This window comes from Pungitius pungitius, chromosome 10, assembly GCF_949316345.1.
Source record: "Pungitius pungitius chromosome 10, fPunPun2.1, whole genome shotgun sequence".
NCBI lineage: Eukaryota > Metazoa > Chordata > Actinopteri > Perciformes > Gasterosteidae > Pungitius > Pungitius pungitius.
The window spans coordinates 9,619,624-9,691,395 of NC_084909.1; the positions used below are offsets into that span (position 1 = coordinate 9,619,624).

The 71,772-nt window shown below is 45.0% G+C and overlaps 3 protein-coding genes across 4 annotated transcripts; 1 reads left to right on the top strand and 2 right to left on the bottom strand.

Moving 5' to 3' along the window:
• The first annotated feature begins 4,015 nt into the window (after nt 1-4,015).
• edar (ectodysplasin A receptor) lies at nt 4,016-35,032 on the top strand. Its single transcript, XM_037488369.2, has 12 exons — nt 4,016-4,301; nt 18,389-18,454; nt 20,081-20,200; nt 22,120-22,301; nt 23,039-23,124; nt 26,585-26,662; nt 26,749-26,874; nt 27,020-27,094; nt 29,263-29,335; nt 30,951-31,239; nt 31,330-31,393; nt 32,848-35,032. The coding sequence occupies exons 2-12, from the start codon at nt 18,404-18,406 to the stop codon at nt 33,231-33,233; spliced, it is 1,530 nt and encodes a 509-aa protein (XP_037344266.2). The 5' UTR covers nt 4,016-4,301; nt 18,389-18,403; the 3' UTR covers nt 33,234-35,032.
• A 5,197-nt stretch (nt 35,033-40,229) lies between these two features.
• Nucleotides 40,230-47,568, bottom strand: LOC119228595 (coiled-coil domain-containing protein 138-like). The gene is made up of 11 exons (XM_062565189.1): nt 47,423-47,568; nt 47,123-47,263; nt 46,571-46,690; nt 45,922-45,999; nt 45,645-45,764; nt 45,280-45,435; nt 45,025-45,141; nt 44,243-44,420; nt 43,021-43,194; nt 40,656-40,794; nt 40,230-40,356 (listed from the first exon to the last, which is right to left on the bottom strand). The coding sequence occupies exons 1-11, from the start codon at nt 47,447-47,449 to the stop codon at nt 40,230-40,232; spliced, it is 1,377 nt and encodes a 458-aa protein (XP_062421173.1). The 5' UTR covers nt 47,450-47,568.
• Nucleotides 47,569-68,893: 21,325 nt separating this feature from the next.
• Nucleotides 68,894-71,668, bottom strand: vgll3 (vestigial-like family member 3). 2 transcript variants are annotated; one of them, XM_037488723.2, is made up of 4 exons: nt 71,242-71,668; nt 70,152-70,506; nt 69,494-70,015; nt 68,894-69,372 (listed from the first exon to the last, which is right to left on the bottom strand). In XM_037488723.2, exons 1-4 carry the CDS (start codon nt 71,470-71,472, stop codon nt 69,332-69,334), a joined length of 1,149 nt encoding a protein of 382 aa, XP_037344620.2. In that variant the 5' UTR covers nt 71,473-71,668; the 3' UTR covers nt 68,894-69,331. The 2 variants fall into 2 exon arrangements, with proteins under 2 accessions (XP_037344620.2, XP_037344619.2); XM_037488722.2 differs by having other exon boundaries at nt 68,894-70,015.
• Nucleotides 71,669-71,772: the final 104 nt, after the last annotated feature.

Genomic DNA, 71,772 nt, shown 5'->3' on the forward strand with positions numbered 1-71,772 from the left:
GCTGTGAGTCGCAGCTGCTCTTTCATTTCATCGAAGGAGACCTCCCTGTGGCTGCAGAACATCACAATGCCACAGTAATTCAGCCACTGAGAACGAGTGCGATGTTGTTGTTTTCGTTGTTGTTGTCGAAGCCCTGATTGTCGACGCCTCACTGGCGCAGCGGCCCACAAGTGCTGGCGACGAGCCATAATTCGTGGTCTCTTCCCTCTCTCTTTATCACGTCCACTCATGTCTCATGCCCAGCGGGTTTCATCTGCTTAAACACAACTCTCCACAGCCAATGAATCAGAATTTAGAAAGGGGAACTGCAGGGAGATGCGAACCAAAGAAGTAATATTGAATGAAAATCCCCTCAATCCTTTTAAGCAACATAGTCAGGGCCCCCTGCAGGACGCTGTCACTAACACACAAGAGGTGGATGCTGTTAAAGAGTAGAGTCAACTTGACATTTGTCATATACTGATTCTCCCACGTGCATTTCAAAGTTCTCATGATAGAGCGAGGTAATGTTTACTTTGAGTTGCATTTATTACTTTACACACACTTGATGACGCACCTTAGCGATAACGCATTCACATGTTGGAGCTCTCTGTTTCATTGTATTTTAAAAGAGTAATGTCCATGCCCAGACTGTGTGAGGCCCGGCCAGCACATTATGGCGAGCTATGCACTGCTTGTAAGGGGAGTTTCCTCCCTCACCTTTTTTAAATTGCATTTATATTTGTTACGGGTCGGGTCAGTGAGTGGTGACCGGTGTCTCATGGCTCAGCGAGGTAAGTTAGTAAGGCCTCTTATGTTTGTCCGGTGAGCTTTTGGTGCTTTATGCTCTGGATTGTATTATGCTGAATACTTTACCACAATATCTGCAATAATAAAAAGTCATTATTTCATAATTAAATGGTGTCCTTTGGGAAATTCTTGTGATGATGGGATAAGAAAATAAACTTGAGTTGACCCGACAACGCATGCATGACGTGTTTGTTTTTGTGTCTTCTGCAGCAGCCCAATTTTAGCTACAGGGTTCACCAACGTTTCATGTACTCCCGATGTGCCCTTTAACATCATTAACATCAATAATACCTCTCATTCAAGCCAATCATTTCCCTGCAAACACAGGCGTTCTCCCACTAATTGGGAAAAGATTGCCCGAGACAATCAAATGTAATGAATATGTATTGTGTGTGTGTGTGTGTGTGTGTGTGTGTGCGTGTGAACCTTCTCTATGTACCTACACCGCGCACCTCTCTCCCATCGACCAATGTCCTTCGTTCATGCAAAAGTAGGTTAGCTGACACCGCAGTTACCATGGCAACCGGCTCTTTGCTTCCTTGTTGAACAGTAGTTAGAGAACGTGAGTGTGTTCTCACAGACAGATGCGCATGAGGGGGGGGGGGGGGGGGGGGGCTAGCTGGGGTACTAAGAAGGCCACAGGGTCTGTGGTAGGTCCAATTGTTCAGCATTTTTGTGTTCTTGTAAAAGAAAAGTGTTATCAAAATATTTCGTTAGGGTTACACCAAAAGTTTTGTTTTTCGTCACCTCAGATGTGACGCATTTGTTTTACTTTATTGTGTGGGAATGTGACATTGAATCAGATTAAACTGTAGATATACCGTGAGTAATGTATAAATTTGAAATGTTTGTCTTATTTATTTGAATGGCCTTAGTTTAAATGCACACAAAGTTAATAACATACATCTGAAATATAAGGAGAAAAATATCAATATAAATATAATACATTTTCTGTAATGCAGTGATTTTATCTTTGAAGAGTTCTCTTTCTTCTTCTGGGGTTGAGTCTCCTTGAGGCACATGAAAAGCAAGAGGAAGTTTGCTTTTAAAGATTTTGCTGCAAATTGAATTGACCCTTTTACCCATATCACCAAGCATTAAATTAGGCCTCCACTGACTGCGATCTTCTCTGAGCTACAGTACTTTGATGTGGAGCTGAGGGAGTGTTAAACCGGGCAGGCCGCGTGTGACAGCTGCTCCACCACCGAATCCTAACAACTCTGATCTCCAGCATGAATGCGTTTGGACCTGAGAGTTTCAAGACATGCACCGCTGATGATAACATATATTCACTGAGAAAGAAGTAAAGCAGGAAGGCAGCACCTGAGGACTATATATTGGGTGAACAGGAAATATGAAAGAAAATAATGAAGTTACAGTCTTCCACATTTTACACTTTACACTTAAAGTGTTAATGTCAATATCTGAATTTGGACCAGAGGATTCAAAACAACACATGGGTAATCATTCAAATATATTAATCTATCAGGAATGCTGTTTGTCATAACTCTCCGTTCTTATTTAACAATATGTATTAGTTTGCTGTATCTTTCTAATTAATACTGCAACAACCACATTTCCCCACAGGGATTGTGCAGTGTGTCGAGGATGTGTAACTCTATACTATTCTATATTATGCATCTTAATCATATAATCTTTTACTTGATCACATCTGATCTTATTAAATCCTTGTAGCCACACTATGCCTCGTTGTAGTGGCACATACATCAAGTGTCCCATTATCTCAACACATCCTATCTTCTCATACCAGATTTCCGTTTATGAAGATTCCCTTGCTTGTGTTTTTGTGTTACGACATCCATCATAGTAAATAGAGGTTTTGCTTAATATGTGTTTTTTTGTCAGGTCTGTGACAGAGCAGCCGTCATTCTCTCAGCAGAACTCATCAGTCTTCTTGTTATCCTTTCCTCATCCTCTCTTTATCCTCTCTTCTCATCTAATCTCTTCTCCTCTCATCCTCCCTTTCAGTCAGGAAGCCCCTGGATCGACATCAATGAGCCGCTCAAAGAAAGAGGGGGACGCAGAGGGAGAGAGAGAGAGAGAGGAAAAAGAGAAGAAGTGGATGGAGAAAGGGAGAGGGAGTCTGACTGAGAGAGCGACACAGAAGGTGAAAGGACGGATGAGAGAGTTACCAAGAAGGAGATAGACGATGGCGATACAGAAAAAAAGAGAAAAGTAGGGACGGGGGGGAAAGAGGGAGAGGGAGTAATTACAGGACTCCCAGTGTTTTCAAAGCCCCTCTTTTATCTCACCCTTCCTGTGGATGTGAAAAAGAGAAGCAGCGGAAAGAAAGAGGAGGAGGAAGAGGAGGAGGAGAACTAAAGTCCAAGCTTTAGTCCGACTCAGACAACAGGCACCAGTCATTTATACCGCACAAAGTCACACACACACACACACACACACACACACACATTCAAACCAATTAATAGCTTGTGTTTCAAAGACAATTGGCCATCTGAAACAACTTGCCTGACTCTGCCTACCAATGAATACTGTGGTCAATATTTATATTTAGCATCTTATATGTTTGTTTCTGCTGACTGTACCGTACCAAAACTAATTATACCAAATCTGAAATTTAAGTGGTAGTAAAAGTGGTCATTGTGGCAATATGTAATGATGGCAGCTGTAATCGTGCAACATAACCTTTCTGCAGCATATGCATCAGTACATTCTACAAATATACACAAAACGTGTGTGATATTTTGGTGCTTTTGAATGAGCAATTTCTAAGATATCAATTTGGGCTCTAAACGTGTCATTTCCAAACTATTTAGGAAAAATAGGAAAATGAATTGATAATAAAAACAGTAACTTGTAGCCTTTATATGAAACATTTCATGTCATTAAGCTGACGCTTTTATCCAAAGCGACTTACAATAAGTCCATCTCAACCATAAGGATACAAAGTCAAAAGAACAAGAAACAAGAAAGTGCAAATTTATTAAATATGGCGATTTACAACTTATAAGGGTCTAAGTTATAAATAAGGGTCATTTTAAGTGCTATAATTTGTTCGTCTGAAACGCATTGCCAAGAGTATAAAACAAGCGAAATAGAATTATATCTAATTGTTTAGGTGTACAGTAAAGCAAACGTATAGGCCCATGATGATAGTTATAATAGATAAACGACAATACACGCACGCGACCACTAGATGGCGCGGGTGAGTCGCAGCCTGCAGCACGTTAATTGCCCCCGCCGAGCGTCTACCTGGGACAACGGACCGTACACGTTAATCTGTCTCACACAAAGGGCGGAGAAAACTTTTCTTTAGTCCTCATCAAGGAGGAGTCTGCAGACACACCGACATGCAGCGAAGCGGAGGCTGAGAGGGCAACTCGCACTGAGTAAAAACTCACAGACAGCCAGTCCCCTCGGCGATGCTTACCCGACACCACGCCGGAGATTGATCACCGATCATCAGGTCACCCACCTGGTCTGCCCGCCAGCAGATCCGAACCAGCGCGCGCCCCTTCTCCGAGCTCCAGGTAAGACGTCTGAGCGGCTCCGCTCCCTGGAATGCAAGGACGGATTTGTGCAAGACCGCCGGGAAATTCCTAAGCTATACTTAGGCTGTTATGCCCCCAAAATAAGTGTGCTTTGTTGTAGGTTAACCTAAAATAAGCACGAGGTGACATTCCTATTTTTTTGTTTGTTGCATATGGCATGCAGGGTTTTGGACAGAAACACTGCAGATGCAAGTAAAAAAACAACAACAATACATCTAAGGTTAAGAAATGCACATTAATGTTTTGTGTCAAAAATGCAGAAGTATTAAACACTGCTTTTTGGATGACATCTCGTTTAATGGACCGCACTGATTGATATTGGATCAGGAGTTGTCATGTGGATTAGTTTGGAGAAATAATAATTTAGTATTAATAATGAATGAATTAATAATCATTTTTAAACATTGCACTGTGTGCAACAGGCAAATCCCCAGAGAGGTTTTGAAGTTTGTGACAGCTCCTCTGCGTGTTGGTGCAACGTTTGTAGCCCATGAGATGGTTTCTCACACCACCAGCTTCACTGTTCTGGCTGGATCGCTTCATGACAAGACTGGCATTTGGTTTTTGTTTTTTAAATCCAAAATATGCTGCAGACGTGACTGACTTCATTCTCTTGTGATGCTTTTGATCAGTGTGAACAGAGTAAAGAAATTGGCAATGACAAAGGCGTTTGCGTTATTATATTGTGATGATAACACAATCATCCCAACGCAGTAGTCCTCTCTCTCTCTCTCTCTCTCTCTCTCTATGGCTGTGTGTTTGAGCGAGTGTGTGTGTGTGACCTTGCACACCTTTCTCCCCTGTCTGCATAATTGTTTTCTTGGTGCCGCCTGGCTGTCCCGGGCCCGAGGGCCCCCGGGGGGTGCGGGGTGGGTGGGTGGGGGGGGAGTCCTGCCCGCAGACAGGCAGCTCGGCCTGGCTGGGGACATGCCGGGTCCTGCCGAGCCCTCTGAAGTCTGCTGGCTGGCTTTGAACTGTAGCTGCTGGAGGTGGAACTCAATCCGTCTATACCCTCCATCCCCCCCCCCCCCCCACACACACACACCCAACCTCCCACCTCTCTCTTTCTATCCCTCTATATCTGTGTCTCTCTCTCTCTCTCCACCTGCAGCCCCCAGCGCAGCTCGTCTCCGCTGCCATTGGATGGATCTTTCATGTTCGCAGGTTAGAGAGGCGAAGGAGGCGCAGAGCAGAAACAGGGGAGCGAGTGTAACTCATCTTCAAAAGAACTTATTACGGTTTCTGCAGGATTTAAAGGATGAAGGTAGAAAAAGTAACAAAGCCGGGCAGCGCCTGTGGCCGTGATCATCCTGCACTAGACTGGAGCGAGGGGATCATTTTCGTTGATTTTGCGCGCTCTGTGTCGCTCCGTGCTTGCCTCGTACTAGAATTCACACAATGGCCAAATTCCTTGTGTCATCAAAGGGGAAAGGACCTTTTTAATGTGAAAAGTTGTTGTTGGGATTCATGTCCCAGCTGATTCCAATTCACTCTGCGGATCCCATTTCCTTCTTTAGAGCTCAGGAGGCCTGTTGGGGTCAAATGTTCCATAATGCTCCATTAAATTTCGTTAGAAGGTTCATGTCAGGAAGTGAAGTTGTTTGAGCTCATTAGGGTTACCACTTAATGAGGCTTTTATCTGCCACGCCTTACCAGAACCACGTCCGATGGGCAAGAATTGTTTAAATTCTGTGTAAACTGTAATCATTTTGTAGGCAAATGATTTATAGTCAGGATCCAAAATGTCAGAGTCTGTTTTATCCCTAATGGGGTACTCACATTTACCTTTTCGGCACAAATAGACTTCACAGAAGTACTCAGTGGAGATGTAGGCTCCTGTTAAAACAAAAGGAGAAGTTCCAATGATTTAATGAACGAGACTGCACGTTCAGTGGGAATTTACCCTGACAGCTATAAATGAACAAACAATACAATTCACTGATGAAGTCCAGGCTAAAGTTTGATCTATAATTAGCAGTATATTCTGTGTCCGTATCCCAAAGGTTCTGTATTTGCTCGACACTGATGGTCTGTAGGGCCCAGATTGATGCAAGCTGTTGTTGAAAAGAGCAAACAAAAGGCATCTGACAATAAAAATAGTGCTACATAACTCACAGGCACCAGGACAGTAATTCAGAGTGAGAGCCATAAACAAGGAGGGGATGGCTGCATTTCATTACGTTCAAGTGTACATGTAGTGCCAGAAGAATAAGAAGTACAAAAAAAAACAGAAGTAGTGGGGGAGGTCTTGCCAATCATCAGTTTATGATTCATTCGAGAGTTTGTGCCTTTTAAGATGAAAGCAAAAGAAATTGTTGCGTGCTGAACAGCAAATTGTGGTGTCTCTTGGTGGAGGGATGGCAGGTGGGGGGGTTGTGTGGTGGGTCGAGGCAACCTGTGCAGATTGGTGGTAGGACCTGGTGTGTGATCCGCCCTGTTGTTTGGTGGCAGGTTAAAAGTGCACATTTACCACAAGTGGGCATTAATTCTTCTGTTGGTTTGCAACTTTCAAGCCTCTGAGTAAGCGATTAACTTGAGTCTTTACTTTTTTCAATGGGTTGATGAGGCTTTGTGCTCCGAATGATCCCTTCATTCGTCATGACTCGCTGCTGCTGTGACTGAGAGAATGATCCGAGTAGAAGAAAGACTCCAAGTGTTAAGGGGTGTGTAGTCGGTGGACCCAAAAGCACGCACACAACAGCACTATGTCCAGCCGATTCCTTTATTTTGCGCTGTGCCAAGAAGGTGAATCAAAAACAAAGCAGATCTTTCAAAATGTAAAGCAAAATGCTCCTCAGGCTCAACAGGGGTCGGGAGGGCAACTCCACCGACTTCTTGTAGTCCGAGCTGGGGCAGGGTTCTGGTGTGGAAGCCCGCGGTCCGACACCACAATCACGAGTCTCGTACCGCCGTGTACTCCGTGGTACTACGTGGCTCTGCAGGACCCAAAGAACAAAAAATGCAAAACAGTGAACAAACTCCGAGAGCTCTGTAGACGCACCTGAGACCAGCCTGGGAACTGGGACGAACTGACGACGCGCCGGGGAACACTGAAGCCCTTATACCCGCCACAGGTGATCACTGCAATGAGCCACAGCTGAGCTCCCAAGAGAGGGGCAGGGCTGAAGGTGGGGGCCAGAGGTGGAAACTATATGGAAAAAAACAGACAGGGCAAAAAAACAACAGATATGCAGATCGGGTTCCTAACAGTACCCCCCCCTCAACGGGAGCCCCTTGGCGAACCGCTCAGACGATCTGGGTTCCGACGTCGGAAATCTCTAATGAGCTCCGGGTCCATGATCCGGGAACGGGGCACCCAACATCGCTCCTCTGGTCCGTAACCCACCCAGTCCACCAAGTACTGATGCCCCCTGCCCCGACGGCGCACATCCAGAAGTCGATTAACAGTGTAGACGGGCCCCCCCTCAATGAGACGGGGGGGTGGAGGGGGTTCTGGAGGGGGGTTGAGATGGCTGGAGACCACTGGCTTAAGGAGGGAGACATGGAATACTGGGTGAATCCTCATGGAGCGTGGCAACTGTAATTTGACAGAGACTGGGTTGATGATTGAGATGATGGGGAAGGGACCGATATATCTGGCGGAGAGCTTTCTAGACTCAGTGCGCAGGGGGATGTCCTTGGACGAGAGCCACACAGACTGGCCGATCCGGTAGGTGGGGGCGGGTGTGCGTTTTCGGTCCGCCACCCTCCTGTTCTGCTCTGCTGTGCGAAGCAACGCGGCGCGAGCCGCTTTCCAGGCTCTCCTACAACGACGGGCATTGCTCAGGACTGATGGAACAGCAACCTCAACTTCCTGGCTGGGGAACAGGGGGGGCTGATATCCCAAGGAGGCCTCATATGGGGACAGGCCAGTGGCCGTTGACGTGTGGGAATTGTGGGCGTACTCAATCCATGGAAGGTGACGGCTCCATGAGGAGGGATCGGTGGTGGTCGCACACCTGAGGAAGGCCTCAAGCTCCTGGTTCAGCCTCTCTGTCTGACCATTAGTCTGTGGGTGGAATCCTGAGGAAAGGCTGGCCGTGGCTCCGAGGGTGTGACAGAATGCCTTCCAAAGCTGGGAGGAGAACTGCGGGCCACGGTCGGAAACTATGTCTGCAGGGATGCCATGAAGCCGAAAAACATGCTGAACCAGCAAATCGGCGGTCTCACGAGCTGATGGGAGCTTGGGCAAGGGAACGAAATGAGCCGCCTTCGAAAAACGGTCCACCACCGTCAGAATGACAGTGTGGCCGTCGGATGGAGGGAAACCAGTTACAAAGTCCACTGCGATGTGTGACCATGGACGTTGGGGTACCGGGAGTGGTCGCAGCAGACCCATCGGGGTGCGGTGTGATGCCTTGTTGCGGGCACACGTAGTGCAGGCCAGCACATACGAACGAGCGTCCTCCTCAAGGGATGACCACCAGAAACTGCGGCGAAGCCACTGTATCGTTCGTCGGATACCAGGATGACCAGAGAGGCGGGACTCATGGGCCCACCTTAGGACCTTGGAACGGACGGACACCGGAACAAACAGGCGATTCGGCGGGCCCCCCCCGGGGTCGGGTTGGGTGTTCTGGGCCTCACGTACCACCCTCTCGATCTCCCAGGTAACCGCTCCAAGCACGCACGAGGCAGGAAGGATGGTGTCCAGAGTTGAGTCACCCTCCTCGGGGCCAAACTGACGGGAGAGGGCGTCCGGCTTTGTGTTCTTGTGTCCCGGCCGATAGGTGATTGTAAAATTAAAACGTGCAAAAAATAAAGCCCAGCGGGCCTGGCGTGAGTTGAGACGTCGGGCCGTATGAATATATTCCAAATTGCGGTGGTCGGTCCAGACAACAAAGGGGTGTGTCGCTCCCTCCAACCAGTGCCTCCACTCCTCTAAGGCTAACTTGACTGCCAACAGTTCTCTGTTGCCCACGTCGTAGTTCCTCTCTGTCCGGGAAAGTCTGTGAGAGAAGAAAGCACAAGGGTGGAGTTTAGAGTCGACAGCTGACCGTTGGGATAGTACGGCTCCGACGCCGGTGTCTGAGGCGTCAACTTCGACAACAAACTGGCGGGTCTCGTCTGGGTGGACCAGGATTGGGGCCGTGGCGAAACGGTCCTTGAGGGCGCAAAAGGCCTTGTCTGCTGCTGGGGACCAAGTAAAAGGTACCTTGGAGGAGGTGAGTTGAGTCAGTGGTGCAGCTGTACGGCTGTAGTCCCGTATGAATCGTCTATAAAAATTAGCAAACCCCAGGAACTGCTGTAGCTTCTTACGAGAGGTGGGTACTGGCCATTCCGTCACTGCCTTTACCTTCTCCGGGTCCTTTCTCACTTGCCCCTCCTCGATGAAGACACCCAGGAACTGCACGGAGGTGACGTGGAATTCACACTTCTCAGCCTTAATGAATAGTTTATTCTCCAGCAGTCGCTGCAGAACCTGGCGGACATGGTTAACGTGCTCTTGGGGATTGGGAGAGAAGATGAGAATGTCGTCAATGTACACAAACACAAACCGGTTAAGAAAGTCACGTAGCACGTCATTGACCAGTGCCTGAAAGACTGCAGGGGCATTAGTCAATCCAAATGGCATCACCAAGTATTCAAAGTGTCCCAACGGTGTATTAAAGGCAGTCTTCCATTCATCCCCCTCCCGAACACGCACCAGATGATAAGCGTTGCGGAGATCCAGTTTTGTGAATATCTTGGCTCCAGCTAAGGACCCGAAAACAGAGGAGATAAGCGGTAATGGGTATTTATTCTTGATAGTAATTAGATTCAAACCTCTGTAATCGATGCAGGGACGGAGGGTCCCGTCCTTCTTGGAGACGAAAAAGAATCCCGCTCCCACCGGTGAAGAAGAGGGACGAATGATTCCTGCAGCAACAGAGTCCGTGATGTATCTCTCCATGGATTCGCGCTCAGGCCGGGTGAGATTATATAGCCGGCTTGTGGGAAGTGGAGCGCCCGGGAGCAAGTCAATGGCGCAATCATAGGGGCGATGAGGAGGAAGTGAGAAGGCCCGCTCCTTGCTAAATGCCTCTGCTAGGTCCTGGTACTCCTCGGGCACCGCGGGGAGGCTGAGGGCGGTGTCTGGTTTGCTTGAGGGAGGAAACTGACGGGGAACTGCAGACCGGAGGCAACGAGAGTGACACGTGGAGCTCCAGCCTGTGATCCTACCCCCTGCCCAATCAATCTGGGGATTATGATCCTTGAGCCAGGGAAGGCCCAAGACCAGCGGTGTTTGAGGGGAAGGGAAAACATAGAACTGGATCCTCTGACTGTGATTCCCAGACACGAGTAGGGAGATGGGTTGAGTCCGATGTGTTATCTCAGCCAATGAACTGCCGTCTAACGCGCTCACCAGCTGAGGCCGTTCTAATGCTTCCAGAGTGATGTCTTGACTCCTAACAAAAGTGGTGTCCAAAAAGTTCTGTTCGGCCCCTGAGTCAATAAGTGCGGAAAGGTGCACAGGTCCAGACGAAAGGTACAGGGTGACAGGAAACAATGATTGGGGCCGGGAAGGGGGAACCTCCCCTGAATCGCTCGCCAGCACCCCCACTCTTACCGGCGAGCTCTCTCTTTTGGCCGACCAGGACAGACGGCCAGGCGGTGTCCCAACTGCCCACAGTAAAGACAGCTTCCGGAGCGAAAACGCCTCTCCCTTTCCTCAGGAGAGAGGTGGGCCCGTCCTAGCTGCATCGGCTCCTCTGGCTCCATGGGGGAGGGTGCTGAGGTGGGAGAGAGGTGGCGTGCAGGGCTGTACTGTTGAAAAGGGCTCGTAAACTGAAAGGTGGAGGTGGAAGTCAGCTGCCGAGCAGGGGTGGTGGGCTTGTAGTTCCTCTCCCGACGGCGTTCCCGAATACGGTTATCAATGTTGATGGAGAGTGTGAGTAGCTCCTCTAATGACTCAGGCACCTCCCGGACAGCAAGCTCATCCTTCAACAGATCCGAAAGACTGTTGCGATAAATCCCCTTTAGCGCCTCCTCGCCCCAACCAGACTCAGTGGCCAGGATTTGGAAATCGACAGCATACTCTGCGGCGTTGGTCGTCCCCTGGCGAAGACTGAGCAGACGCTGGACCACATCCCTGGCGTAAACCGGGTGGTTGAACACCTTCTTGAACTGCTCTATGAAGGACGGGTAGGTGACTCGGTCTGCACTGCGCCTGCTGAGCCACGCTTCAGCCCACACCAGCGCCTTGCCACGCAGTAACCCCACGGTGTAGGCTACCCTAGCATTGTCTGAAGAAAAAGTGCGGGGTTGCTGGTTAAAAACAAATTCACACTGTAGCAGGAACCCTCTGCACTCCCCGGACGCCCCATCAAAAGGTACGGGTGAGGGGACGAAAGATTCACGGATGCTGGATAAGTCCTCATGCACCGGTTCAGGAGGTGGACGTTGGAGCGTCAGGTTCTGCATCATGCCTCCGAGCTTGGTCATCTGGGCCCCGAGGGTACGCTGGGAGTCTTGTAGTTCATGCAGCACCTGCTGGTGTTGCCCGAGAAGAGTACCATGGCTGGAAACCGCCCTCTGCAGGTGGTCCTTAGAGGGGGGTGCTGCTGCGGGGGCTGGGTCCATTATTTGGTCAGTTCGTTCTGTTAAGGGGTGTGTAGTCGGTGGACCCAAAAGCACGCACACAACAGCACTATGTCCAGCCGATTCCTTTATTTTGCGCTGTGCCAAGAAGGTGAATCAAAAACAAAGCAGATCTTTCAAAATGTAAAGCAAAATGCTCCTCAGGCTCAACAGGGGTCGGGAGGGCAACTCCACCGACTTCTTGTAGTCCGAGCTGGGGCAGGGTTCTGGTGTGGAAGCCCGCGGTCCGACACCACAATCACGAGTCTCGTACCGCCGTGTACTCCGTGGTACTACGTGGCTCTGCAGGACCCAAAGAACAAAAAATGCAAAACAGTGAACAAACTCCGAGAGCTCTGTAGACGCACCTGAGACCAGCCTGGGAACTGGGACGAACTGACGACGCGCCGGGGAACACTGAAGCCCTTATACCCGCCACAGGTGATCACTGCAATGAGCCACAGCTGAGCTCCCAAGAGAGGGGCAGGGCTGAAGGTGGGGGCCAGAGGTGGAAACTATATGGAAAAAAACAGACAGGGCAAAAAAACAACAGATATGCAGATCGGGTTCCTAACACCAAGAGCCCTCCGATTACTTTTAAAGAGAGCTGGGGAAAACACACAACTACGACTTACAATTACAAATTTGACAAAATGAAATGTACACGATTTGTTTCAACCAGTGATTCTTTTGTATTATGTCAGAACTCAGTGGTTCCGTACTGTCCAAAAACAAGGCCGTCATCTATCATCTATCCTGCTTGATCTTATGATTTGACTTGTTCTGACAGCAGTAAGACATACAGACGGATTCGTGGTTCCCACCTACAGCCGCTGCAGAATAAACAGAGACAGAGAGATGTTCTGCCCCGGCGGAGCTGAAGAGGGGAACAAGGGATCGTAGGGGGGGGGGGGGAGGACGGGGAGGACGGGGGCGAGGGACGATCAGAGACAGATCACCGGCAGGCACAAAATCAAAGCGCCCGACTGACTGAGTGTGTGTGTGTGTGTGTGTGTGTACGTGTGTGACTTCTTTTCATGTGCCAGTTAGTTTTTATTTTATTTTGGGAAGCTGACGGGTAAAAGTCTGTCATTAAAGCAATCGCAGAGATGAGGAAGGGATGAAGAAGCGTCACGCGGCGCTCCGTCCCCCCGGATGTCCCCTGTGTGTTTCTGCCCACTGTTTAAACAATCAAGGATCCACACCAAGCGAAGCCCAACCGGCTGACCGGGTCCCCATACGACGGCCAGCTGTCGGCCGGGGGTTCACTTTAATCACGGCTTTGTTTTCACATCAAACTTTCAGGCCCTCATTACGTTGCACATTAAACTTGGGCTGTTTCCGGCTCATTTAGTTGCCTTGATGGCCACCTTGTTTCCTTCAGGGAACGCACATCAACCAACGTGTCAGTCGGGCGCAACGCTCCGCCGAGCCGAGCTGGGGATAATGATTAGTGCACATTGTCGTTTGTGTTTTCAGAGCGCGTCCTCCAATCAGGGAGCTCTGTTTTGGAGGTTTTAAAGACGGTGAAAGCGGTCGGTCTCATTTGACTGACAGCGCGGCCACCACCCATCCATTTTGCTCTGCAGCTGCCTCCAAATCACAGAAGGAGACAGAAGTGCCAGCAGCGCATTCCTCCTCCACCTCTGAAGAGAAAGACAGCGGGGGCACTTATGATTACTTAAAAGTGGTTTGGCCAAATTCTTGAACGCGCAACTCAGTCGGCCGAGGTTTTGACGTTTATCAGGCGGATTATTTGAAGCACAGGTAGATGATTATGGTCGCTGTTCAGTTAATGACATGCTATTATCCTGGAATAAAATTGTCTTATTTCTTTCTCGGATGATTACAGACTATTGTAAGAAGAGTTTGTCTGATTATGATATCCCGATATCTTTCACAGATGGGTTTACTTCGTGGTGGCTTGTTTTGTAGCCTTCTTCTGAGTGCTAATCTGACAAGAACAACCATTCAGAGTAAAATATACGGCAAAAGGAGGGTTTATTTCGAGGGAGTTGGTGGAGGTGTAAGTGACAGACTTGATGGAGGAGGAATCCACAACATTAATGGTTTTCTGCTTTGTGTTTTATCTACAAACACACTTGTTTGTGTCAATTCAGATCATTCACCTTAGTCATTGTCTCTTTTTGCTAGTTCCCCCCCCCCATAGTCTTTGGATAGCTACAGCTTAATGTGCTATACCTGCTACTGATGAAGCCAGAGTGGATTTTTTTTTTAGTAAGCTAAATATATATATATATATATATACATATTAGAGCTAGATATTTATTGGCAAAAATCATCAGCTACAGTAGCATCAGTCCAACAATATCGGCATTAACAGCCCAGTAACTTGTTATCTTTACACTTAAGATGTTAAAAGAGGAGGAGGTGGCATTGATTGGAAGAAAAAAAAGTTAAAGTTAAAGAAACGATTTCAATGGGAACCAGATTTTCCTTTTTAGAAATACCAAAACCAGGATGACAAAGACCCCTTGGATCCACATGCTGCTGATTTAATTGTCATCAGAATTGCTGAGTAAAGAGCCCATAACCCCCCCCCCCCCCCAACTCAACCTCATATCCCTGATCTGTTTGTCGGTCTGCTTCCTGGCTGAGGTCCCTCTTCTCTGATTGGCCTATTCCTTAAGAGGGCAGGAAGTCATTACCAACCCGTGTGATGGATCGACGTTAGAAGGCTAAAAGCGCTGATGGTCAAACATAGTTTCCCACACAGTCCAGCAGGACCATGTCTTTAAAAAGAGACTCATTTGGCTTTTCATGTCCCAATGAAATCAGCGATTGAAATGAAATCAACGAGACGAGGAAAAAGAGACAGAGCAAAGTTTAACACTCGTTAACGGTTTGGTACCATTTAATGGTGCTGTAAACCAGGTGGCAACGCTTCTACTTATTTATCCTATTTAGTGTACTGACCCTGTTTAGTGTGGCTTCATTGCATTGCTCCCATGTGCTACTATTACATTACAGTCCAAAATCAGGCAAAGATTGTTGGAGTGGAGACACAATTATAGTCAACGATTTTCTGTTATCGGGTGTGCTTCATTCTTCACTGGAAAGATTGTTTGATATTATGTAGATTTTAAATATATTTAATGTTTAAATACATACATATGTACATAAATGGGCGATGTAATGTAATTTCTGAAGCATTCCCACAACGAAAACAAGCACTCTGATAAATACAAGAGGCTGACTGGCAGGTACGGGTGGAGGAGTAGAGGGACTTCACATGAACTGTCGACTCGATGTGCCGCTACAAGCTGATCTGTGGGTATTTCCACCGGCTACCCCTCCTTTCACCTACAGGGTCTAATCATCCTCATAATGACTTCCAGCTTAGTCCATCACATTTGGCTGTCACATTTAGCTGCAGTCCATATCGATCCGGACTTAATTCGTCTTTGAGAGTTTGCATTATTAAGCCATTATGCTTGTCACTGTGGGCCAGGGAACATTATTTAACTTTTTAATTATCGTTTTCATCCTCCGTTCATTAAATTGTTTTGTATTGATTTTTTAAGGTCAATGGGTTTGTTGATGTGCGTTTATTTAATGAAGCAGAGTTAATCGTCTTCCCATTGTTATGTATTATGTCACGTTGCTTACAAAAAGAGAAACTAAAAGCAAAATAATAAAAAAAGAAATGAAGACAGGGCAAATTAGGTTAAAAGTAAATGAAGCCTTTAAAATACACACAAATCCAGAAAAGGAAAAGAGTGAAAAAGCCACGTTGCTTTTCCACCTACTCATCCTGTGCTGTACTGCGTTTTCTGTTAATGACACAGCTAAAGACAGAAGGCTTATTTATCAGAGATTATGTGGTCGTTAGAAGTTTAATGCCCTTGGGGGGGGGGCAAAAGACAGGCTGACTTTCATCTCAGACCTGCCCCGACAGAGTGAGGGTGTAAAGGGGTAGAGCAGTGTCAGAAGACCCAAAACTTCAAATACAGCAGTGACTTTGTGCGTGAGTGTGTGTGCACGTATCACTTTAACCCCATAATGAGTAGCCTCGAGGGAGTCCCACAGCCATTTGGCAGTTCTTCATTTCCTGTTTTGAAAGAAAAAAAAAAAACCTTCTGTCTACCCTTTTATCTCATCGGCAGCGACCCACAACTCCTATGCATGCGCACACACACACACACACACACAAACACCGGTTGTGGTCTTACCACAAGGACTTGTGCAATTAAGCCTATTTTGCCCTCAGAAGCCAGCTATGTGTGTATTTATACACCAAATCTACGTGTTAATGTGTGTGTGTGTGTGTTTGCGGCGTGCTGGTATGTCGAGGCTGTAATTAAGCGAGATCAAACCTCCGTGGTCGGGGGATTAGCCATCGACCAAGATCAAAAGGTTTCTCATCCACGTCTGTGAAATCGAAGAGTGAAATCCGAGGTTCAGAGACGGGCAGATTGACACGTCGGATGCCGACCGATCTGATTCGTCCTTTGGGGACACAAATGAACGCGGTGGCGTTGTTCCGTATGAAGACCTCTATGGGGCGCCGTTTGTAAAATGTTGCACGTTAACATTTACATTTAGATTTAACATTTACAGTTAACATTTATATATAACATTTACGTTTAGATTCAACATTTATATATAACCGTTAACATTTACGTTTATATTTAACATTTATATTTAACATTTATATATAACATTTAACATTTACATTTAGATTACATATTCATACTATTTAACAACTTTGTGTTACTGCCATTGTACTTGGAAAAGTTGTTGCATGTAAATGTTTGAAAAAGGAACATATGAATATTGTCCGGCTTTTTTTTAAATATGATAACGCTAAATGTACCAAAACTGCGCAGGATTTTAGAAAGTGCAACATTTTACAAACGGCGCCCCATCGACGTCATGCCGGTGTTTGCAGCTCGCTCCACGTGGGGAAGCCGGGGAGGAAAGAACGGAAAGACTCCGACCTCCCGCAGCGTTCGCTGTGCTGTCACACTGCTCCGCACACTACAGAGGATAAAGAATAGATTATCACTCATCCTGTTCCCCCGGCATACTTATTATTTGAATTGAATATATATAAAAAAGTTCAAAAGTCTTCATACAAAAGACTGTTTTTGTGGTAAATTGGTCTGATGTGAGTTTTATGGTAATCACTATAGACCTCATGAGAAATGGGTACAAACACTATCTGCATGACGTATTTAGCTGTAAAAATGAATGCTTGATTGGAAGATGGGAATTTGAAATATGAGTCTGTTATGAATCTCTATTGAAGAACATATTTGTTATGCGTTTTGTTTTTGTGGTTATCCGCTTCTCGTGGCCACGTCTGGTATTAATCAGTGACTTATGATGTATTTCTTTCCTTCTTAATGGCAAGAAAGTTTAGCAAACTTGGTAAAAAATGCACATATCCTGCAAGAAAGTTGCTTCTGCTATGTTGAGTTGCTATATCTATTACTATGTTATATCTACAATAACATTATATAAATGAGTCATTTACACCGGGGCACTGAATTTTTTTAAAAGTATTATGCAAAAAAAGCCTTTGTGTGAGAGATTCTGGGCTCATCACTTGCATTCAACCCACTGCTTAAGGGGTACTTCTCTGCACAGGACCACAGCCAGACATATCCTTTCAATTATAGTGACGACATTATATGCGCGCACACACGTACACACACACACACACACACAGACGCTCACCTGCAGTGCAGACCAAGGCAGGAGACAAACACACAGTGTATCAAATCACAGGCCCGATCTTGCAGATGCACAATGCAATAACACATCACCGCGGACTCACACAAACACACAAACCGAGCGTGTGTTGATATTTACTCCTCGGTGAAAGACATTGACACATACTTCATGAAGTGTTGCTCTTGTAAAAAGCGCATTCAAACACCAGCCATCATTCGAGAACTGCAAAAGCAAACACACAATTGCGTAATGAGTGTTTTACCCGACGACCACTTCGTCGTCACAGCCACTGTGTGTGTGTGTGTGTGTGTGTGTGTGTGTGTAGGGATTTCAGCATCTCAACTGTTTACTAAATGTTTTATTTTTTCCTCTTTTACTGTGGAACTGTAACAGAGTTTGCTGGAGTCAAATCAGACCTGAGAGCTGTCTTTTTCTGGAGTTGCAATAAAGATACTCAGTTAGTTTTTTGGACCATGAGTCTGAGGAGGCTGCAGCTAAGCCGTGAGCAGATAATTGTTAAGTGAAATCACGATCCTTCACTGAAGCAGAGGTTAGCCAACGGTGATGTGTGCCGAGCAGTTATGAGCCACAGGTTCGCCACGGGCTTTTCTGTAGCTATTACACGTTTACGGGCGATGACGTGATGCTATCGGGACAGTGAACTCATCTGTGCCACGCACACACGCACACACACACACGCCGTGCCCACTGACAACAGCACTGTTCGGGTTCAAGTTCGTTCGCAGAAGGCCGATCGAAGAGAATGTTTTGCTTTATGATCATTTCTCTTCGTCTTTGGCCTCCAGGAAGAAGAAGCAAACATGTCAGAGAGGAGAAGTCAGAAGAAGTCCATCTTTCTGTCCTCGTTGTTGGTAAGTTCAGCCGTTGATTTCTCCCTCTCATCCTCTTTTAATGATTCCTAATTAATTATCCTTTGTTTCATTTCTTCATACGGTTCTAATCTCAAATCAATTTCATATTTTCTACATTACTTTCAATGATTCATCACTTTCTCCCCCGGCGGTCTGTAAAAGGGCCTTCTTCTGTTTTGAGTTACTTTAATACTTTCGATATATTCCTAATAATATTTGACATTCTTTTACATCAGCAACATGTGCAGCACAGTTGTTTCACATATTCTGGAGTGTTGTGGTGTTAGTCATTTTAGTTACACAAGATCACGTGACTTTCTCTCGCCGCTGCTTTGTAGTTTAGACCTCGACCTCAGCTGTGTGAGGAAGAACAATGTGGATCCACTGGTGATGAATGTGCACAGATGAACACTCACAGCGTTCTGTGGGCCTGACTAAATGTCGCCAGCAGAGCATAGTGGGACAGTGTGTTGCCCTGAGGGGAACATTGCTGTGTGGGAAGTTGTCTTTTTTTCCTCCAGCTGCGGAACAGTGTGGAGAAGAACATCGTTACCGTCGCTTCTCCGGAGCCAAACAAAGTGCCGCTGCGTGTGTTGTTGCACAAAGTGCCAGAGAAAGAGAGAATGCACACAGCGCGTGCAAAAACACCCAGAGCGACCCACAAATGTGCAACATGCTGGCAAAGAAGATTGGCAGAGGGTGTCGCGCAGTTGTTTATCTTTTTAGTAAGAATACTGCACGTCAGATGTGTGAGGTAAAGGTCTGTTTTGGCTTGAATCTGGCATGGATTACAAAAAGATGACTTGGCCAGAGGATTGTTCTCCATTCGATTGATATACAAACACCCCGGCAGTGCACATTTGTATATTTATTCACGTCTTCATGTCTTAAGTGCACCGTCATGAGATCATTAGCAGGAAGAGAGATGCTATCGAAACAACACAGAGCTGTAGATGGAGAGAGTTACTCATGCACACATTTTCTTCGCAATCACTTTCTGGACTGCAGATGATTTTTTAAGTTAGTTGGTTTGGAAAAGAACAAAGTGTGGTGGTGAAGCCACAAATACCAGCTGCTGCTTATTACAGTGAACCACAGTGACACTCACACAAAGTACTTGTACAGTACATAGACACACAAGGAAATACAGGTATTGTGCTATTATGCACAAATCCGTTCAAGTAGAATTTGTAGTGACCATGATGTCGTTATTGAGAGTAGTAGTGATGAATTCCTGGTCTCCGCGTTGTTGATCTGTGGTTCAGAGAAATAAGGCATTACAAAATACAGAGTCATTACTGAAAAATCGTATTTGGTGTTTTTAATTCATCAAATTCAAATAAAAATCTTGAACATACAGAATGAACCTTTATATGGCATCATTGTTTCTGCATATATGCTACACCATTAACCCCCAAAATAAACATCTACAAAAAGAAACATTAGCTAGTAGCATGTTTGTTGTAATACGTGAAGATGGTTATTGATATTTCCTGTCAAAGTCTCACTTTTCCCGTCCGTCTCTCTCTCTGGTGTCCCTCCTGTCCGTCTCTCTCTCTGGTGTCCCTCCTGTCCGTCTCTCTCTCTGGTGTCCCTCCTGTCCGTCTTCCTGCTCCCTCCCTCCAGTTGTGCTGCATGTTTGCCAGTGCAGAGTACTCCAGCTGTGGAGAGTACGAGTTTTTCAATCAGACCAGCAACAGTTGCCAGGCCTGCCCTCAGTGCCAACCGGGACAGGAGCCGCACATGGTGAGACACACACACACACACACACACACACGTGCATGAAAACCATTGTTTTTTCATCTCTATGACTTAGTATTAATTTAATGCACCTATTCGTTTAAAGTACACATCAGGATTAGTCTAATTAAGATTGTTTAGACCACCCACAATAGACACACACACACACCAAAGTACACACATAGCTGCACAGTGAAGGGTGCCTACATTTCAGTGAACAATTTCACATGGTTTGTTGCTCTCACTGACGTGAAGGCATGCGTTATTGTGAAGGACTTGCAGCAGTCCCAGAGCCCTCCAGCCTGCGTCAGTCAGTCCGCCGACGGCCAAAGAAAACAGAGAGCGGGTTAACGCTTCAGTTGGCACCCCGGGGTGCCACACCTACTTAAGAGTGACGGCCCCACTCAAGGGTGAACACGATGGATTAGGGTGTCATTTATTTGGGTGCAGCAGCATTCTCAGATTTCCCTTTTCTTTCTATATATAAAAAGTACATGTATGCATATTTAAATCCTGCAGCATCCACAGCGCCGAGTTGTGTCAATGAGAAGCTCGGTGTGTCATTTGGCCATAGGTGAGCAACACATGGAGTGAAAATAAGTTCAATCAGAAAGATTAGAGCCGCCTTTTGCACTTTCTCCTGCCCGTCTGATCCTCTGGGCATCACAGTCTGTGATTCATGTGTTATTTCACCTCCTCAGCTTTATGTGCACGTGTGCGTTTGCGTGTGTTTTTCGACACCCTTTTAATCATGGGGTAACCACAGGGTTCATCCTCACAGCAGAGACTTCACAAAGCACACACTTGTACACACAGACATCACCTCAGACATCCAAGGACTTTTAAAGTGTGTGTGTGTGATGTATCTGGATAACCTTTTCTACTGAGTTCACACACTGGGGAGAAACTTGTCTGATTTCTTGGCTTGTGTTGAGTGCTGAAAGGTACAGCGATGCGAGGGCACAGCATCTGGCATTGTTTGGAGTTTGGAGTCAGCTTGCCCAAAGCTGGAAGCCTCCCTTGGAGGACCTCATGGCCCGGTGGTTTGAGATGCTTAACATGCACCGGCTCCAATTGCCCCCATTTCCCTTCCTTACCATCACTCTCTGTAGGTTTATTTTTCATTGTATCCTTATTCCTTGATCTATGATGCACACGATTCAAAGAGACAAGAGTTTGACTTTGGAAGGAAAAAACCTTTTCGATCAGAGCAGCTTTTAGAGAACACACACACAGAAGCTGAGCCACGGCGACCCAGTGTCAAAAAAAGAAAAGATCCAAAGCGAGTTTTAAATAAAAGCGACACGATTCTGCCGATAGCTCAACAAATGTGGATATGGAAACAGTGACACTGAGATCAATGCACTTAAAAACAGAGGGAAAGCATTGCTAGATTTCTCTTGAGAGGCATAGTGGGCCTGTTTGAATAGACGGATGAAACAAAGAGGGAAATCAAAGATGAAAGAAACGGAGCAAAACACAGCGTATGTTTTTGTACGTATGTGTGTGTGTGTGTGTGTGTGTGTGTGTGTGTGTGTTTGCGCCTGTGGCCTGTTGTCCGGCCTCCCAATGTGAGAAAGGAACGTGTGGAGATTGATGATGACAGGATGACGGGTTGGTCATCTTAAACACCACAAGCCGTGGAAAGCTGTACACACACACACACACACACACACACACACACACAGGGTCCTCTGGGACCGATCAAATCTGTCTTTTATCATCTATAAACAACAATACTAAGGACAGAAACAGATGTGTGGGTCTGTACTCTTTCAAATGTGTGTATCTGCTGCACATTTGTGAATCATCTTAATGATCTGAATGGTGTAGAGTTTTTTTTTTTTTACATTATACATAATGTATCCTCGGAGAGAACAATGAACCTAATGTTTGACCTGTGTGTGTGTGTGTGTTTTTTGCAGAGCTGCGGCTACGGTGTGAAGGATGAGGACTTTGCCTGTGTGACGTGTCCACACGGGAAATATTCCAAAGGGAAGTACGAGATCTGCAGGAGGCACAAAGACTGCGATGCTCTCTACAAAGCCACGGTGCGCGTGGCGGGAACTCCGGACAGCGACGCCGAATGCGGACCCTGTTTGCCAGGGTAAACGAAACAAACACACACACACACACACACATCTAGGATTAGTTTTAGTTTTCAAACCACCAACTTCATCAATACTTTTAAAGAGTAAATCAGTGCCTCTGTAGGTTTTGAATAATAATAAAATAGCTGCCGTATTTCATTTGTTATATTATAAGGGCTTATGAAGATTTTTGTAATGATTATTTAATAATTCATTAACCTTTTTACATTTTATACCAATATCTAGTGTTTAAACTAACTGATACAATGGGAGTCTTGATACATGAAGGTGCCAGTCAATTACGTGCAGGCTGCATACATTATTCAAAATACTGCTTATGTTCTCAAGCCGAAATGATTTATTACCATCGCCAGTCATTTGCCGCCTCGACTCCCTGTCTCCTTTTCTCTAATAGATGCTTCAAAGTTCAGTGCGATATCATGTACCAAGCCATCTCTCGTGGCTGCGGGGCATCAATTATGTACATTTCTTCACCGAGGCAAACTTTTCACCTCAGCTGCTTGCCCGTACTGATGCGGCTTGTAGGTACAGCCCGTCTACATGGTTGGGAGCCCACGCACTGTGTACACACTTCCTGTTCATGCAAATAGGGCTCAACGTGTTTTAAAAAAAGAATTCCATAACGTTGTGTTTCCTTCCAGCGTACATTTCTCCAGTAAACCTAGCAGTGCAGCGTGATTATGTCGTCAGGCGAGTTGCTTGTTTGTACCCATTGACTTTTTGTGTCTCTCAGGTACTACATGCTGGAGAACAGACCCAGGAACCTCTACGGGATGGTTTGCCATTCCTGCCAGAACGCCCCGCGCAACACCAAAGAATGTAAGACCGCCGTCTTCGGCGTTTGGTATCGTACCCTCCCCCTTCCTTCCGCTCACTCGCAGCCTTTCGTCACAACGACAACAACAACTATGAATTCCCCCTTTTCAACCTTTTATCTCCACAGCTTTCTCTGTTCCAACACCGGCCCGGTTTAACGTTTGATTCAAAGCAACCAAACATTAAAAGCTTTCCGTCAAAAATGATAAGCTATAAAAGGGGCTTGCAGTGCCAAAGCAGGTGTTGAAAGCCTGGAGTGAGTTTGAGTGAACCGTCGGGGGGTCAGAAGTTGTAGTTCGTTCTCCCAGACCCTCTGGTCACTGATGCGTCAAACAACCCCCCCCCCCCATCTGTACTTCTCTGGCTGCAGAAGGGGGGGTTTGACAGCTTGTCCATAACCTCTCTGCCTCACTTATTACCCTGCGTACCCGACACATACACACATGAGTGTGCAGATGCACGGCGTCATCTGTTGAGCCAAAATCCGCATCAGCCTCCGGCGGGACACAAAGGTCGCAAAGGTTTCCCAACCACGGCAAAACCAAACGCTTTTTCGTCTAGTGGCGTTCAAGCAAAACCATCTGATATTTGGTCGATTGTGCAGATGACTGCGGCAGTAACATCTACTGGAATATTGGAGCCAGATGATGGAGGGTGCCCCCCTAAAGCTGCAGAAGGCAAAAAGACTTACAACCAAGACTTTGTGATCTTACATACATTTCTACATCTTACAATACATTCTTGAAATGATTTGCTGGTATTAAGGTTTAGTATGCGGTACTAACTGAATCTGTATGAATTGTCAGTCACCAAAGGGTCTCTCCTTTGAGGTTATGTTAACTTGATTACAACTGCACGAATGGAAATGGCTTTGATAACTTTAAGGTCATTGGTTTAGTTGAATTGGTCTCGCTTCTCGTCCTGCTATTTTGTTTTGTGGCATTTGCAGCACATCTTTGGTAAGAAGTCAGAAATCTTTAATCTTTTAAAGACACTAGAAAAAAGATAAAGATAAAAGAAAAAGGCTAATTAAATGTCATCCTTGCTTTTTTAAATGAAAAAATATGCCTTGGATTTAGTTATCAACACCATGAAAATGAGAAGGAGATTATACCTCAATTCATTAAAAAATAATCAAAGACAATAGATAACGGTCTTCACTGAGTGTTTTTTTATCAAGAACAAGTTAGTCTGAACTTGAAATTGATGCTTTATTGAAAGTAATATTTAGCCGCGGTGGGATTAATGGATTTTCAAGGCATGTAAGTGATTTTTGAAGCTTGTCAAGATGAGTATTTATAGCGGAGCGGGAAGTGGAAATTCTCACAGTCCTGCCCTCTGTGGGTTCGTCCACATCTGACAGATCACATCAATCTGAAAAGATGGGAGCTCATTATGGGTTTTTTTTTCCTCGCCGATACATTTTCCTATGAGGATGATATTTTTGGGCCTGTAATAGCTCAAAACCCCTTTTGAGTGTAATTGAAGAGGCCGGAAATTAATGGCATTGTGTCATATTTAATGAGGGAGTTATGAGAGACGAAAACAAACCAAAAGCAGCCTGGGCCTGCAGAGGAGGGGTGTGTGTGTGTGTGAGTGTGTGTGCGCGCGTATGTGAATAAAAGCTTGCTTTTCAACACAAACCTAATTGTATGTAATGTGAATGGACGATTGAATGATTCTGTGGAAATAAGATATTCTTATATTTATGGTTATTCCCTTTTAGACTCTAACTCATTTCAGGGTTGCAAATCATGCTGAGTATACGCTTAGTCCCATACTGAGAGTTGACCGCTATCAGTGATTTTTTTTCTATTTTCTTACTTTTATAAATAACCTGACAAAAGTTTAATTGATATAAATCATTGATGAGAGATGATAAAGATGTCAAAAACATTTGACATAAAAACACAAGCTGTAAATTATAGTCTTTCTCTAAAATAAGTTTAATCAACACTGGTTTAAATATATAATTCTCTATTCTCCAATCTTCATTCCATTCTATACAAGTCAGCCTATGGTAGGATTTTAATTGAGGCCTCTTTAGATGTTGGAGAACATACAAATGATGCACCGACTCCGGGTGAAGGCAGGCTGACACTCGCCGTGTAATCTGTAAATTACCCCGGCTCCTGCCTCGCTCTGTGTGTGATAATTAAAACTTTAGTGGGTATGTGAAAACAAGAAGATGATTAGCGTGTTGCTACTTGCGCCGATGCTACTCTTTGGCAGGCGGACTTCACTCGCCTGTCGTTCCACCTCCAGTCGCTTTTTGACTTTTTGTTGTCACCAACGCACGTTAATTAATACTTATCTCACTATGGAGTGTAATCGTGCTTTTCCTTCACTGATCTAAAGTGACACTGGACACACGTGAGCTTCACATCACTATCAGAAGCTAACCGTTGCCACATTCCCGCCCGCGGCTTTTCCTCAAACTATGATGATTAGATTTATTTTTTTACTTCTTTATATATTTCTACTCCTCTCAGTTTGTTTGGACCGGCGTGCCCTGATTGCCCTGCGGAATTATCCTCTTTGCACTGTGAATTGGGGCTGAGAGACATGATCAAGACACCGAACCGCAAGACGCTAAACAAAATTCCAGTCAGAGCTCATATCCTTATCCGGAGTGTAAACACAGAGCCGCAGTTAATGTCTGCAGCCACAGGGCTCTGTGTGTGTGTGTGTGTGTGTGTGATGACATTAGGTGCTGAGAACCACAGGAAGCAGCAGGCCGCATGCCAAAGTGTTCTACAGTGCATCAACTAGGGGAAATAAAAGGCCGATTAAAAGGGCTGATTTATGGCCTGTCAGGAATTTACAGCTTGATTAGGAAAGAGGAAAAACTGTTGATGAATGCAACAGAAAAAGAGGCGAGGAGGAAGAACGAGAAAGACATTTGGGTCCGAGAGCTTCCTGTCTTCCATGTCATCATGTCATAGAACACTATTGTGGGGGGGAATAAAATATGGAAACATCCCATAACCAGTGACAGGTGACATGTGGCCTCTGCCAGTGACTAATGTCCAACCCCTCACAGAAGTTCCGGTGCTTCTCTTTTGACCAAATTGTTACATTTGTGGCGTCTCTCCGGAAGAAAGCAGCAAATCAAGGAGTAGAATCCATATTTAGCTAGCTGGTGTCAACGTGTAAATTAACGACATTTAGAGGGGCTTGTAGGTGCATTTTGCTCCTTTTAAAACTGAGCCAGGCCAGCTGTTTCCCCCTTATTTACAATGGTTGTGCCAAGCTAAGCTAACCTGCTGCTGGCAGTACTTTTATATTTAACCAATAAGACACGAGAGTTGTATTGATCATCTCTCAAACTATTCCTTTAAGCATGTACTTGTCGTGTCCTTTTTGCTTGAATGAATAAATGTGCAAACGACAGGAACTGAAGGTGTATGAACTGTGTGTGTGTGTGTGTGTGTGTGTGTGTGTGTCCGTGTGTGTCTTACAGGCACGTTGACCAGTCGGCCAAAAGAAAAACCTGTTATTGACCCCGGCAGCACAACTGTGTTCCCTCATCTGCATAAAGGTACGCAGCAATACACACGCTGACACAGATATGTAAGCTTCATTCGCACCCGAACATTTGTTCAAATGTTGCCTCCAATGTTTCAGATCCCAACGGACAGGGTCACCTCGCTACGGCCCTCATCATCGCCATGTCAACCATTTTCATCATGGCCATCGCCATCGTACTCATCATCATGTTCTATATCCTAAAGGCGAAACCGAATAGTCAGGGTAAGACTGACACACACACACACACACACACACACACACACACACACACACACACACACGCGCATACATACGCATACGCACGCAAACTCTAATGGCATAGTGACATCTCCTGTGTGTGTGTGTGTGTGTGTGTGCGTGTCTACAGCATGTTGTTCTGGACAAGTCGTGAAGGCAGTGGAAGCTCAGAGCAACAAACAGGAGGAGAAGAAAGAAATCCCTGGTGAGATACGACCCACACACACACACGCACACACACACACGTTCAATTAAGCTTTTAAGCTTCTTAATGAATTCCTGTTTGGTGTCGCTCACAAACGGACTTAACTCCCCTCTGTATTGTTGCCTCATTGTTTGTTGTTTGCACACCAGTCCCCCGGCCATGAGCCTTATCCCGGTTTTGATTTGATACCTGATATGACGAAACATGAATAATCTTACAAAAGGGGCTTTGATCAGAAATGAAAAACAAGTGATGCAACCTGAATACCAAAATGTAACACTCATGAAATGTGTTTAATAACTAACATACTCTTCAGCAGGTGAGGATCTCACTGCTTGAGCAATTTGATCAACATTGATAAGAAACTATTATGTGTTTAATAGTCAAACCAAAGATAAGCAGTAAAAGCCACTTGAGGGTAAAAGTAGCTGTCGTTCCTTTGTAGTTACTCTATTGAGATCACTTTGAGCACAATGCTATGAAATATTTCTTTTTCAATTCAAAAAGTAAAAAGACAGAATGCATACACTTAGCAAAGCAAGAACTCTTTTCAGTGAGTGTTTATGTGCTCACCATCTGTTACCTCCTCACTAAAATGCTCCGTGTTTTCATATCCGTAAAAATAAACAGCCACAAACTGATCATTTCCATGTTTCCATAAAGTTCTCTTGCACACATTGCACCGGTCCTTAAGGAGACCCCACAAAGTATAGACTCAATAAATAACAGATGCTGTTTAAACTCAATATACTCTGAACAATGCAAAGACTCAAAAAGCCATAATTAGGGTAACAAAACAAACTATAATTAGCTTTTTTTTTTTCAAACTGTGAAATGACTCCAACATAGAGTGTGATTTCAAATTCAGTTACAGTCAGTAGGTTCTGTGAACGAAAGGGCCCTCTAACAAAATGACTAGTACAGTAACTTTGTGGCATATATTCATGTATTATGGAAAACTTGAACTCTTGAAGCTCTGTGAATCCACTGCTGATAAAGGTCTGCATTAAACATCAAACTAATCAAACCACATTCATTGTTAACAGTTCTGGCTCCACGAGTCACTCAAATGTGCACGCGCGTATTTAGGATTTGTAATATTGTTTATGCAAATGCATTGTGTGTGTGTGTGTGTGTGTGTGTGTGCCGACAGACCTGCAGTATGATGAGTGCATCATGGTGGAATGTGAAGCTTCCAAAGCAAAAGCCATACGTTGCTTTGGGCGCCATTTCTCTTGACAATGATGCTCTGTTCAATTTCACTCCAAGACTGACTGACTAACCACTTACATGTGGCGTGGAAGCAAACACACACACACACACACACACACACTGTATCTGTGGCCACAGACATTATTATGTGGTGCAACGAGGTCGTGGACTTAATAATCCAACAGCTAAGGAACCACAAACTGAGAAAGTCGTTGTACTTTGACAAAAAATAAAAATGCCACCATTGTTTTGTGTGTGTGTGTGTGTGTGTGTGTGTGTGTCTGCGTGTGTGTGTGTGTGTGTGTGTATTTTGGAAGATAAGCCCTTTGGTCGGAGCTCTACCGGAGCTTGCTGTCACTCATGTAGACACAGAGTTAATAAGGCTGTGAAATGAAAGACACGGACACTTAAACAGAAACAAACTGTCTCTCGCTCTCTTTCCTTACCTCACACACACACACACACACACACACACACACCTGTTGCACTTAGGGCACTTACTTAATTCAGTCATTTAGCTGTCTATCTCCCCCCATCCGCATACACAAAGTGGAATTTAACATTCTAGTCACTGTAATCATTTTATACGTCTCTCTGACTGCAGGTGCTGTGTTCAAAGTATAAATCCTTTAAGGTATCAGGAACCGGTTTTCTTTAGTGCAACTCAACTCAGGCCAGCGTCTGTTTAGAAATGTAACTTTAATCAGTCTAACTCTGGTACAAAGACAAAAGCAAACGTATAGTGGTGTTTGTTATTTGTATCAAAATGAAATGTGTCCACTTACAAACAAAGACATTGAGATTATTTCAGAAAAGACAACCCTTGAAATGAAGGGTGAAATTAAATTTGCAACAATTTTTTAATTTCTACTTCTGGTTATAACGGGTGACTTTTCTCTATGTATACTAGTAAAACACACCTTTAAACCTCTCTATTGTCTCTTCTTCTTCTCTAGACAAGGTGGTGATCTACTCAGAGAAAGATGAGTTTGACAAACTGAAAGCTGCTCCTCAGAAGACGGTCAAAAGGTGAGAGAAACATCTAATGAAAAGAAAAAAAAAAGCTTTGCCACGCCGCTACTTTTCAGTTGAGCAAAGAGCAGACAAACCGACAAATGCTGAGTGTACAAAGCGTCCCCATGGAGTCTATGAACACGTATTGATGGTCATGAAGGCACGTGAAGGGTAAACAAATTCCTCTTCAGTTCGACAACCATCCATTTCCTAAAGATGAGCTTTAAAAGCATTTACACACTAAACAAAGGTACAACGACTACTATGTTTAGTACACTTAATTATATTATGGTTATGGTATGTGTGTACAATTACTGTGCTTATTTATGTATCATTATGTGTCTGTACTGCTTCATTACTGCGTATTGAATGTATGGGAAACATGTTTTAGAACACTTGCATGTGCCACTGTTTTCTCATCTTGAGTTTCCATTGTGCGTGTGTGTGTGTGTGTGTGTGTGTTTTTCTGGCGTCACAGGCTTTACACAACAGAAAGAAGCTTTTATAATTTTTGTCAGCATCTGCCTGTGATTTAGCCACCACAGAACTAGTCCCAGCAGCAGTATTGCCGTAGCTGCTGGCCTCTCTATTTGCTGTATCTACAGATCTGTATGTGTGAGTCTCTGTGAAAAATGTATCATTTTTTCATTTTTTTTTTTCTTTTATGAATCAGGGCTCAATTATGTGGCTTTGGAGCAGGCAGGGCGGTGGGTCTGGGGTGTGAGGTGTGTGTGTGAGTCTGTGTGTGAGTCATAGATGAGCGCTGAAGCCGTGCAAACACAGGACACAGGAGGTAGTTGTCGACATGGTTCGGAGGGGTTATTCCTTTCCCTTGCTTTTCCTAAATCCAAACCCCAGGTCCAAGCACACCATGGCAGACAACAAAAAAACACCTTTCCCCAACGTTCCTCTTTCCGCCTGCATCTCCTTCGTCATGTGCAGACAATGCTGCTTTATAGGAAGAAGTAACCAGTGCGCTGAGGAAAGTGGGGGAATACATGAGAGCGTATTGCACACAGAGCCACAGTGAGCCATTGTGCCCAAATATTCCAGTGCCCGCAGTGAACATGCTTGGATTGATACGCTGTTCCATGGAAGGTGCACCACACACGCACGCACACACACACAAGCTGCAGCATTAATAGCAGTAAACAGAGGTATAGCAGCGTGCCAGAAGATGTGCTAACTCACTGCTTAAGCTGCCAGAGCGGGTGTTAGATGTCGGGGAAAACAATGTCGTCTTGTGCGCGCGCTCGAAGAGGAAAAAAAAAAAGAAGAAAGCATGGGACTTGCAAACAATGGCATTCTGTGAGCATCTCCGTCAACAAGGTGCTTTCGGTAGAAAACTCCAGAGCAGGCAACGGGAGAGAGAGAGAGAAAGAAAGAGAGAGAGAGAGAGAGAGAGGCGGGGTGATCAAATGATATCACATGGTATCATGTTGTTGTTTGAATCAATCACAGGGACAGCTTAGAAACATCAGCAGCCATGGCAGCAACAGGTCACTTTCACTTGACAAAGGTCCTGTAATGCACAGAGGATGCATATATATATATGCATCCGGGTGTGTTTGCGTGTGTTTATTGGAACACACATAAATAAATGTATGTATCGGCGCGTTTTTGTGCGCAGTGAAAATGACGCGTCGTCAGAGAACGAGCAGCTGCTGAGCCGCAGCATCGACAGCGACGAGGAGGCGGCGTCCGACAAGCAAGGAGCGGCCGACGCCAACAATCCCAACTTGTGCCTCGTCAACCTGGGGAACAAGCCCGACCTCTGCCTGCTCTCACTGGGCCTCTTGGAGCGGGACAGGTCCAGCAACGGGGGGCCCGCCGCGTCGGCCGGACCGGCCAATCACATCCAGAGTCCCAACCGCATCAGCAGCGCGAACGCAATCAATAACAACAATAAAACCCCGGGGGTAAGAAGATGAGATGAGGATGATCCTCAGTGGAGTTTCATCTGGAAACCACATCATTTTCTTTGATATTTCTTTCATATGACCACACAGATGCTTCAGAGCCGGAGGAAAAAGATCTTGGATCTGTACGGCAGAGCCTGCAATGTCACGGAGGGTAAGTTTCTCTCTGCCACTGATGCAACTATCCATCCTACCGAGCTTTGTTATCAAGAATTGATTTGTGTCCACACTGCGGGCGACATTCAACTTGAGATGAGCGGCTGTAGACGATGCGTAGTGAAGTGAGAAATGATATATTCTTATATATATATATATATATATATATCTCATATTTCGCTCTACGAAGTGAAACCGCCTGCAACAGCAGTCATTACCTCTCTCTGCAGACATATCTTTCGTCAGTTAAATCAAATTCAGTACATCGGCATTTTGATGCTTTAGTCCTGTTCATTGAAGGAAAAGTCAATATGAAATCCTCTGGGAGCTTTTGGGGTATTTGTCCAATCTATTCACCAGAGGTGTGGACTCGAGTCATGTGACTTGGACTCGAGTCAGACTCGAGTCATGAATTTGATGACTTGAGACTCGACTCGACAAAACGTACAAAGACTTGCCACTCGACTTGGACTTGAACACCGATGACTCGTGACTTGACTTGGACTCGAGCCTTTTGACTCGAGAAGACTTGCTACTTCCCATGAAAACTGGGGGAAAACATTTTCACACCACCGCGCCGCTCTGTTTATCTGCATCTGTCATAGAAATGTGCGCCACCTGTATGCAGAGAGCGCGCGCTGCCTGAACAACATCCAATCACTGCAGTCCATTTGACCGTATCAACGAGACAGCTCGTTCATGGTTACAAAAATCGGGATTTTTGAACCCGGATTCAGACTCCGATGGAAATCCTCGCCAACATTATGTCAACGTCCGTTTTAAAGTAGTGTAATGAGCTGAGTTAAAGTTATTAGTTAATCAGTTATGCAGATGTTGCATGTGTTCACGTTATGCTTTGTTACCAGCTGTAGTTACGCGAGACAACCCGAGTTTTGGAGGGCCGTGTATGCGGAAGTGTTCGTTCGGCGTGGTGACGGCCAACAGTGACCGAAGTTGAGTTGTTTTATTTAAATAAATGCAGCGGAGTTGCAAGCCAGTCATCGCCTCCTTATTTACGCTGCAGCATTGGGGTGAGCGTTACAGTACTATAACACAGTCACAGTCCATCCACCATTACCCTTCCCTTCGTAGTCTAGGTCTGTGAGGCAGCGCACCATCACCCAGGGTTCCCCGTCCCCACTATAATAAAATGACTCGAAATGACTCAAAACTAAAATGGTACGACTTGTGATTAGACTTGAGACTTGTTGGCTGTGACTTGTGACTCGACTTGGGACTTGTTGGCTGTGACTTGTGACTCAACTTGGGACTTGCTTCGTCTTTGACTCGACTTGACTCGGGACTCGAGGGCAATGACTTGAGACTTGCTTGTGACTTGCCTAACAGTGACTTGATCCCACCTCTGCTATTCACACAATACTACATACAACCCCCAAAAAACCTTTTATCCCAGTCTCGATGTAGCTGAGTAACGCCGCTGTCCCTCTCCAGGCCTGAGCCCCACAGAGCTTCCTTTCGACTGTCTGGAGAAGGCCAGCCGCATGCTGAGCTCCTCCTACAGCAGCGAGGCGGCCGTGGTGAAGACGTGGAGGCACCTGGCCGAGAGCTTCGGGCTGAAGCGAGACGAGATCGGCGGCATGAGCGACGGCCTGCAGCTCTTCGAGCGAGTGAGCACGGCGGGTTACAGCATCCCCGACCTCCTGACCCGCCTGGTGCAGATCGAGAGGCTCGACGCCGTGGAGTCGCTCTGCTCCGACGTGCTGGGCAGCGGCGAGATGGCGGCGGCTGCCGGTCGCCAGGGCAACAGCAGCTTTCACAGCCAGCTGGTCTGCCCGTCCTCGTGCCAATCTCCGTCCCAGCGCTGCGCCAGCGTCTGAAAGCGCGCGTGATGGAGCAGAGACTCGAGACTTTTCGATGCACGCGTGCGAGGACAGCGCCTGCGCTGAGAGGACGGCGCGCGCACGGCACACACACACACACACACACACACACGCGCGCGCGCCCATCACATGAAGAACTCCCAGTGCACAAGGCTTTTTTTTTGTCCCAGCATGCGTTTTCTCTGTCACGAAGTTTGTAATCCGAGATCCTTTCCAAAGGGCAAGTTTGAGAAATCATACCATTGATCTGGATTTTGAGCTCAGATACTTTCTCCTCAGAAATCAGTCAGTGCAGAACTTGCACAAAGTAATGGTCAGATTAAGTGTGCGCTGGACGCAATACAATCACACCTTTTGTGGCCTTTTTCCCACCGTAAAAGTTTTTCCACAAAAAGCATATAAAACTACAAGTGCCAAGTGAGTGCCTTTTCTTGGACGCTTAAGAGGAAGGAATGACGCTGCCTTACCGCTAAACCTTTTTAATGAGGGTGTTGATGCCACGAGACGCTTGTGGAAAAGCGACATGATGGTACGGTGCCTTTGGCTGCGCTGTAATCACAGCGGAAAGACGGCAGATATGAGCTCCCTGTTTAAAAATTTATCGTTATGTCCAGCTGTAAATGGTTAACCACCATCACACGGATCAAGCACACGTACTGATTGATTAGTATGAATAAAGGAATCCGATTGTTTAGCTCAATCAACGCGTGGATACGGACGTTACGCTACTTTCGGCATGAATCCACTTTTCCCAACTTTAACACACACCAACCAGCATTCTCATACACCAACAACTTCCATGGACACCCCCCCCCCCCCCTTATTACCCTTTTTACCCCAATGCTGCGGTCTAGTGCTGCCGCCAGCCCTAATTATTTGGCGTGTGGCTCCTGTGGGCCCCTAATAGTCTCAAGTGTTGTGGCTTACAAATGCCTGTGATTTCCAGCACCCAATTAAGCAGTTAGGGCCACTTAACCAGTGAAAGCCCAGTGGGAACGCAGTAAAAAAAAAAAAAAAACAGCATTATAAAAGAGAAATGCCATGGTAGAGGCTTGACGAAACTGCCCCTCGGGGGGGGGTTGCTGCACAGCGAAGGGGGCAAGAATGCAGCCCGTCGCGGTGGGAGCAGCGCGTCTCAGTGTGGTCGGCTCAGTCATGCTCAGAAAGGATTTGGGCTCCCCCTCTCCCCGATGGGAGCAACGTGGCGAATATGAACAACGTGCGGGCGTGGACGGGTTGTCCACCTCTTTAAAAAAATAAAGCAGCTGAAGACGGTTAAGTGCAGAAGATTCCGATACGCAGCGAGGTCGACCTCGAGAGGAGCGTCACGTTGAAGGCCATCCGAGCCGCGTCAACGAGTAACACGGCGTCGAACTGTGACAAACATTGACCTATAGTCCTACGTTGGTGCCCTTTTCAGGAATTGGACGGATCTTTATCGGAACGTCTGATGTTGTCAGAATTATGTTCCGCAACTTCTCTGCACCAAATCAAACACGTTGCCCGCTGCCAAGTTCTTTTTCCATTGGTCTGTCTTTCATATTTTACTTTGCAAACTCTATAATATTACACTTTAAAACGGCCTTCTCGGAGCAAATCAAATCAACACAAGTTAAATTTGTTATTGTTGCTATGTTTTGTAAATAATTGAACCGATGCCTGAAATTGTATGAAGGCCAACCCCGTCTTTCCGTTATTGTGCTGATGATGATCTGCAGGAGGCAAACATGGATTACCATGCCTCAGTAACACGTACAGAACATATAGAAACACACAAAAATATCAACGAACCAAAGTATAACTGTATATATAACTTATTATTGTACATAATGTATGCATTAATAAAGATGTATTACAAAAATGGCTTGGTATTTTGAGTTTCGTGACACATTTTTACAGTTCAATTCTATTGTAATTCAAGTTTTATAGATTTGTACTAATGCGGGCGTTTAATACATTTGGTGCTGTTATGCAATAAGTTGAAAGGCTAAGGATCTACAGCCATGTATGAGTCAGTATCTAAGGAGGTTGTACTCGGTCACAACGGCTGTTTGGGAAAAACTACTTATAATAAATAATAAATCAAAACAGACTCTTAAATCCAGGGTTTCATCATAAAACGCTAAACGTCACCAAAGCATTAGAGTTCAAATCATTCCCGAGTTAATGTTTGACTTTATAGTTTATTTAAAGTAAACAGATTTAACAGAAGTAAAGAGAAGTAAAAAGATTTCTTTGGCCACCTCACTCAACCATCAGCATAACACAGGCCAAACGCACACATAATAATAAAAGGTAATGAGCCATATACATTGTTTTAGAGGTTAATGAAAATGTTATACAGTAAATTATCCACATAGTCCATTCCAGACTGTCAATGGTACTACGGACACTGTCAGAGTCTGTCAATGGATTAGCAACACCAAATGGAAAATGAATAATCACAACAGCCCCCAGTTCATTCAGCACTAGTCCAGTTAGTAAAAGATCAATGAAAGTAGCTGCGGCTCATCAAATGACGGATGATGTCATTGGAAAAAGACTGCAGGACAAGATTAATAGATTATAACTTCATTTTGGGCATTAATTCTATCCCAGGGATCTACTTCATAGTATTAAATATTTCATTATATATTTGTACTGTACTGTTATTCTTTTTTGTTTGGCAACAGTAAATAACATAAAACTTTGACAAACTACGTCTTACTCGACTAATGCATCTTGGTTGGCGAAACTTTTCCCCTTCGCAAATACAAAACACTTCTCAAGCTGGAGGAATTTTGTTTTCGACAACAGTTATGTTATAAACCCGCTGCTGCACCCACACACACATCTTTTTTTCTTCTTGTTTTTTTTCATCAAATCCGTTCCTTTCCCCACCAACAATCAGCCACTCCAGTGGCAGCTGCCACTGCGCACCACCTCGTCATCAGGCTTTCACTATGTGGCTGCGTGTTTGTGCCAAACATTCCCGATGCCTTAGCTAAAAGATGGTGTGTGTGTGTGTGTGTGTGTGTGTGTGTTTGCTGCCTAGGGATCAGTCTGGTTCAGAGAAGGTCGGTCTCACAGTGGAAATGCCAGTGATGCTCCTGTGGGGCATCAGGGCAGCATAGAGGCCTTTCAAACTGAAGAGCCTTTAGTCTGATAACACACACATACACACACACACACACATTGGGTAGGTACACACAAGTGTGTGTCTTCGGGGTCGTTTTGGCATTGACTTTAAATCACTTATGAAGCCATAAAGTGACACTTCAGCGCAAGGAGTGCCGACCCTGCGACTAATTTAACCTCTGCCAGTGAGTAACACATTCGGCCCTAAACACAACAACCGCAGGCACACACACTCATCCCCAACAGTCAACCGCGAGCCTATCAAACAGCAGGAGTACAAGTACCTCCCAGACCTCCGTCAGGTGTTGGGATCGGACCGCTCGTCCTTCTGGAGTGAGGGTTGAACTCTCTAAGTTACTACACTGCTGTCAACAGCCATTCCTGCAGCTCCCGTTTTTAAGGAAATACAAGGACAAAATGTGTTTGAATCCCTCCAGGAACAGTTAAAGCCGAAAGTGAGATGTGGCGGATAGCACAAAGCTTGGCCAGGGCAGGACTGAGGAGGAAATCAACAAAGCCTTTGGCGCACTGATGGGTTCATTAAGTGAAATAAATGTTGAGATACTTTGTACTAACCACACAGCCTGGAGGCACAGACATGATCAATACCAGTCCTCCCATCTGACCCTCGGAAAGATGCGATAAAACAAGGTGATCCATTTAATCCTTCATTGGGCCCGCAGCGGGGAAATTCACAGGGTCACAGCAGCAAAGGTCAAAGTGCAAACACACACGGTACAGGAAACAACAACTATTGAATAAGAAGAAATGCAAAAATATGTGCTGTGGCTGTGAAGATGCTGCTGCTGGACTACTGATGCCTTCACATCCCTCAGGCTGCTTTTCATACAGTACAGCAAGACTAAAAAGCCATTTTCACATGTGAGACTCTTAATCCATTTCAATGATGGCAAAGTAGAATTAAAAACCCATTTAAAACAAGCCAGTGTGATCCAAGCCCGTCCACCATGAACAGGCGCAGACAGCTGCTTCCACTCACAGCTCCTTCCTGCACGGGGGCTAATTTACAGTCAGGTATATCCCCACAGCCGCCCCGCGCTTATTGCCTCACTCAAGCAGCATATTTACATTACATTTGGTGGTCCGCCACGTCGGAATCGCTGATTGACTCGACTTCACGGTTGCGCTGAAGTGGAACCGCTAATGTTTCCCCCTGCCGGCTTCCTCCCACCAACCAAATAACATTTTAATGAGGTTTACCCGCCAGACCGCGGCAGGGCCACTCTTCGGGGTTAATTTTGTGACTCCTCCAAGCGGGGAAAACCCAGACATAAATCAAGACCGTACGCCGTTTAAAGCCGTGTGGGCTGATGCTGCGCAGGGTGGACTGGTAGAGTTAAGCGTGTTAGGGAACACGGACCAGACTCAACTGAACTCATGGGAGTAAATAAATCAGCTTTGGAAAGTTCCTGATGTGGCCATAAACGGAGTAGTCCCCCCCCCCCCCCCCCGTTAAATGTGATACTTCCACCGACACTGATGCAGGTATCAAACCCCTCAGCCTAACAAGCAGCTGGAAGACGATTGTACATTCAAGTCAATTAAAGAAGTATTTCAAACCATGAATAGTTGAAGAGGTAACGTTCATAATCCACGGGCCCAGTGCGTTCCAAGGACATTTTTTGCCAAAATACTACGTGTGTCATGTTGTTACCCTGCTGAGCCTCAGGTTTTATTCTGCAATGCATTTATTCAAAGTTTGAAGGCTGAACAAATCCTAAATCATAACACCTCACATTGTGTTTGTTTTTTTCAGCCAATGCCAATAGTCTTTAAATTCCTATTTGCAGCAATATCTGTGAAAGAAAACGACGGCATGCTCAAGGTGAGGGAAAAGATTCTATGACAAAATAAATCACGAGATGGTGTGTGTTGCGCAACTGAACCGGCCACGGTCAATAGAAAGATAATTCTAAATTGAACAAAAGCTGGACATAAATAGCAAGATTCAGAATCCTCAAACATGAATAAATTAAGATTAAAATTCTGTACGAGAACCTCAATTGGTTTATCTGAGATTTTTTACATTAGCAACTGAGATGCAGTTCTCATCTGTTTAAAACTCAATAGCTCCAAAAGCTTTGCCTATTAAACAAAAGAGGAGTTAATGGAAAATGAAAGTGAATGCGCACTTTATCATCAAATTCTCATTCAGTCTGAAGTCTATGAGAGATGGATGCGGATGAAACCGTTGACGGCATTATGACCTCGACAGATTCATTTAAACCCAACGGCACCGCATCGGTCTTAAAGTGACACAAAACTAACCGATTTGGGGATTGGTGAGGGTTCACGGCGAGGCAGACCTTCGCACGTAGTGAAGGATGACTGTTTACGTGGCTGCAGCGTGCAGAAGGTCTTCTGCTGTTGATCATTAGGTCTGATGTTTCCATGTGATATGTGATATCCTCCAGATGCAACACAACTCACAACAGCCACATCGGGAAAAGCAAAACAAAATGTGACCTCCTCTTGTATCTATAATATAATCTCCTCCGCGTGCGGATGTTGACAGTTGGTGAGATAGTAAACATATAAGCAAGGAAAGAATTGAAAAGGTACGCTGAGACTCAGTTAGAACACCCCCCCCCCCCCTCCACCTCTGGTCTCTAAAACGATGCCCTGGCAATTTAGTTTAACCATCGGTGGGGATTTAAGTTATACTACTCAGCGACAGCAGTGCACCCCTAAAATGACTTGTTTTCCAGTCATTTGGTTTCCAAGCCGTTGGGTTTTATATCGTCCTCGTGTGGGCTCTGGTGCCGGCCACACAATAAAGCAAGTGGTTAGAAACCAGAGAACTTTGGGGTAGTAACATTCCGTATCTTTAATGGGCTAAGACTCCTGAAACTTTATCAAGTGTTGAACCTGGGCTCTGTGATCCAGAAGCCTCCAAACAGCAAGAAAAAAAAAATCTAAGTTCCCAAAACTGAGAAACATAGTTAAATAAATAAATGCATTTTTAATGTACATTGGTTTTTAAATGTGTATCCTTTTCCAACAATGTGATGTAAGCAGTTTCCAAATCTCTCACCCAGGGAATTACTTCAACTATCTAAAGCAGGTCAAACATATGTGTTGTTATTTTCTTGTTTTTGTTATTTTGTGGGGGATTCCAACCCAATTGATTGTCACAACACTCCTCCAACATTTTGAATGAATTGATTCGATGCAACGTTTATTCCTGCCATTAATAAACCAAGGAATTCAGTGATTATTGACGAATCACTACTTAGTGACCTCCTAAGGATGACTAATAATGCACATTTACAGTATTCTATATTATCCAATTATGCAATGTTTAATTCCTTCATATTCTAACCATGAGCTAAATCCTGTTTCAATAAGTCAATTCAGGGCCTTAAAACTCGGATGCACTCTTTTCCAATTCAGACTAGCCGAGCGCCTCTGAGTAGGTTCTGGATATCAGCTTTAATTGTTCCAGTCCGTCCAAACTCCCCCGTCAAGCAACACCACCGGTATGTCCCACACGGAGACCATTACTCCCATTAACCCACTGGAACAAACAAATAAGACGACTTCATACAAAACATATGGATTTTAGCATTTCACATGCAGTCCGATCTTAACGTCCTTTTTGTTTATTGTCATTAAAAAGCTTCACAGTCGCAGCCTCTCTTCGTCTGAGCACATCGGACACTCATTAAGGCCTCCGGCAGCCATGGCGGCGGCTCCCATCGCGGAGAAACGGGTTACGCAACATCGAAAAAACGATTACTTCTGATAGACAAAGTAACTTCAACAGCATATTACTATGTCGACCAAGAGGGAAACTGAGGAACACACTTTGAGCACATATAAAAGAACACAGAAGGAGAGTCAGGCGTGTGCGTGCTATCGGAGGTTGTGGAGGACAGACCTCAGGTTGAGGCAGAGGAAGGTGTGCGTCTGGTTGGCGTTGCGATTAAGTTCTTGTATTTGGAGGAGGAGGGAGGACCGCTCGAACAGAGGACGGTTCTTCCTGGACAAAAGAAAGACAGAACACAACCCGTCAGCCAGGAGACGCCGCATGAAAGCCGGGCCCGGCCTAAACTTGGCCCAGAAGGCGAAGCCGCTCAAAGAAAAGACAATCCGACCGACAAGGGTCTGCATCTAACGTGACTTCAGCACACACAAAGATCATATAGATATATTACTGCTACTAACCAGAGATAACTTTATTGTGGTTATAATCCTAGTAGTTCCTTTCTGGACCCAGATGCAGCATTATGATCAGATTATGATCCTTCTGTGCAGACACGCACAGATGAGTGCGTCTACCTGATGCTGGAGAGCTTCTGCAGAAGGATGGAGAGCTTCTCCAGCGCCGGGAGCTCCAGGCGAGGGTTCTTGAGAAGCTGGGAAGCCGTTTGGAAAAACTCCTTACAGCTACATGCCTCCAGGAAGGGGTTCAGGTGTCCTACAGGGAAACAGGCGCAAGCGGAGCACAGATCCAAGGATATCAGCAAAACTTTTTTCCCCCGATGAACAACACATGTTTTGATCGTTGTTAAAAGTCCAGAGGAGATGGGCACGATCAACTGGAGATTTGCATAGAAATGGAAAGTACGCGGACGCACAAAGACCCAGTTAGACGGCTGCTGGTCAGACTCTCTCTGATGATTGTATTCGGATGAGCTTCTACAATCTGACTGTAAACACACACACAAACACACAGCGAGATGAAAGAGGAAGGCCTCAATCGACGCGGATGGGCTACACATTTTTTGAGAACATCAACCATGGACCATGTGATGTCTAAATTAAGTTCTTTTACATTTGTTTTTTGCTAAAGTCACACTCCTGCACCTTTTACTCCCACGCTATAAAAGTGTGAGGGACTTTTCTGACGGCATCAGATCACAGCAGAGAGAGGATTCGGTGAGATAGGAACGGATAAGACTCCTCGGACAGGATAGAGCAGGAAAGTACTTGGTCTGGAGTCGCCCCCACCTCAAGGATATGCAACCACTTATATCTGAACAATTGACAAATCATTTAGACAATACAATTATTTTAAAAACGGCAACATTCCGCTTTGTGTGTTACACCATACAAATAACACACTAGTTTTTTTACTTTTTGGACAACTTCGTTTTTTTTTTTCAAAAAACTTCCAGACCCAAATATTGTGTCTTATTAAGACCAGCGGTCTGAAGAATGTTTAAAGCACCTCTGACCACACAGCCCAGTCCTTAGAGGGGTCATTACCTTTTTTATGTGTGTTACATTCTACACATATGTGGCTACACAAATGCAGCACACACGCACATACAGGCACATTCCTCTGGGGGTTTGATGTTTGACAATATAAGAGCTGCGGGATACATCCAATAGTTAGAAACAAAAAAGGTAAAAAGCCCTTTTTGTGAAGTTTAAGTTTAGCCGCGTCGGTGAAAACAAGACAACAAGACAGCAGGGAAAGAACACAAACACATGCACACACTACGTTTATGTGTCCCCATGGGGGCTAGGAGCAGTGCATGAAGCAGTTAGGTGGTTAATGTACCCCCCTGATCCACTACAAGTTACGGACCTCTGTGCCGAGGTGGCCGACTGCATTCTGTGATCCATGAACGCATCGATGTGTTGTGCGACTGAACTTTATGCAGCAAGTAGCAGTGAGATGAGAGGTGTTGTGCGCTCGTGTGTGTGTTTGTAGGAGTACAATTTGACCTTTTTGTTTTGTTTTTGTTTTATTGGCAACCTTTAGGTGCGAACCGTTCACTCACCCTTCTCAACCCTTTCCCATCTCTCCTCTTCACTGCCTGTAAAATACAATTAGCAAGCCCTGCTAGACGTACGGTGCCCCTTCAAAACACACAACTGTACGCGTACACAGACACACAAACAGAACTGTGGCCCCGAGTCCCCTCACGGCACACAGCGATCTTCGATGATGCGACTCCCATGGAAACGCGCTGCAGCTGTGCCCCCCTCCTCCACCTCGTCCACCTTTGGGCTCTCCATGAAAGAGCCAGGAGGTGATGGAGGACACAGGTTTTACGACACGTTCTAAATCTTTTTTTGCGTGACCAGTGCTTGTGATTGATGTGAGCCCGGACGAAGCGCCCCTTCTCACATGTGGCTTCTATGTACGTATGATACGGAGGATTACTGCAGGAGGAGCTAGTATGAATCACAAGTTAATAGTGGTGGTAAAGACAGTCGCTAAATCCGAGCCAGAAGGGCAAAGAGGATTGTATTATTTAAAACAGAAATAGCCTTAAAGGTCCGTGAGGTCCTGGAAAGGCTGGGAATTTAAATATACGAAACGATTTTAGTTGCTTAAATGGAGTCTCCGAAAAAGGGCTCATATCTTTTTTTGGACTCCTTCAGTAATGTCTCACAGTATTATGTTCTTGGATAGCCGGCTTTCCACAGCTTACTAAAAGTTACTGTGTTTAATATTAGTATTTCAACAAGTACTAAAACCGGATGAAAAACCTCAAACAAACTAATTGACACAGGAAACTGCAGTGCACAGCCTGTGGTGACAGAAATATACCATGAATGATGCCTTTCCCCCCCCTCCCCCTTTGACAGCCACAGCTGATCAGGCTTTTGCCTCAAAAGGGGGAAGAATGGGTTTCATCTTTTTTTTTTGTTGCTCACAATCATTCAAGGTTTATGGCTTTGTACTCACGGGACTGTTCAGACAGCTGCATGAGGACGTCCACAGGTGTGTGCAGACCTCCCCGGCCGGCCTGAAGCACCGACAGCAGCACACACACTCCTCCGTAGTGGATGAAGAGCCCTCGGCTCTCCTCAGACATCAGCTCGGTACGGAGAGCTTCCAGAGCCTGGGCCAGCACGTCGGCTGGAGACCAAAAAACGTGGAGTTTTTCATCCTTCTGCACTCACATTTCAGGTGCTTTGAAATAAAGCGTGATCACTAATGGTTTATGAAATGTCTGGGCTTCTCACCTAACACTTTCAAAAAGTCCAAAAGGGCTGGATTTATACAACCCCACCTAAGATAAAAGCTTTTCTTTTCATCCCGGATTGAGTTTGGTTAGCGGCGTCTCAGAATGGTATTCATTATATGTAAGAGCCTGGCATATATAAGAGGGAAGAAACATCTCTCCATTATACTCAATCTGCTTTCCCGTCAATCTAAGGAAGGGGAGAAAGAGAAGATGGCCACCAGATTGACAGCAAATATTCTCTACAGGATCATTCCGATGGAGCCCTCGAAGCAATGCGTGCAGATGAAGGCTTAGTTCAGAGGAGAGTTTTTAAATCAAATATGTCAGGATATGTGGGGAAGAACCGCAGAGTACACAGAGGTTCTTCGTGTGGAAGGCAGCTAGAAACTCGTCATCCTTTTCCACTGAAGCCTCGCCAGCGGCTGTCTGACACCGATGCTTTATGTAAAGAAACTGAATCGTTGGATAGACGTAGGAGTTCCAGAGAAAATAATTTATTTTAACCTGACGACAACCTGACAAGCAGGTAGAAAGAGTATCAATCTCTCGTTGGCACTAACAGAAATATTGGGGGTGTGGTCACTAAAATAAATACGAATAATCGTAAAATGTTTAAAATGTCAAAGCTATCAAATGTTATGGCTATTCATTCAAAAGCTGGAGGCTAAATCATCTGCGTACGCTCGGATAAGCTGCTCTGATTAAAAATGGCCAGCAGTGGTTCATTAACTGCAACAGATGGAGTACACAAACAGGACGGTGGATCAAAGTATATTCCGGCTTCAGTCATCTCTTCACTCCCCTCCATATGAAATATGACGTTTAAATGGCGAGTGAGAATCGGAGGAGGCAAAGCATGTGTGAGAAGACAACACGCAATTAGGTTAGCATTTTCCAAATGGAATGCTTAAGATGCCCATGTGTTTCCAGTGTTGTTACCTTGTGTGACGGTGTGGAGGATGATGAGGGTGGAGAGGATGCGTGTGTGAGGACACGGGCTGCAGGAGAGAGGCCTTCTCCTGCAGGGCCCGGGCCGGTCTGCCTCCTCCGTTAACCGGGCAGCCGGCTTTGATGCGGCCTCTCCTATCCTCCGCAGCGTAGCAGAGTGGGCTACGTGCTGAGAACACACATCGGTCAGGAGTCACTGTGATTGCTGCGTTACTGCACTCAGTCAAGTCTGTATCGTAAAATGACGACAAAATGGACGACTTCCATCTCACGCAGGAGTCAATGAATTGGTGCAGAGATCTGCGGACAATACCTAAAATCTGTGTATAATGACACAAAGCCAGGGACAGCCTGTCTGGAGGCTGGTCAACACACACGGAGGGGCGGGGCATAACCACGTTTCTCATCTGAGCACAAATTGGAACTCAACAGGACGTCCACACTTGATAAAGTGGATATCACCTGCTCCACAGTGGATGTGTAGCTCTCCGATGTGTTGCTACGTCCTGAGGGAAAACGATGCGTGGTGTTTTGGTTTCAGATGCAAGGCTGTAGTGGAAGTGACCTCGCAGCTTTCTGTAGGACAACACGTCTCGTCTCTTACGAGGCCAAGCACCAATAAAAGAGGTTTAAATGTAATCCCCCGTGGTGTTGCTTTTTGGACAACTCATAGCGGTGTACTTCCGCTTTAGCAGGAGTTTGGGGCCACAGACAGCACAGCGACAGTGCAGCAGCCACGTTGGCCCACAGAAAGGATCCTGTCTTTGCTTTACCTGTGTACTGCTGTCCAAGCGCCTTAAAGCCCAGTGGATGAGGCGGAGAAGGTTCAGGAGGAGGTCAGCCTCGGACAAAGGAGTGCGCTGAAGCTGATCCGCTAATAACGGCAGCACCTGAGGAGCCAAAGAGACGATCCACGATCCGTCGCGACCGTTTGCATTTGGGAAATGGGACAGAGAGTTATGCACTCAAAGCTGATGGTTGTAATAAAAATAGATAAGATCGCAGTGAAGTCGGGGCGAACGCGTCACCTTGAGGCATCTCTCGTTCAGAACCAGCTCAGGAGGCAGCCCGCATCGGCTGACACCTTTCCCTTCGCTTCCTGCTGCTGGTGAGAACGTCGGTCCGTCGACCACCCAGTCTAGAAGAAGGGTCAGGAGCTTCAGAGGAGTCGGACCGTAGCAGCGCTGGAGGGACGAGGGTGAAAGTCCATGACTAAAGCGGTCATCCGCAAGTTACTGTGTTTTAGTTAAAAAGTTGTTTTAACAGTGACAACAAACATCACAGTTATGATTTATTATGTCAGATGTGTAGAGTTAGGTAAGAAAACGATTGACTGTAAATTTAACTGTAAAAAAAAAAAAAAAAAAACACAGACACAGCTGATGAGCCGTACCTTGGTGCTGGGTCTTCCATAGTCAGCAGTTGTCTCCTTTTCGGGTGCTTCAATACACACTGTGCTCTTGAGGCTTGTTTTTGGCAGGCCTCTTTGTGCTATGTTGTGCTCATATTTCCTCTGAAAAAACAAAAACAATTAATGACAACAATTAAAACAGATATATTGGAAATTAAAATTAAAAATCTATTTTTAACAAATTCCCATGCTACAAGAAATAAATGCTTTTTATTCTTATTTTGAATTATCACCTGTGCATTTGTTAGTATGCGCTTACCTGCAGGTTCTCCAGTCGAGCCTGCACCCTCTTGGATTGGCTCTCCAACTTTTTATTCTGTTCATTGACTTCATTCAACTGTTGATATAGAAACGCTAAACGTCAATCTGTGCAAGCCCAGAGTGTAGAAAAACAATTACATCATATTGTTGGTTCAGTGCATAGAATTTGTTCACGCCTACTTTTTGAAGCAAGAAGGGATTCATTGAAAACAAAAATACTGTCAGTTCCAGACACTGATACCAAAAAAGACACAGTGCAAACTCATTATTATTCAATATCCAGGAGGGTTATGTCATAGCGCCTCCCAGTGGTCAAAGGTACTAACTGCCTCCTGGCTTCTGCTCCTTCACTGAAGATTGAATCACTTTGGTCACTTTAGGTTTGAAGAGAGAAAATTCCACTCAAATATTTAAAAAGCTGATATTGGGCTTGTCTTCACTTTGGATATTTTCCCCAAAACAAATGCAGCATGAAATGTTCAGGCATGAACATACATAAAAAACTACTAAAATCAAAATAAACGCTTGTTAATTTCTTCAACATTTCAGCCCTTAAGGTAATATAACTATATGAATGTTTTTGGATGATGTTTGAAGATACCGACACAATGCAGACAATGAGGGCCTGCATGTGGTCACTTCCACACCTGTTTCTTCATGCCGTCATTCAGCTCCTTGATGGTGTCAAAGCTGGACTTGAGCCTCTGGTTCTCCTTGCACTTCTCTCGAAGAACTTCCTGCAGCCGGCTGACCTGCTGCTGATGTTTCTGGTGACACGTATACATAAATACACACACACACAGATGCTTACATAATGTAACAGTGCAGCTACACCAACAATGCTTAAATAAACTGCAGGTACATTAGGCTGATTTAAGTCATTTCCGTGCATCGCCCCTTATGGGATGGGAATTTCTCACTGCCTATGACAGTGATTATATTACCTTAGTTTGTTTAATTTGTCTGATTATTTGATTGGCCACCATCATGGGATATAATTGTAAACAGGTCAGGTGAATTATTGAATTTCAAGTGTATTTCCTGGAAACAGGATTCTTTTAATGTCTGAAACCTAGAACCTATGAACACACACATGACTTTACACCAATGAATCCTTCGCACTAAACATACACTTAGTTTGTAGGGAAATTATAAGTAGCTATATGGTTAATCATTAAGTGACCTGATGCGAGTCTGACCTCTTCTTCAGCTGGTAAACAAATGTGTAGCATCTCCTCCATCTCGGCAAGCCTCAAAACAGCTTCCTCCTCCTGCTGCTTCAGCCTCCTGTCTCGCTGCTGCAGCTCCCTCTCCCACTGCTGCTGGCTGTATCGCTCCGCCTGTATACACATAAACACAAACACACATACACACAAACATTGATATTGCTACACATTAAATACTATCGAACACTCCTTATCCGACCCAAGTAGGAGGTGTTGTATCCCTGCCACCTGTCTTAAGGGATAAACCACTATGCAGCTGTTCTGCTTTCTCACCTTTAGTTGTTCATAGATGGTCATCATCTCCTGGTAAACCTTTGCCACTACTAAGGAAGAGTCAGGAGGTCGGCGAGCTCTCTGTGATTCCCCGTCGAACTCAGTTTCCTGGGATCCTCGGCTGTCATCTAGACAAGAAGGCAAGGTCACATCTGGAAAAATCGAGTTGTGACAGAGGGAAAACCCATGGGTATGTCGTTATCCATCTACAGCAGCCGTTGTATAGAAGGTCAATCGCGAGGAAGTATTTACTTTTAACAATGAATTAAGTGGCAAGCTCTTCCACTGGCCACCTTAATGCTCGGACACAAAACACGCACCGGTTTCTGTCAAGTGCACGTGAGAATCCTTAATCGAGAATCCTTAATCGAGCAAACGTCTGTTGTCTGTGATATAATCACTGTGCACTATGCTATACCCATTTGACTGGAGTTACAGCAACCGAGAGATGGCGGAACCATCAACATAGTCATCTGTCTGAATCATGGAATATAAATAAACCTGCGTGAGGTTTCACTCACCATCACCACTGGCTCTCGGGGTGACGACGTGAACGTCTTCCGGAGGGGACGGAAGCTAAAGGACATCAACATGCCGTAGCGTTAGGCAGCTAGCAGCAGTTAAATATGGCACGCGAGTCCATGTAACTTAAAGTAAACTATAACGTCCCATTGTTACAAAAGGATAGAGCGGAAGGAGAATGTGTGTGTGCTTTTGAAATTGTTAAACCCAAACCTGTTTCCTCCTCTCCACATAGTTCTGCTTAAGTTTGTCAACTCTTTCGGCCCAGTCAGAGTCTTTAAACTGTAGGTTCATAGCTCTTGTTGCTAAGGTAACAACGTCAAGAAACTTCGAAAAAGTTAAACATACATCCGGTTTAAACTTTCACAATAAAACTTACATGGAAATGGATCGTTTTTTTTATTGTTGTGATGCTTTCGCTTCATTTTTAAATGACTAAGTTCCAATACAACAAGATTCAACAATGAAAAATTATCCAACCTTTATTAGTTATGTTTGGAACAAAAAGTGGAATCAAAACACGATTCAAATTTGGCGGATGAATGATCACGTGACCTTCTTCCTTGGAAGACGTGCCCTCTAGCGGGGAAAGAATGAGCAAAATATTTGATTACAGCTCAGATTTACTACGATGGCCTTCTTATTACCTAGCTTCTTAACAAAACATGACTAGTAAAACATGCTGGCAGGCTATTTAAATAAATATTATAAATGTATGTAAAAACTGTTGTACCTACATATTAAAAACCTTTTTTACAGTTTAGATCTTTTTTATATTTTTCATTTGTAATCCTTATTCCAACAATCTATAAAATACGTAACTTCACCACACAATATTTGTAGATGACCCAGCCAATAAAGACTTTTGAACCCATATACTTTCACTAAGGGGAGCTGTAACATCAAGGGGTTATGCCGCCTTTTTGCATGAAAAAATTGTTTTTATTTGGTGTGAACCATTAATTTGTCAGAATTTCATAAATGGCAAGATTTCAACCCGTTTCAGATTTTGATGCCTTAAGGTTAACCACTTTTCTCCAGCTGTTAGATGGAGGGTCTTTCTCATCTTGCCACATTGTAGTTACACCATTAAACCAGAGAGCGTCAGTGCCTCACCAGAGAAATCAGCATCAGGCCTCAGGAGTCTGCTTCATTGACCAGTGACCACCAGTCAAACGCATTTCTAAAAGAAGCGGATTAGACACACACAAGATATGCATTGATTATTGTGTATTGATTTGATAATCCTCCCTTAAGACTAGGGCACATGATTCCTAAATGAATATGTTTTTGTTTTTAAACATGTAACATATGTTGGAATTGTACCATGAAGCACAACAAATTAATTGTTGACACATTTGTAAAAACAGAGCCCAATAGAAATATTACGTTACCCTTAAACTACTGGTATAGCCATATTTTTAAATATTAAAAAATAAAGAATGTCTTTGGTACTAAATTGGTGTTTTAAAAAGAATAACACTATGCTAGATTTTAAAACACGCCACCACAAAACCACTGCCAGCTCTTTTTAAAGTAACACAGACACATTCTGAGGAGCTACGGTGTGGAAATAGGAATATTAAAGCGAGTCTCTGCTTGGGTTATCCACAGATCAACCTTGCTGCTCCCTCAATCTCTCTCTCGCCAACAGCGTAGCATTTAGCCATTTCAACTTGAATAGTCGACAACCAGTCCCAAAGATTAATGCCGCTTCTCTTTTTGGGGCTAATTGGCGGACGTGCCATACACACACTCCACTCATAATTCAATCACTTTGTCCCTGCAGGCTCTCCCTGATGTTGAAACAAATTAGCCAGTAAGAACACTCAACCCAGATCTTTGTTAGAGAGGTATTTGTCCCTAGTATGGGTGAAATTACTGTTCTATTATGTCAATCGGTCATTTAAGCTCCTCATCGGGTGCTTTCCTTTCCACTTGTGCAAGATGGACTCAATATGGGATCGATGGCGGTGCATTTGTTCTTTGTAAGGGCTTTGGTAGGTTTGAATCCTGATCGGGTGGGAGGTCAGAGTAAAGGTTAAATTCACATTCAAGGTAAAGGTTAAAGGACAATTGGTCAATATAAAATTATACATCCTCGTTTTGTTTAATGTAACAAAATTGTAATAAACAGCTGTAACATCTGAACACTATTGAATGTGACGCCTATCTTGGGGCTCTGCAGCCACATACTGTAACTAAAACACTGAGGGACAGAGACAATGGAGAGGTATAAAAAGCGAACAAGGCATTCCTTTAATCTAATTGTGGCATTGTCTCCGTTTTACCACTTTGCAGTTTGTCAAAAAGCATTCCACAGATAATTATAATTGGGATCCATTGTCACTGAACAGTGGGACAATCATTTCACGTGCAATGCTCGTCTTTATTGTAAGATTTTATTGCTGTTTTATAGCATCCAGCTCAAAATAATCACAGCCTTAGTGTGTGCCCTACATGTGTGTGTGTGTGTTTGTGAGCGAGGAACTGGTACACATGCAGTGCAGTCTAAAGGGACGTGCCCAGCAGTTATCGTCCTGCAGTTAGCGCCCTCTGTTTTTTTTTGACAAACATCCTAAACACATGAGCCGCCCCAGGGGATGCAAATAGACAAAAGCAATTAAGTCCTATCATTGAATTAACAACATATTGCTGTGTTGTATTGCAAAAGCAATTATCCCCCGTCTCATGATACAGAGCCATGCACACGCAACATACTGGCGGAACCCCGCTCAATTAAAGAAGCGGTGGCAGGGTTCTGCTGTGAAAATGATTGCGTTTCAATTGGCATGACTATTTGAGTCCACAGAGCAGTATTATGTATGCTAATGCAAGCTGTAAAGACTGATCTGGGGTTCAGGGGGGGGCCGGAGCAATTACACTGCTTCAGATTCCGGACAAGACGGTGTGTCCTTGGGCATGCGAGGCCATTTTATGGGCTTTTCCATATTAAAAATATTTTTTTGGAATATCATAGCAAAGCCTTGTGGTGGCTCGGCTCGGCTGCAGAGGGGGAGTGGCTCGGGGAATGGTGCCCTCAGCTGGAGGTAATGAACCTCCAGCTGAGGGCAATTGACAAACGTGCTTCCCCTTCTATTTAGGAGTGAGACCGGAGCGAGAGAACAGCGAGAGCAAGCCAGAGAAACAGAGAATCCTGTGAAATAATAAAATATATTCCAAACGCTTAACAAGTGTCCGTTTGTCATTCCGATCCCCTACAAACCAGTTCATGGTGGGGCTCCCGGACTGGACTGCGGCGTCGGTGCAGTTTCACCAGAGGTGGGACAAAGTCATTGTTATGCAAGTCACAAGTAAGTCTGAAGTCGTTGCCCTCGAGTCCTGAGTCAAGTCGAGTCAAAGATGAGGCAAGTCCCAAGTCGAGTCAAAAGTCAAAGCCAACAAGTCTCAAGTCGAGTCCAAAGTCTTACCATTCTAGTTTCGAGTCATTTCAAGTCCTCTTATTATAGTGGGGACGGGGAACCCTGGGTGATGGTGCGCTTCCTCACAGACCTAGACTACGAAGGGAAGGGTAATGGTGGATCGACTGTGACTGTGTTATAGTACTTTAAAACGGACGTTGACATAATGTTGGCAAGGATTTCCATCGGAGTCTGAATCCGGGTTCAAAAATCCAGATTTTTGTAACCATGAACGAGCTGTCTCGTTGATACGGTAAAATGGACTGCAGTGATTGGATGTCGCGCAGGCAGCGCCCGCACTCTGCATACAGATGGCGCACATTTTTTGACAGATGCAGATTAACAGAGCGGCGCGGCCGTGTGAAAATGTTTTCCCCCAGTTTTCATGGGAAGTAGCAAGTCTTCTCGAGTCAAAAGGCTCGAGTCCAAGTCAAGTCACGAGTCATCGATGTTAAAGTCCAAGTCGAGTTGCAAGTCTTTGTACGTTTTGTCGAGTCGAGTCTGAAGTCATCAAGGGAGGAAGACAGCCGGGGCCAGCGGAGCGACCCACACCGATCCCGCGACGGGCCGCGTTCCCCCGGCATACTACCTACCGACCGCAGCAGACAGCGGCGCCATTCCCGACCCATTGGGAGTGTCTCAAACACCAGGGCAGGCGTGCTGGAGGTGAGATTGCCCGCTGATGGAGGTGGGGCAGGTGATCCGGGTTGCCGGCGCTCCATTACACTCCCCCGGCCCGGGAGAGATATTCCGGTAAGAATCCAGGGGGGTACACGGCAGGCGATGATGGATTCGGGCTGTTCACAGTCTATGATCCACCAGAGCCTGGTTCGGCCCGGGCCATTGGTGGAGGCATCGCGGGTGAGAATTAGGTGTGTTCACGGGGACAATCACGAGTATCCCATAGTGTCCGTAGAACTTATGTTCAGGCTGGGGCCATGGTAAGGACCTGGGGCCGGAGGTGCAAAAAGCGGTCAATCCCACCCCGCTCCTGTGTGAGGGCCGTCTCTCTGAGGACCAGAGGGCAGAAATTGCAAAGTTGCATAAGCGGTTTGCTGATGTGTTGTCCCCCCTGCCAGGCCGGACCCACCTGCTAATGCACAGAAACTCCCCGAGGGTGATGGTAAGGTCACGACCCTACAGACTGCCCGAAAAGTGGTTAGGGAAGAATTGGCGGCTATGTTGGAGATGGGGGTAATAGAAGAGTCCAACAGTGGCTGGTGTAGCCCCATTGTTCTTGTGGCCAAGAAAGATGAGGCCGTGGGGTTCTGCGTGGACTATCGCAAGGTAAACAACGTATCACGATTCGATGCCTACCCAATGCCCCGGGTCGACAAACTCCTGGACCGGCTGGGCACTGCACGTTTCTTTACGACCCTGAATTTGAATAAGGGCTACTGGCAGATTCCCCTGTCGTCAGAGTCCAAAGAGAAAACGGCTTTCTCCACTCTGTACGGTTTGTACCAATTTACCATGCTTCCCTTTGGCTTGTTCGGTGCCCCGGCCACGTTCCAGCGCCTCATGGACCGGGTGCTGCGTCTGCACGCAGCATACGCGGCCGCATACCTGGACGATGTGATCATCCACAGCACCACCTGGGCGGAGCATGTGCGGCGGGTGGCGTCGCTGAGGCAGGCCGGGCTCACCGGGGGTGGAAAGGTGCGCCCTCAGGTGGACAAGACGGCGGCTATTGCGGCCTGCGAATAATAATAATAAATAATCAGTGCTTTGGTGATGGCAAAAAGCTTTTCAAGACAAAATTCACACAAATATAAAAATGTGTTGCTGCTCTGCCAACAGAGAAGCAGGAAACTGCAGATAGAATCGGCTGTAGGTGTCAATGTTTTGCTCCAGTTGTGAAACTAAAAGCTGAAAAATGAAAAAAAAGACCTGGAAAAAATATCCTGGTTGCTCAAGATTATCCAAGGACCTCTCGTTCAACAACGTAGCAGAAAGGAATCCGTTTGTTCCAATGAATGCAGTTGTTTGGTTGCACTAACCCTTTAAAAAGAGATGAGACATTTGTAAAATAATTTTATAGTAGAATCAATTCTTTGTCATGATCATGATGAAATAAGGTATGAATCACTTATTCAAAAATAGCACTTGGCGATGGACTATGGTAATCAAAGCATACAATGCTAAACACAACAAGTGCTTCTTTGAGGCTAAATGCTCAATGGTACTACTGCAGTACATGACTTACTCAAACTAAGTCAACATAATGGTTTATAGTTCAATATTTTAAGAAGTTTATAATCTTCTTACAAAACTCAACTACTAAAACGACTAAGAACACCTAATTTCAGGAGTTACCTTTTCTAAATATCCATTCAAGTCCAGCAGGATTTATCTTTATAATAACTTCTGGTGTTTAAGAGCCTTTAATAGCTTCGTCCGATTATATTTATTAGATTAATTTCTGCAGATTTAATTGATACATGAATATTTTAATGTTTACCCCTTACATAGTGTACAAGGCCTTTGGGGGCAAAGGAAACCATGAGGAGGAGGGTAAATCCTTTTCGATTTTGCCGCTTGAAACTCACTTTTCTTGTAATTGAAACATATGAAAATGTTTGAATTATTCAATGGATTCATAGTTTAATCGGACTTTCAAATGAGTCTGATTATTCGGGTACTGAAATATAAATGAATTAACGATTATGGCTAAGTAGGTGAGAATAAAGTATATTAAGTGAGCAGAACATCGGAAAGTGTTTGAGATGGTGATTTTTATCATATTATTCTCCTGTCATTACGCTAATAAAAGTTACATGCTGTTCTGTGAGTGCATACTAGATTGTTCCCTAGTTGTTTAAGAACAGGTTGCTTAGTTTCTCTCACTCGCAGCATCAGGCTATAACCAATTGAAATATTTCTAAAACATCTATTGCATTTTTACAAACACGTACTTTCGATGCACAACCTCTCGGGGGAAACACGGGGCATGACTGGAAGTTGACCTGCGTCTTAAACACTTTAAAACGTACAACAAAACCCCCAATTTTTATGCAAGTGGCCGTCTTAAGTATCAGGATGAATTGCACCAGTGTTAAATAGACTCAGCGTCTATAGGACTTGAATACATTAACACGGTCCCTGATACTGATGCTTGACCTCAACTCCCACTCACGGTACACACAACATTCCTCCCAGTTTGTGTGTGTGTCTGTGTGTGTTTTAGCCAGGATTTCTGAGGGAAGATTACGGACACTAATCCTTTTCACATGCTTGCATTAAATATCTTTTAATTGGACTATTTTTATTCCTCAACATGTTAAATTGTTTTATTCCACAGAAATGTTAGGGACCAACATACGGTAGACAAAATAACTCTATAGATTTGGAGTCTGAGAAAGATGTCTCCCTTAAGTCGCTTTGGAATGAGGTCCTCCCATGCTTCATGAGAGATGATGATGATGGTGATGATGATGATGGATAAATAGATAGACAGATAAACGCATTAGTATTGATGTACACTTCTGTTGGTCTGTTAATGTAATGCAAATTGTGTGCTCACTACATGTCATCATTCAGCCATTCACACACTGATGGTAGGGGCTACCAAGCAAGGTGCAACCTGCAGTTCTTTCGCCTGGCACAGCTTTTAAAGGCAATTTGGGCTCAACATGGACTACCCAAGCAAGGGATTGATTGAAAGACCAGCCTGATCTATATTCACAGTTTACTGCCTAAAGGTTAGCCAATGATATGATAGCCCTGCCCAGATTTGTTCTGTTTGGATTATAAAGAGCAACATTTGCTGCTTCCTCATTACCACTGTTGGGATGCTCTTGAGCAAGAACCCGAAACCCTGTGTTGAAAAAGTGCATCAGGTAAAAACAAAGACCACCATGCAAGTAAAATATGATCTAATATTCCAGAGTGCATGATGACAGAGAATGCAGAAGGACAGCAACGGAGAGAGGAGAGTTTAATAGAGACGCAGAGGACCTTCATCAGCGACCCTCGCGGTGTTGTCATTCCTGCAGCGTTGAGTCATGTGGGATGTTTCTGGGTAGTCTCATGGCCCAGCAGCCCTTTTTTGGGAATGTCATGTTTTAACAACTCTGATGCCTTTTAATTCCCGCTTCTGAAAGTCTGCCTGGAAGTATCGGAATGTGTGTGAGGCCGCGGGCCAGACGCTTGTGTTTGGAAATAAACTGTCTGTCCAATCTGATTGGCCTCATTCTCAGGGACGTGGGAGCAGCGATGCTGCGAATACACAACACACTTACCCATAGATGCGTGAACATGGACGAGCACGCTTCCAAATACACCTTACACAAATTGATCTCTATTTTCACAATATGCACATGTACCATACACTCATTTTTAATATAGATGAAAGTATGATAAAATAACAAATAGTGGGCTAATGCCAAAACAGTCATGACTACAGATACAAGTAACACACATTGTTACACACTAAGCACAGATCCTGCGTGTTGAGCGAGAGCGAGAAAGGCTAATTCTTTTTTTGATACTATTAGCCTATTATTTCTTTTGATATTACCCCCACAGCCGTGCTGATGAGTCCGATGGAATGGCTTCCATTCAACTGCAGGAGGCTCCTCAGAGACTAGTAGAGTTAATGGACCATGTGAGTTCATATTATCATCTGTTTCTGTGCAACGGTATGTGTGTGTGTGTGTGTGTCAGTGAGAGAGAGTATTTCAGTCTAAAAAAGGAGGACCATCAGGGGAGGGTGATGAAATAAGCTCCAACAACATAAAAGGAATCGAATTGTTCCCTAAGGGCAGTGTTAGAAAAGTGACGGGAGTAACTGTAACCTCCCACATCCCAGCAGAGAAAAACCGGCAACAACTTGCATTGAAGATTGCTGTTTTCTTTCTTTTTGTGTGTTTGAAAAAAAGAAAATCTTGAGCAAAAAATGGCCCCAGGTCAAGTCTGTGAGAGAATTTGTGAATTATGGTAAATAAGATGAGAAATGGGGAAATGATTTCTGTTGTGAGATCACCGCGGACCATAGCCGCCTTTAGGCCTCACTTTGCTAATGTCAACGCCTTGAAACCCTTCTGTTGATCACCTTCTGGCTTCACCGCCTCTGTCGATACGCAACGCTTGGGTGTATCAAGCGTTTCTGATGGCCTCCCCTTCAATCTGGTCCATCTCACCACAAGATGGAGATAAGCTCCAGGCCCACCCTCCTCAGTTGTGGGATGACCCCATGTCAGATGAAACAGCTGCGCAGTGGCCCAGGGGGCTTATGTACACTTTTAGCTTTACGGTCCTCCTTGAGTTGACACCTCAGCACAGAGGGTCGCATCAGGGAGGTCATTTCACACTCCCATATTCATATTTCCAATATCAGCAAGATGTCTGCTAATGGGAAACCGTCATTTCAGCTGAGATTTTACAACTAAAAGGTTTACAGTAAAAAAAGGTGCTTTGCCAGAGGGTTGTTGGTTCCAAAGCCTCTGTAAGGCGCATGAAAGCACTTACAAGCACTACATTAACAAATTGTAGCACTTAAATTGTATTTATTATGGCACTTGACTATAATGTTTTAAAACTGCTTATTTGATGAAAATTGTACTTTCTTGTTACTGGTTCCTCTGAGTTTGTATCTCTACGGTTGAAATGCACTTATTTTAAGTCGCTTTGGATTACATGTAATGTAATGTAATGAAAGCACATATAAACACATCAAACAAATACCAACACCCTGGCATTGAAAACAGAGAATAACAGCTGTGTGTAATTGCTTGTCCATGTGTTGGCACCACACAGTCTTCTATCAACCTGCGTGAAGAGTTTAGGCTTGCACAGTCAGTACCGTTTCTCTAATAGCTGCCCAAAAATGATATTCTTAGATTAGCTTTGAACAGGAGCAGCCATGGAAGGTTGCTCGAGTAACTGTCTGAAGCTTGTGAACCACATACCAATCGAGTTTTAACCAAAGATATCTTATCAGTATCCAAGGAGTTTTGTTCATATTTGAGATTGTGGATCGCATTCTTTTTATTAATATAAAACACATTCTGCCCTTAAATGTCTTGTTGCTTAGCACCATACTTAACCAATGGCCATTCACAAATATTATACAAAGTCAGGTTTAAAAGAAAGTTGCCATTAAGTCTAATTCAGGTTTTGGAGATTGCCCTGTGAGACTTATGTTATAAATTGAGTTTGACTGTGGGATGCTCCTGCATATCTTTGTACTCATGAATAAGTAGAATGAGGAACTGAAGAGCTGAAAGATTTATTTTCTCTACAATGAAGAAACGCATTTTGGAGTCTAAATATGAATGACTATGAATTTAAAAGGGAAACATAATACTTGCATCATACAGCTTTTGTTTGTGCATATACAAGAGAAAGTAGTTTTTCAAATAAAAAAGCTGAAAATGTGAAATTGAGTTTGGCAGTAGAGAAATAAGGAGGGGATTTAAGTGGAACATTTATTTCCTTGGTATATTAGTTTCAAAACTAATAAAAAACTACTAACATTAGCAAAATAAAAATTAGCATTAGTTTCATTTTCAACTGTATTCCATCCTCTCAATGTTATTATATGGCTAAACTCAAATCAACAGAACTCATCAAATCACATCATCCACCCAGCTACTTGAAACTGTATAAAATGTGGCGGCCAAAATGATCCATTTAGGTAGAAACATGTAAGCAAAAAGAGGCTCTATTCAACTCCAGAGCTCATTTGCATTTTCCTTGGTGTGAGCAGCTCACTGCCTCACAAGCTCTTTCCCTCACTTACATATGCAGACACACACACACAGACACTCATAGTGAGGGGTGTGCGTGGGCAGAGGAATCCATGATAAGCCAGTAGCCTGGCGGAGGGCATAGAGAAAGGAATGGCAGCTATGTCGGGCATTCACAACACTGTGTGGTGTCACCAAACAAAGCCTTCCCTTCTCCCGCCTGTCAAAGACACCATTGTGGCGTGAGGAGAGAGCCTTTATATCACACACACATTCCGCACATGCTCTCCCCCCCCCCCCACCACCCAACCACGTACACACACACAAACAGGCAGAAAAAAAACTACCATGTAAACATTTTTACAGATAAAGATGTAAAGCATTTCTAATTGAACAATTCCTACGCAGTACATGCACGCACAAAGACAAAATTCATATGAACAGCTACACAAACCGGGAAAACTGTGTCACCCCGCACAAACGGGGGGCAAACACTGTCCCACAACAGGCCCGTGTGGACAGGATGGAGACCTCCAGCAGAGAGGCTGGCATTCCCAGCATGTAGCCCCCAGTGAGAGTCACCTGTGAGTGGGCGGGAGCGAGGGGAAGCTTCCCCGCACACCGGAAGTCTGGGAAGTTAATGACAGCTGACAAACTCCCTGGGGGGTTGACGGCGAGAGTGTATGAGGGTTGTTCCCTGTAAGAGAGAGGGAATCTGTCTGTGTGCGTGAGAGCAAGCGAGAGTGAGAGAGAGAGAGAGCTTGGTAGCCTCTTCCTGCTGCTCTGACAAGCTCCTGACTGCTTCTGCCACCTGCACCTCAGCCACAAAGGACTCATGGGAAGGTGGACATGACAGGAGGGCGGGACTCACATATGTCTCGTGTCCGACTTTGCAGAGTGACTCTGCAAACACCTGTCAATCACTGTCGGGAGCTACAGTGCAGCCGGAATGCGTGTGCTTCTGTGTGGTTGAGCAGTAGGTTAATGGAGTGGGATCAAGTTTTGATGAGTTGGAAGATTGGAGCGTGAGGGCATTAAAGTGTGCCGTGTGGCAGGAGAAAGAAACGCTTCTGTGTGTTTTAACATCTGGAACAAAAGAGCCTTTGTTTTGATGCTGCAAAGCTTTACATTTGTCCCCTGGGGCTTATTTTATTTATTATAAGTTTTTTCAGCATCACCCTTACTGACATTATTTGAACATGGCGAGGCATGTAGGTGGACACCGCCATCTTGTATCCCGTTAAAAGATATTGGCAAACGAATCTGCCTGAACATAATCATTTTGCAAGTTACCCGTTGTGTGGAGTGGGGCGGGTGGGCAGCGGTTGCTGACAGGTTGAGATTATTTGGGGCTGGCTCTCCTGTCAGACTTCCCAGCATGAGGGTAACCATCACAGAGGAAGCTCCCAACTTCACTTCCCCATGTTACAGTGACAGGGCCTACCGGGACTCTGGGCCTGGACAAGAAGTCCTGCTGGGGGGCTTACTGTTCTGCAGGGGGCCTGGTTAGATTGGTGGATAAAGACCCAGACAGTAGGGGCTGGGTACACGGACAATAGAGGGACAGTAGGGGAGATGGGAATTACCTGCCAATTAGGCAAAGTTAATGTGAAGAATGATGGATGTCAACCTGTCAGAACCCGGGAGGTGGGGGGATCACTTGGATAAGCACCATGTTATCCCTCAGATTACACTCTCCACGGACATGATCACACACACTAACCCACGCACGCATGCACGCACAGGCACACTTTCACTTACTTTTACTTCATACACCAGTAAAAAATGCCATTGCCGGTCTTATTTGCATCAGCAATTACGTCCATTTAAAATAATCCATTTAATTTTGGTGTATATGACCAAATGAATCTGGAGTTTGGAATACAGTTCCATTTTTATTTTGAATGTATTAAATTACATCTAGAGCAACCTGAAAAAAAATTAATTAAGTAATTGTCATCCCTCTGTTTTGATTTTTGGTGTTTCTGTGCTTGTCATCCAATGCATGCTGGGATAACTTCCAGTTCACTGTGATATTTCATCAGTGTAAAAGGTAGAGGAAATACAGAGATAGATGTATTTTCATAAACTTGTGATTTCAGTTGTGGGTTTCATGAACAAATTGAATATATGAGGAAACCATGGGATGTTCATATATTACGTTTTCGACATGACTAAAGTCCAATCAGTAAAGATAAAGAGAGAAATCCCAATCAAAATGTCTACAACATAACATCAGCCCAGCTCTTGTTTACTCACAGTCACTCTGCTGTCTCTTGCTTTGTGATGCTTCACAGCTGGAGACTCCACATCTCCCGCAAGACGCAATCCTTTCAATGTCTCAATCATCAGTGGAAACCTGGTTTCACTGACAGCTTAAAGTAAAAAAACCAGACATAAAGCAATCTGGGTCAATGGTCCAGGAATGTCGCTCGGTGGCTCTGGTATGTGTGGTATGGGCATTATGGGCAGCATGGGACAGTAGCAGCAGGTAGGGTCACTTAACGCAAACCAGGATGAGTGATAGGCAGGTGTCAGACCAAGGGAATCCTCACTGCTGAGTAACTGTGTTTTCAGCTTTTTTTAACCAATATAAGGTTAGGATATTATTGACAGTTTAGAAAATGTAATAATAATTGTTTTGTACATTTCATTGGAAGGAAATGTAGCTCTTTTCCTACAGATTCCTGCCATCATGTCTTCCCTGATGAGAGAGATTTAGGGGGATTATAACCTGCAGCAGTGTCCTTGCGAAATCCCATCATCTCAATAATGCACTGCTGCACCCCGAAGAGGCTGAAAAAAAGAACTTTTATCAGTTTGCGATTCCTTTTAGCTCCTTATACATTTTAGCTTGAGTCAATTTTGAGGGTGAGCAAAGCCCTCTTATGTTCTCAAAACAAGATAATGAAGGAAAGGCTTCTGATTGATTAGTTTAATCAGCAGATGGAGACCTCACTACATAATTTGTCCTTGACCAGTCATTGTGCCTGTGTTTTCATTGACTTAATAGCAATCTATGCTAGCAGATAACATCCATAACCTACTGTGTGTGGTGGAACATTTTTAAAAACCTTCGTCATCCAGCTCCATGGACTTGTTTTCTAATTACACTGTTATTACATGACCCTAACTTACCAGAACAACTGCTTCTGCTGCTAAGCAACTTGGCTCAGATTTTCCATTTCAAAATGAACACTATACCTGAAATAGAGAAAATACTATTATACACTGACCTGTCCCTCTAAGGAGTCTCTAAATCACCTCTAAAAACGTCATCCAGCTCTCAAGGGAAAGTTTGAACATGTTTGTTACAATTTTTGTTGTAATGGCTTGGAGTTTGCAAACTAGAGGCTGAGTATAAAAAAAAAGTCCATTAGCTGCATTCCAGAAATAGCGCTCCAGGCCAATGACAAAGTCTTTAAGAGTTGACTCCGTGCTATAGAGGCAGGCCGAGCTGTGACGAAGCAGCCCGACAGCGGAGGCTGAGCAGGGGAAACAGGTGTTGGTTGCTAAATGTGCTTTCAGTGAGCAGAGGAATGACAGCTATGCACTGGCCCCTGTGGTTACTGGCACGTTACCCAGAGTGCAGCCGGCAGAAGAAAAAAAAAACCTACTGCTGCTGCAGCTACTCGGGGCCTTTATGAATGGAGTGCCTTTCCCTCTGATGGGAAGAACAGATTGTAGGTTAGTTAATGGACTAAAAAAGCACAGGAAAAGATATTGTGTTGTGTACATATTATTATCCCCCCCCCCCCCCGACTTCGATTCCATTATTTATTGTTGTTTAAAGTTTGAAGTGTAATCTGGACCTGGGATATTTGGAGTCGGACCATTTTTAAAAAGAAGAACTCAAAATCCATGTCCAGAGATCCAGTGGAAGGGAGGGGCCGCTGGGTGTGTGGGCCGGCTGAGGAATGTCGCTGGCCTGCGCTGCTGCTGGATGTTTCTCGCTGTACATTGTAAACAGGCGCAAAATGTTGATCTTTTCCAGTGGCGTGCGCGCCTTTTTGATTGAAGTTTTGATAGAACCGGCCCGCTCTCAGCTGTCGGGGATCCGAAAGAGCCGATCGTCGCCACGCTCAGGATGTTTGGACCTGTGCCAGTCTGCCCTCCCTCGGGCCAAATGAAACACCCTCAAGTGAAGCCACGCTCTTCTGTGAGAGAACCTGACACACACAGCGAGCAAAGAGGATGACTAAGTACCGAAGGCTGGCTCGCCTTCTCCTCAAACCAACAGCGTCGGACAGTTTACACATTCAGCTACCTGTGCTGTGGCAGCTGTGCAGAAATAGATCGGCAGGTAAATAATAGAGGCAAGAAAGATGGAAGCCAAGCAAGCACATCAACATTGATGGTTCAGTAGAGATTTATGTCGGATGAGAAGGGGGTTAAAGATAACCTGACTATTTCAATGCTATAGCCTTTATGGTGAAAGAATGAAACAAATATTTCATATCTTTTTGTCATCTTTGGGGCACCCATCATCTGCTCGATATTTCTATTTGTACTGACACATAGTTTACTGCAGACTTGATATTTTCAATATATAGCGGCAGGCAAATTCAACAGCTGCATAAGAGTCTCATCAATCTATCAGTCATTCACATCAGACACTTCTTGGCTCAGTCGATCAATCAAAAAAACAATAGTGTTTGTAACTTAAACAAAGAAAATAACAAAGCCTTCAGAGACATATATATGTATAAGTATATGTATATATATAAGTAAAGAAAAGGAAATAGATCTTTAAGGACAGTGACTACTAGACTTGAAAACACTGACATAATCCCCACTGCTTTTACATTTAGCTATAATGTACATGATTTGTTCACTGGACCTGCAGCATTAGGGGGCGAATTGGTTTTCAATTAATACTGATGCATCTCCTCTCCCTGGGTGTTCATTTTGCAATGAGCAACCAGGTATCATTTAACAAAGAAGACTTTGCGAAATCGAGCCTAATCAGCAGGACAAGTGTTCTCTGACCCTCCCAGCACGCTCCATTAGGCCGCCCTGTTGACACAAACAGCGGTGAAAGCTGAGCCTCTCACTAATACCCCTAATACTCGCACGAGGAGGGCAAATTAGCTCTAATTACCAGAATGATTTGTAGGCGCGACGCGGCCTCTCCAAAGTAAGAGGAAAAAGGGGGAAGAAAAGGGAGTGAGGCTGTGATCGCCATGCGCCTCTTTAACTCGCCCATTGGTGTATTTTCTTCTCTCATTTTCCCTTCCTTCTCCTCTGCGTCCTGATCTGTGTTTCCATATAGTTTTGTGTTCAGACAGCTGGTGTTGTGTTGCTGATTGTGAGACTAATCATCCGCTCAATTACTCTGGAATGCGTTGCTGGGCCGTGTTATGACTGATCAGCTTTCCCTTTCTCTCTCCCACTCTCTCTTTTCATCTTTTTTTGGGGAAGCCAACTCTCTCCAATTTGGAACTCTCTCTCAGCATCAGCTTTTCTGTTTCCCGTTTTATCGCTGTTTCTTCAGCATTCAGTTCAATTTCATTTGGTTCTGTTGAATTCAGTTCAGTTCAATTGAGTTCATTTCAGTTCAGTGGCTGGCTTGGGAAATTGCAGCATTTGCCACTTCTCAGTCACTCCGTATGAGAAAGCAACATTATGTTTTTTGTAGGTAAAATGATGGCTGCTTTCTCATTAAGGCTTATTAAAAATGATTTCTTGCTATTCTTTAATTTCCCTGTATGTCTAGCTACTTTTGTTCTATGCAACCACCAAAGTTACATCCCAAATAAATCAAGATGAAAAAACGCCTGTCTCACCTCCCCTGCAGCTTTCCTCTACCCTTCTTTTGCCCGAGGAAATTACACACAAAAAAATGAAAGAACTAAAAAACATTGCAAGGGTTTCAGAGGATCATGAAAGGTTCATCCGGAGATGGTCAGGTCAGGAGGAAATTTGAATTCCAAGAACATAAAAGAGAAAATAAAACTTACAATTCATAAAAGTAATGTCATCTCCTGTTACAGAAAAGGAAAAATATTGGTTACAAAAGAACCAATCATGGCATTGAAGAGATGAGCACTCTAAGTACCTGGGGCTCATCCATTTTTATTTGGTGTCTTTTGTGCATGGAAACATGGTTCTGTGTATGTGTGTGTGTGTGTGTGTGTGTGTGTGTGTGTGTGTGTGTGTGTGTGTGTGTGTGTGGGTGTGTGTGTGTGTGTGTGTGTGTGTGTGTGTGGATCTGTTCATGACCGTGTGGTGCGTCTGGGCTTTGACTGTCATTTGGGAGTGTCAGTTTGGGATTGAAACAGATGAAATCTATACGTTTGAAAAGATGAACCAGACTACACCAACATAACAATACTTTGATCAGTGCCGTATATAATCAATTAGTCAGAGTCGAATACAAACTAACTACACCGGCATGACCTAGTCAGCAACTATTGCTTTGAAGATCTTCAAATCAGCACAAAGCAACTGGAATTTAAACTTTAATCAAGAGCAAATGCTATACATGCAACATTTCCTAAATGTCTGACTACTACTAATATCATTAAAATATGAAATCCCCTTTTGGAAGCTTGCAGCTCCATGTTAACGTATGTTCTTCCTGCAGTGGAAGTGCCTGTGGTGATTTTCCAGTGGGAGGCCTGTTAGTTAGCATATAAGAAACACTACATGCTGATGCAAAAGCTATATGCTAATGCTAATAAGGCGCTCTGGAGGACAGGAGAGCACGAGGAAAGGGAAAGGATGTACTAAACTCTCCTTTTTTTCCTATGGTCCGGTCTTTTCTTTTGTGAGACGGAGCAAAAGGGGCAGTGTCTTCCCACAAAAACTAGATAGAGCCATAACTGGAGGATTCTTTTGAGGAGGTGAAGGTCTTTGGTTGCATTGTTTCAGTATGAATCATAACAGTAAAACATTGCATGAAAATACTCATGACATTAAAGTTTTTAAATACCCTGATTTTTCTTCTAGAGGTGGTCACAGTATTTCAGTAGCTAAAGGGTTTTTAATGAAGTTCAGATGGTCAAATGTATGTAAGCATGGCCATCATAGAAATACCATATTATTTTAATGTCAACATATACATAAATACATACTAGTAATTTAAGAATGACCTGTGACAAAACCTATGCTTATATCAAATATATAGGACTCTTTTATATCACTGTTTATAAGATGTGTAGTGTTATTTGTTGATGATAATCATTATTATCAAGTGAAACCCTCCCCAGCTTGTCATTGGGGAGTGGGTGGCCCTTTATTGTTAGATGTCATTGAAATCCTCCAATCAGTTTTTCTTAAAATGGAGAAACTCATCAATTGTTGAGTGTTGGATTGGCCGTTTCCACTCAGGCTTTTCAAATTGATGCATTGTCATTTGTTGATACTTTGAATGAAAATGCAGCTGCTGAGGTTCAGATATGAAATCCTGCTGTTTGGCAGAAAATGGAAGACATGGGAGATCCACCTGGTCCGACTGCTCATCAACCCCTGTTTCCCCCCCCTGTTACACACACACACACAGATTCAGAGCCACGATGGCACAGGCTCAACCAGCTGTGGATTATGTTCCGGATGGTTACGAACATTATTTGTTTTGGCTGTGGACCAAAGTATGTTTTTAACGAGCTCGTACCAGTAAACAATGGGACCTCTCCGGAAGGAAGACTCAAAAACTGATCACTACTTCGTCTCATACTCCCTTCCGCTCTCACCAACTAACGACCCCGCCCCATCAATCGACTCTATACCGGTACGCCGTAACATTCGCTCACTCTCCCCCCCCTCCCTGGCCTCCTCCGTTATTTCAGCTCTCCCCGCAACCGACTCTTTTGCACTTTTGCATCCGAACGTTGCCGCAGAGACTCTCCTAACAACTCTGTCGTCCTCTCTCGACTCGCTGTGTCCGCTTAAGACTCGACGGGCTGGCAGATCCCCTCCAGCTCTGTGGCTGACTGAACCGGTGCGTGCTACGAGAGCCACTCTGCGAGCATCTGAAAGGAAATGGCGAAAATACAAACAACCTGATGATCTGCATGCGTTTCAGTCGCTTCTGTCATCTTTTTCTGCCTCCATCTCCGCTGCAAAAAGTGCTTTCTACCAATCCAGAATTGAGTCCTCATTTTCCGACCCCAAAAAACTATTTTCCATCTTCACTAACCTCCTCGAACCCCCCAGGCCTCCTCCCCCCTCCACCCTTCTCCCAGGAGACTTTGTCACCTACTTTACCAGAAAAATAGATGACATACGCTCCTCCTTCTCCAACCCACCTCCTTCCAGTTATATCGCACAGACCTCGCCCCAATCACCCTCACTACCCTGTTTCACACCCCTGTCCCCTCGACAAAGTCCTTACCTTGATAACCTCTGCCCGTCCCACCACCTGCCCACTTGACCCCATCCCATCCCATATCCTACAGTCGATCGCCCCTGATCTTCTTCCCTTCCTCACATGTCTCATTAACAATGCTTTGTTATCTGGCTGTTTCCCCAACACCTTGAAGGAAGCAAGAGTTAACCCACTTCTGAAGAAACCCACCCTCAACCCTTCGGAAGTAAACAACTACAGACCCGTATCCCTCCTTCCCTTCCGGTCCAAAACAATTGAACGAGCCATCTTCAACCAACTCTCCTCCTACCTACATAGTAACAACCTCCTAGACCCCCACCAGTCCGGCTTCAAGGCGGGCCATTCCACAGAGACTGCTCTCCTCGCTGTCACGGAACAACTCCACGCTGCTAGAGGCGCCTCGCTCTCCTCCGTGCTCATCCTACTGGACCTTTCTGCAGCATTCGACACAGTAAACCACCAGATCCTTATCGCCGCCCTTCAGGAACTTGGTGTCACAGGATCCGCGCTGTCTCTTCTCTCATCCTACCTTGACGGTCGCACCTACCGGGTAACTTGGGGAGGATCAGTGTCGGAACCTTGTCCCCTTACAACTGGGGTTCCTCAGGGATCCGTCCTGGGTCCCCTCCTCTTCTCAATTTACACCAACTCCCTTGGCTCCGTCATTCGCTCGCACGGTTTTTCCTATCAAAGCTATGCCGACGACACCCAACTAATTCTCTCCTTCCCCGACTCGGACACTCAGGTGGCGGCACGGATGTCTGCATGTCTGACTGACATCTCCCAGTGGATGTCCGCTCATCACCTGAAGATCAACCCCGACAAGACCGAACTACTTTTCTTCCCTGGAAGAACCTCGCCCACCTAGGACCTGACCGTTAACTTCGGCAACTCCGCGTTAACGCCCACTCCGAGTGCCAGGAACCTCGGCGTGACACTTGACTCCCAACTCTCCCTGACTGCCAACATCGCAACGATGACCCGATCCTGTAGATACACGCTCTACAACATCAGGAGAATACGTCCCCTTCTCACTCAGAAGGCGGCACAGGTACTGATTCAGGCGCTTGTCATCTCCCGCCTTGACTACTGCAACTCTCTGCTGGCGGGTCTCCCATGTACCGCCATACGACCACTGCAGCTCATCCAGAATGCAGCAGCTCGACTGGTCTTCAACCTTCCGAAATACTCCCACACCACACCGCTTCTCCGTTCACTTCATTGGTTACCAGTAGCTGCCCGCATCCAGTTCAAAACATTGCTACTGACGTACCATGCTGTGAATGGATCGGGATCAGTCTACATCCAGGACATGGTGAAACCCTACATCCCAACTCGCACACTCCGATCTGCATCTGCAAAGCGGCTTATTCCTCCCTCACTGAGAGAAAAGCACTCGACGAGATCGCGACTCTTTCCTGTCCTGGCTCCGAGATGGTGGAATGAGTTCTCCGAAGACATCAGGACTGCAGAGAGCCTCTACATCTTCCGTCGAAAACTCAAGACACACCTCTTTAGACTCTACCTTGACTAAAACACTAGCAAACCGTAGCACTAACAATTTATAGCACTTAATTGTACTTATAATGGCACTTTTCTATAACATGTTTTGTAATTTAAATATCCATGAGCTCTTTTACAACACAATCAAATCCACCCACCGTTAACTGCTGTACCTGAAATCTGTCTTTTCGATTGTGTGTTGTTTTCAGGAGTCCTCCGCTGTGACAAACTTCCTGTCCAAACAGGAAGCGCATTCCTTGACGTGTGTTTCGGAGTCTGCGAGCGTGTTTTTTTTCACGTGTGTTTGTGTGGAGACGGACAACAGACATGTCATGGTATCTTACAATAACTGTCTGTGGAATGTAACCCATTTCCCTAGAGTAAAACTCCGCTCCTGGCTGGTTCGGCTGTGTTTGTGCGTGAAACGTCAAAGTTATTTACCAGTTCTTATTTTTGAACATTTACTCTTGGACGTCGGGGCTGTTAAAAACAATTGTGAAAATCAAAAACAATAAGATGCTTCGGCAGGCAGTGATATTCCAGTTTGGTCATCTTCATGTTTTTGGTTCCTGTCAAGTCTGCTTTCACAATGTATATCCCGAAAACATTAAAACAGATTTTAAAGAATGAGAATGGTACTTAGGGCTGAGGTTACAATTCCCTTCTTTTTAGGTGAATGCTGAAAAAACTACACATTTGTGTCATTTGGTAGCGTATACATTTTTTTTTCAGCTTTTATATCACGGATAAGTTTAGGTGTGATGATTTGCACAAACACATGGAGCAGGGATTAAATGAATTGAACCAATTTTTGAGTGATGTGCTCAATACCCTCAAGAAATTAGAGGATTCACTTGGAAGTGAATGTTTTTCTTCGATTCTACATGTAATTTGTTTGAAAAAAGAACCTACAAATGCAATTACAGTTCAGCAATTTATTACTTAGACACAGAGTAACAATATTTACACTACACAATCCTTTAAGGCAAAAAAAAGTAAAGAAGCATTTAGCCAAGAATTTTGCAAAAGTAATCCAGCAAAAAAACAACTAGCATTGCAAAACTGTACAGACAAAAACGTTAAGTCAACAAACATTTACTGTACAAAAACAACATGTGGATCAAAATCAAGCTCTTGAAACAGAACCACTTGGTCTCACATTGCATAAAAGAGAAATGGAGTAGTGTGCCATCATAGAAGAGGGACCCTTCCATTCTTAAAGCTAGTAGTCCATGTTTTACCATTCTTTGAGACCCTTGACCTGCAGACCGGGCAGGAGATCGCTGTCACTTAAGTCCAAAGCCTGAGTTCGTCGTCATAAGAAGTTGTGTGGACAGTGCAATACTCAAAAGTCTAAGCTACATTAAGCCTTCTATCTACATTACAGTGCTGGTTTTGCAGCCATACACTGATATTCTCTTTATTCTCAGTGTCAGTACATCAGTCAGAACCACACCGACGTCTTTGCTTTGGCCTGATCAAGAGCTGCGGGACAGAAAGAAACAAGGGGGGGAAGGGGGGGGCATTTACCAATGAGATGGGTTTCCCTTACTGGGCCACTACGACGAGGCGTGAGCTTTAAAACAATGCATTGTTTCGTATCTACCCGAGTCATACACCTCCAGGGACCCGTGGAGGGCCGAGGGGTTCCAGGTGACGGAGGTGCTGCCGGGGTCCATCTCCGTCTTCGCCGGGGAGCTCCCCGCACCGCCGCCGGCGGTTGACTGGCCGTGGTTCCGGACCCCGGGCAGCAGCAGGGGACTGAACCTGGGATCCAACGGCGAGCCGTGGCTCGGGTATGAGTGGAACATAGGGTGGCGGTGCCGGGTGTGGACGCGGGGGTGAGGGTGAGCGTGGTAGACGCCGTGGACGTTGGGGTAGCCGCTGGAGCTCGGCGGGCTCAGGCTGTAGGCCCAGCTGTCGTGGAGCGCGGCCGGAGGGGGGAGGCTGGCCTGGGAGAGCACGTGGTCGGCCCACAGGGCCCCGTCCGGGTGGTTGAAGGAAACGGGGCTGGAGGAGAAGTCCGGGTGGACTGAGACGGAGACAGATGGAATGCAAGGACTGGCCTGGGAGGGATAGCTGCCGCTGTTCCACACGGAGCTGCTCTGACCCTCGGAGAGGGACCCGTCTGAAACAATGACACCACAAAGACTTCAGCACGCTGCAAACAAATAACTCTGGTGTTATATTCTAAGGAAATACGGATAAACTCTCCATCGGCTGTATATTTGGCACGTCAAGAAGCGTTCACCCTTCGCCCTCACCTTTCCATGAGCCAGCAGCGGCTGAGGCAGGAGGCTGAGTCACTCTGATGGGCTTGGTCTCGCTGTTGAAGGGGCTGGACTGACTGAGAGCCCGGGAGAAATGCTCGTCGACCACGTCACCAATGTCGCCGTGGAAGTAGGTGAACAAAACACAGCGGGCGCTCAAGTACTCGGCCTCCGCCGGCTGAGCACCGTCCTTCAGGTCCGGATCGGATGCGGACCTGCAGCCCGATTGGGCTTCTGGTGCTGCAGGGGCCTGCCGGAGGACTTGATCCCTGGAAAGCGTCCCTCTTCCTCCTCCTTGCTGCTGCTGCTCCATACACTCCTGCATCTTACTGTAAACACTTAGTCTCCTCTGCAGGAAGAGAAAGAGAGAGATTGATATACAGAGATTAAGTCATAAAATGTACTTGATTTGATCAGAATCAGCAGTCATTTGTACACTTAGCGCCCAAACTGTTTCAGAGAAGACACTGTTTGTTTGTATAGATGAACAATAAGGAGTAAAATCTCATTTTACTAAATGGCGATGCTGCCGTCTCTTTTCTGCCGAATAAAAACTATTCCTAAATATCATAATCATGGGTTTGGGAACTGTTGGAGTTACTTTTCACCACATAATGCTTTCCAACTATTTGTAAAAGCGCAGTGTGCCCCATCCACATTCCTAAGTCACTGACCGGCTGTCATTACATCACCAGTTGACCGCAGGATTAATAGTTCCGTGTCATTACGCCTGACCTGAGGTGAATACCAAACATCAGGCCGGAATTTATTCATTCAAAGTCAAGAGGGGTGTGTGAGAGGTGCAATGGAAGTTTTGAGGCGGTGTCCTAAGGAGAAGTCAGGCAATAGTCAAACAATTTATGGAAGACAAAAGAAAAAAAGAAGAAGTTGTTTTTTTCGTTTGCAAGGACTACAAAATATTTCTTTAGGGGACACATTATCTAACTTCACTTCATACAGGCCTAACTTAACCGAACGTTAAGCCCATTAAAATAGTCACCCTTGAAATAACCAGAACGCAAAACCTAAAAAAAAATCAAATAAAAGTAAGCTTGTGTCTAAAGTTTCCTGAGGAAGCTCTCACCTGTTGTTGTTGTTGTTGTTGCTGTTGTTGCTGCTGCTGCTGGTGGTTAAAGTACGTCGCCTTGTATGCCGCTGCGGGGAGGTAGTGCGCTCCATAGCTCTGGTGGTACATCACATCCAGACAACTCATAGCGACGCAGCCGTGCGGTTTAGTGAGGAGAGAAACGCGCTGAGACCTCAGACGGGCTGTATCCCCCGAGCTATCGGTGCCTCCATATATGCCTGAACGCATACAATGGCCATGCCGTCCAGTTTGCGTGCAGACAATGCGCGTCCCGCTGCGCGCTCCACCAGCACCACCCGGGGCCACAGATGGATCAAAACGTTATAAGACACACAGTGTATTGTAAAAAAAAAAAAAAAACAACAACAAAAAAACCCACACTTAATAGGCAGCCTCTGATTGGGTGAGTTATCCCTTGCCTCCTGCTCTCCCTTTCTCTTTTGGAGAGGAGTTATATTTAGAGAGGGCTGGGGCCATTTACTCACGCCCACCGAGGAAGAGCGGGCACGCAGCAGTGGAGTTACGCAA

Coding starts and splice junctions, on each gene's coding strand:
- vgll3 (XM_037488722.2), bottom strand. CDS start 71,472: ATGCGTTCAGGCATATATGGAGGCACCGATAGCTCGGGGGATACAGCC. Junction 70,507..71,241: donor AACAACAACAACAACAACAG/GTGAGAGCTTCC, acceptor CTCTTCCTGCAG/AGGAGACTAAGTGTTTACAG. Junction 70,016..70,151: donor CGCTGCTGGCTCATGGAAAG/GTGAGGGCGAAG, acceptor TCATTGTTTCAG/ACGGGTCCCTCTCCGAGGGT.
- LOC119228595 (XM_062565189.1), bottom strand. CDS start 47,449: ATGATGACCATCTATGAACAACTAAAG. Junction 46,000..46,570: donor ATGACGGCATGAAGAAACAG/GTGTGGAAGTGA, acceptor CTATATCAACAG/TTGAATGAAGTCAATGAACA. Junction 44,421..45,024: donor GCTTGGACAGCAGTACACAG/GTAAAGCAAAGA, acceptor GTGTGTTCTCAG/CACGTAGCCCACTCTGCTAC.
- edar (XM_037488369.2), top strand. CDS start 18,404: ATGTCAGAGAGGAGAAGTCAGAAGAAGTCCATCTTTCTGTCCTCGTTG. Junction 26,663..26,748: donor GTTCCCTCATCTGCATAAAG/GTACGCAGCAAT, acceptor CCAATGTTTCAG/ATCCCAACGGACAGGGTCAC. Junction 29,336..30,950: donor CCTCAGAAGACGGTCAAAAG/GTGAGAGAAACA, acceptor TTTTGTGCGCAG/TGAAAATGACGCGTCGTCAG.